Source organism: Cupressus sempervirens, chromosome 7 (genome assembly GCF_028749045.1).
Source record: "Cupressus sempervirens isolate cs-2001-9-10 chromosome 7, ASM2874904v1, whole genome shotgun sequence".
NCBI lineage: Eukaryota > Viridiplantae > Streptophyta > Pinopsida > Cupressales > Cupressaceae > Cupressus > Cupressus sempervirens.
The window spans coordinates 901,928,650-902,000,738 of record NC_143124.1 but is presented as its reverse complement, the minus strand read 5'-3'; the positions used below and the strand labels follow the sequence as shown (position 1 = coordinate 902,000,738).

The 72,089-nt window shown below is 35.1% G+C and overlaps 2 protein-coding genes across 2 annotated transcripts; one reads left to right on the top strand and one right to left on the bottom strand.

Moving 5' to 3' along the window:
- Nucleotides 1-7,629: 7,629 nt before the first annotated feature.
- On the bottom strand, nt 7,630-12,763 carry LOC149550418 (putative 38.1 kDa protein). Its single transcript, XM_089793437.1, has 9 exons — nt 12,223-12,763; nt 11,433-11,488; nt 10,095-10,203; nt 9,862-9,972; nt 9,369-9,556; nt 8,856-8,918; nt 8,566-8,725; nt 8,129-8,197; nt 7,630-7,996 (listed from the first exon to the last, which is right to left on the bottom strand). Exons 1-9 carry the CDS (start codon nt 12,358-12,360, stop codon nt 7,880-7,882), a joined length of 1,011 nt encoding a protein of 336 aa, XP_089649563.1. The 5' UTR covers nt 12,361-12,763; the 3' UTR covers nt 7,630-7,879.
- Nucleotides 12,764-37,195: 24,432 nt separating this feature from the next.
- Nucleotides 37,196-66,233, top strand: LOC149550417 (uncharacterized). The gene is made up of 4 exons (XM_089793436.1): nt 37,196-37,267; nt 65,219-65,664; nt 65,770-65,839; nt 65,929-66,233. The coding sequence occupies exons 2-4, from the start codon at nt 65,242-65,244 to the stop codon at nt 65,979-65,981; spliced, it is 546 nt and encodes a 181-aa protein (XP_089649562.1). The 5' UTR covers nt 37,196-37,267; nt 65,219-65,241; the 3' UTR covers nt 65,982-66,233.
- The last annotated feature ends 5,856 nt before the right edge of the window (nt 66,234-72,089 follow it).

Genomic DNA, 72,089 nt, shown 5'->3' with positions numbered 1-72,089 from the left:
CCCACATGTCATGAGTAGTAGCACATCTCTTGACCACATCAAATTCAACATAGTTAAGAGTTGATGCAATGTCAATCATCATACTTTTATGATTTTTCTTTTCAACATTCTCCTCCACAATCAATGTTCCAGTAGGAGCCTTGTAAGTATTTTCCAAATTTTTGAAACCTAAATCATTGATGGTTGTCAGGTGAAATTTCATAAGTTCCTTTCAAGCCTCGAAGTTATCTTTTTTTAGCTTGGGAATCTCTCTTCTGTAAGACATCCCGATCTTTAGATTAGGTCCTTGAAACCTTTTCTGCAAGCAGCAAATACTTTGATACCAACTATTGGAAATATATGAGGATTAATCTAGAGGGGAGGGGTGAATTAGTTAGCACTAAAATAAATCAGGAAAATTTCTTAGATGTCAACACGAAACATAAACTCTACTTCTATAGCTCAAAAAACACAAAGGCACTCAGTTAACACTAATAATATGCTACAACTTGTAACCACTAAAATAGCAAATGTAACTCGGCAAATTTTTAACATGCAAATCTTAAGATATTATCTATGATTAACCTTAATTAACTTAGTTGCATACATGTGAAAGAAGTAACATGAACACAAGTGACACCAAGATTTAACATGGAAACCCAATTTGGGAAAAACCACCAATTGCAACTAGTTACTATTTTTTACTCTTTTAAAGTGAGCCCCATTAGGATCCAACCCTATTATATGTTACAAAACACACTATTAGGTGTGACTCTATTAGAGGATTTAATCACCTTATTAGGAGTGGCCTTGTTAGAGGTATTTAGAAACTTCAATCTAGCAATTCCATCTTGTTAGAGGATTTACAAATAGTTGTTAGGCCAACTCTATTAAGAGATTTAGATCACTAATACAATGGTTAGAGAGTAACAATGAGATGACCTAATTTTTGATGCAACTGTATTGTTGATTTCAGATCTCAATTCTAGCTCGAATACTTGATCCTTCCTGATCGATTGTATCTTTGCAGCTCCTTGAGGATATTCTGCTTATCCTTCTAATTCACTTCCTCGTAGAATATTCTATTCTTTCATACATTATCTCCACATTTAATCCTCAACTTGACTTTATACTTGTATCATGCACATTGTCAAGTCAGATTGAATACAACTTAGAATAATTAATATTCATCTCCTCAGTCAGCTAGAACCAACAAACAAATCCATTGAACTCAATATGCCAAAACTATAAAATCCTTTGTTACCTGACCCTACTCAATAGACACTAACTCAGAAATGATTTTCCTATGTTAACCAAGTGAACTCAGTTAACATTGCATCTTCACAAAGTTCCTTTGGTAACTGAGTGAGCTTAGTTAACACTAGTTCCATCCAACTTTCCTTTGTTACCTGAGTGAGCTCGATTAACACTCAACTTCTGTATTTCTCTTGATGCCCAAGTGAACTCGATAGATACTATATTATGAACTTGACAAATACTGGAATGCTCTATAGACATGGGAAACTATCTTCATTGTCCCAGTGAGCTCGGCATACACTTACTAATAAAGATATGACATTTTGTGTAGCATTAAAGACAATACAAAATTAACCAATTGTATTCAACACTATCATCTCCTTGAGGAAGATTGTGTGCTCTAAAGAACATATCACAATCTCAAGAGAAATTGCATCATGCCAACATTCTAATCTAGAATCATGAAAAAATACAAAAATACTCTAAACCAAAAATATCACCAAGGTATTGAAAATAATCATCCATCACCAAATGATAAATCCATGTCACTACTAAATTTATCTCCCATTCAAATGTGTATCCAATCTTTCTAGGTATATTGGTAACCATCTCCTAATTAAAGTTCTTAATGTACCCAACACAATCAAGTAAATCAATTCCAAGTTGTCCCAAAGGGAAGTGTTAAACCACAATCTCCAAACTGATAATATATAATACTACACATTTTTTGTCAGTAGAACCAAATATGTTGAACTCTTATAGCAATACAAAGACAAAATCCAAGAGCTTAACATGACATTAAGAACCATTGTGAAAGATGATCCATCTTCTAAAAAAAGACTGTCCATATATCAATGCATGCTACATTATCAAAAGCTTAGATCCCATATATTTAAATAGAGAAGATAGAACATATAATGTAATGATATAAAGATCCCATTGATAGTGAAACCAAGTTATAAATTGCATCATGATAAATATCATCGCCAAAAATCCATTGAAAGGGAATAAAGTTTCCCATGCACCATGATCTTTTGTTAAGATTCAAATGAACAACTATAACATGTACTCCAAAAAAATGCTTATCTTACTATAATCAACATACCAATGTAATAAGATGATCAACAACAAGGATTATCAAGCCATGTCCACATTATAACATTAAAAAAAAATTCACATATATGCTATTGAAGGAGAAATAAATAGTCAGAAGTCCATTCCTCAAATAATTGAAAGATTTAGCTACACATGAGGATGAAGCATATTACAAATAGTCAGGTATAACATGTGGATTTCCAAGACTAGAAAACTAAACCAATGCTAGATCTTATTCACCAATGTGGGTACCATAGACCAATAATAATTCTCAAATAAACTATGTAAACATGTAACTACCTTCATCCAAAAAATATGTTCATATAATCCTAGAACTGATTTACATACCACAAAATAGAGGTACCATGTAAAACCTACAAAACTATCTCTATAAATCTAAAATCCACTTCAACAACCAAACATTCACATCAAATATGTCATCTAAACAATGGAATAAAAATAATCTTCAAAACCATAGCTTTTAGAAATAGGAAAATTGCAAAACGTTATCAAGTTGTCCAAGAGAATTCAAGTCATAAAATAACCAATTCCACAATTCATAAGAAACCAATGGCTGGTTCCAATGCTTTCACGTGCTTTCACGTAAGCAAGGGGTGGACCATAAACCCAACATAAGCACTCCATAATGCATTCCAAATAGTAGGCTTGTTGACATGTGAATTCAAGGCTAAAAGCACATAACCAATATACGTACCTCTTCAGTACACATGACCACGTGGAAAAGTAATAGAACCACCATGCAAGATAAGAGTAACATGTTTTTAAAATGAAGCTCCAAATCACTATGATGCAAGAAGCAAACACAAGATCAACTCCATAAAACACAACATCCTCAATAATATATAAGAGCCCAACATAGATCTTATTGGATATATCTATTTCACGTGCCATGGATTCCAATATCACAAATATGAAAAACAATGTTAACATACACAAATTAAATTTTAATCCACATGCAACCAACAATTTACAATTCCTTTTAATAGATTTCCACTAGTTTTTTTGGTTAGTAAGTCAAAATTAAGGAATGCCCTAAACTAGAATGTCATGAATACTTCACATTCAAGAACATCCAAGTTCATGCAAGTAAATGCATTTCACATGCATGCAAACCCTTGAAGATCTGATACCAAATATTGGGAAATTATTGAATTATATAATATCTAATCCAACAAAGGTATTGGTGAGATACAATAATTATATTCTACTATAAAATTTTGTGATAGTATGAAACTTTGAAAATTATTATTTTTAAATATGTCGTATGAAAATTATTATGTTTCAGATGTGAAGATAAAGTTGTACATAAGAATGTAACACAACAAATCTATGTTAAAGAAAGACATCATATCATAAAAGATGCAGTGAATTCTCAAAAGGAGAGAGACAAGAGGGATACCATACTAAGATTCCAAATGGGTTCTCCTAGATACCAAATATGCATAGGATTATATACATTAGTAAAGAAACATGCAAATAAAGGGAGAAAATGAATCCCTCACAAGAATAGATGCAAAAGATTATCCCTTCCCTCTAGTTAAAAGAAACAAGGAGAAGAACCTAGTGAGCTTCTCTCAAACTCATTATATGGCATAATGGAGAGAAATGCAATAGGGGTTAGTAATGATAATCATATTTATGAAGGAGAAACAAAATGTCTCGTGTATAAGAAAATTCACCATTTTCAACATTGTCATAAATGTATAAGAGAAAATCATCACAGTCACAAAGTAAATGTGTATTATTATAATGAGGACATGAAAACCTATTAATAGAATCTTTCATAAAAAAATTGAAAGTACATTTTAAGTTTAGTCAGAAGATGGTTATATACTCTCTTAGCTAAAGCTTGATAGGTGTCATGAGGAGGTAGAGACCAGGTTGGTAAAGAAGATGAAGGAGAGGTCATGGTGGAGTGGATGTGAGAGGAAAATTATGAAGGGGAAAAAAATATACCACATTTGTGTCTTTGTTGAGGAGGATTAACAAGAACTTTGATTCCATGTTCATTAATACCAAGTCTCAAACCTTTGTAGCCTTTTTGAGAAGTTAAGTTATAACTCTTAGTACAAGTAGCTTCAAGAGTATATGGAGAAAGCGATTTATCTTGGGATGAATAAGAAAATGTAGTAATGGATGAATAGTAGGAAGAATATTATCTTTAGGGTGAGTAGGCTTATCCATTATATGTGTCAGAGAAGAAGGTTCATCTAAGAAAGATTTAATAGTTAGATCATGAACAATACTTTGAAGATGTAGAAAAGTTTGAGGATTGCGAGGGGATTGATCTTGAGCACTAGGTATAGGATCAAGAGGGTGAACATAAAGTTTGTTAACATAATCCCTTATGTGATCTAGAATAAGGAAACCGCATGAGATGCTAATAATATGTTTGAAATATGCCTTATTAGGAAACCTTGTAAATTAGTTAATCTCATTATACCATATGCAAGAAATCCATATTGTAAGGATATGAATATCATAAAATACAAGAAACTCTCATGTACACCACAAGTATGATAAAGAAAATCAAGAATAAAAGTGATCTTAAAAATGAGGACACACCAATCCATTTTAGAGAGTTCCATGTTGATAAACATAAAAGTAAATCTCCAAAATGTAATGCTCATAGAGGATCAAATCAACGAGCTAAAAATACACTATGATGCAAAGAAGTTCTAACACTAATATCAAAAAGGTATAGAGTGTGAAAATGTCAGGTTCAAAAAAATGTAATGAGGTGAACCAATGAGAAGAGAGATCTAGATAAATAGCAAATCTAGCACCATGTAACCAATTGAAGAAATATTATGAGTTGGGTTCACCAAAATGTAATGAAGTGAAATGTGATACACTTCACTACAAATAGAGGAGGAAGATGAAGATCCCTCTACAAGGAAAACCCAATTGGTACAAAGGGGAAGTATCAATGTGTGATCCCCTTGGTATAGAGGTTCCTTGGGTTTTGTTCCTCCTTTCCCTAAGAGGAGTCATAAAGTAATGAAAGATGTTAAAGTAAATGTTATGAAATGAGAAAAGAGAGATATATGCTTACCAAGATACAAACCTAAAATGGATTGTTAGACTGTAATAAAAACAAAAAATGAGCGAGATTTGGGGGCTCATGACGTTAAAATACAAATCTTGTGAATTTGAAGGTCCCAGGTCAAGACCGAACTAAAGGGTCTAGGACGAATTGGGAAGGGTCAAAGTCAAGGTTGACCTGGACCTTCTCTGCACCAATTTTCCAAATTTCAAAGCTCTAATGGAGAATAAAACTCTTACTTCACAATTTTGAATCTGCAAAGTTCGAAAACCTATGTCTATACACAAGAAAATAGGGATTTTGTAAGTGGGGAGGGGCTTTCCTTAGTCAAGCTCTGGTTGAGGAATCAACCTTAAATTGAAATATAGATAAATAAAAGAATGCTAACATGTAGTAGAAGTAAATGTGAGAATGTAGAACATTATAGCAATGTTGATGCAATTATGTTTGATATGTGATCAAAGATGTTAGTACAATAGTTTTGATTCAACACAAAAATAAACAAATAAAAGGAAATCATGCAAGATAAAACCTCATGTACGTGGATACTTGTAATTTTACCTCAAAAGAAAATATCCTCCTTAATGGCCAGCTCCATTATCTCCAATGAAGAAATAAGCTAGATTTAGGAGAAGAAATGCATGATGATAAAGATATTGAATGGTTGAACGATGAATACCTTGTTTGCTTGCTCGAGAATGATACTTGAATGCACTTTGAGAGCTTGAGGATAAAATGACCTATGAAAGAATAGCTTATATAAAAAATGAATCACTTTAGACTATATTGAATGATCAAATGAAATGAGAAGGCCTTCTTTTTATACCAATTTTGGTATCAAAATTGAAAGGGCTGACTACACAAGGTGATTGAAAATATAATACTTTGCATAGGTCCCAAGAACCAATCAAAATTGGCCTCCTGGGTAAAGGTCAACCTCAAACTTGTTGACTACACGAGGGGCAAGAAAAGATAATACTCTTCATAGGGCTCGAGAACCAATCAAAATTGGCCTCCCAGGTAAAGGTCAACCTCGACCCTTACCCAAGTTAGAGGATGACCTCAATCTTGGCCTCTACTCAAAGGTATAGACTCCAAGGTAAGGTAGTCTAAGGAATGACATTAGTTGGAGGTAAAACAATGGTAGGTGGGAAAAATGACCACTAAAACATTTAAAGCATGAATTCCTAATTGAAGAAATAAATAAAAAACTATGCATAGAAATTGATGTCAACTTAGAGATTTGAGAAATAATGAGAGGGAGAAAAAATATTGATTTAAGTGGTTAAATGCAATAGGAGGTCCTAATGTACCCAACCACTCTAAGGAGGACTAAAAGGTCTTACAAAGAAAGTGTTCACTTGTTAAGATAATACAGTTCTATTAATAAAATTATATATAAATTTCTTCTTTATTAATATTAAAAAATTGTCTACTTAACTGTAAAGATTCTACAAATTCTGTGTGATCAATTGAGATAATAACTTTCTATGATGCTTGTTGAAGGTGATCTTTGTGATTCAGACTTGTATGAAGTAATGTCAATAATATAAATATTATTCTGAAATGTTTTTTGTCTCTGCAAGTATTTGTATAAGGCAGAATTGCTTAAAGGAGTAGATTGTATATAATTTGTGTGTCCTTTAACTACAACCACACCTTATATAAATACCGTAACCAAAGGGCATGTCCCTTGAAGGGACATGACCCTATCTAGGTCGGTCCACAACTACATCCTCATAATCGACGCTCAAAGGAGGCATTGGTTAGTAAATAGATTTAACTAAGATTAACTTTAAGGTTAATACTAAAACACAATCATCTCAAGAAGTCATCGATCATGCCTAGACAAGGAGTTGTGTGTGTGTGTGTGTGTGTGTGTGTGTGTGTGTGTGTGTTTATAAGGTATTACAAGAAAGATAAGATATGTACGATCTGCACAATCAGATTAATATGATGATCAAAATTACATTTTTAACATTAACAACTTATTTTCACATATATCAAAAAAACATAAATATATAAAGAATAATTTTGTATCATTACATATTTATCTTAGACTTGCATTATTTTTAAATTTTTTGGATATGACAAAATACTTTTATCTATACTTTATTCTTATTATTTTATAAAGAAAATAAATATTTATATATTTACTAATAATTTGAAATGAAATCATGATGATATTAGAAATAGAAAATGTATATAACAAATCTGAGATTTTAACATACTTCTTTTAAAAGTTTATCTCTATTAAACAATTTTTTTAATTAATATTATATATTTCCAATTGAAAATATATTTTATTATTTTCATTAGAATACAAGATACAATGATTTTGAGAAGTTTTGATGTTGAGGAACCTCAATGGCTCCACTACTTAATAAGGGCAAAGGTGAATTTCCCTTTCAGTATCTTCCACTTCTCTTCCATTCCATCCATCCATGAAAGAATGGGAAATGGGGTCGGTTAAATCAGGTGTCAAGCGAAAGTTGCAACGGGTATACCTTCCCGTTTATCTTTCCTCCACTCCCATGGTTTTTGTGGATTGGATGAAGCCCATAATCCAACACGAGCAGCTTGGGCCTCTTTTTGCCACTGTAAAATCAAATAAGAAAAAATTAGAATAATGATCATAGTCGATAAACTCAACAAACAGAGTTGAAAATAAAAAAGTATAGTAATCAATTGATCAAGGCAAACAAATTATGTGAGAACAATTTTCCTTGCCTTGGCAAACTCTGGACGCTGATCATATTGTGAATAGTGCCATGCGAATCCCCTTTTCAAAAGTACTTCCTATAGATAGATTCAAAGGAGGGAAGAAATCCATTAAAATTAGTGTATCATAAAAAGAAAATGGATTTTTCAGATCATATTGCGTGATTCATAATGAAGCTATTATTAAAGACAATTGAAGATTACACTTTGTGATCATCATGAAGAAATTGAACTTCCATCTGATATCAAAGGCGATTGTAGATCATACTTTGTGATTCATAACCGAAAAAAATTGACATTTTAACAATAGATCACATCACAAAGTCTGACCCAAGATATTGATTTGCTTAGTTCCATCGAAACACAATCTGAAACAGAAAAGCAAATATTTGACACTAAACTATTATAAATAATCCAAAATACTTGAAAGTTTCTTCATTCTTCACCTGAACAAAAATATTTCCACAGTAAACATCTCCTACAGAGCGAGCATAGCGATCCTGTTCATAGACTAGTACGCGCAAACTTTTCCCTTCAATTAGATTGAGCAATGCTTCCTTTGCTTCCTTGCCATAAGGCATTTTGCTCTCTGGTGCATCCACTCCCCTGCAATTATGGAGGATTTACATTTAGAACTGCCATTATAACTCAAGAAGAAAAATGCCATCGTCTTACACTCCTTGGGTCAGGTACATAAAAAATAGATACAAAGCTCAAAAACTCTCTGAACATTAACCTTAATCGAATTCGATATTTGCGAGCTAGAATATCATCACTATTTCTGGCTCCATCAAATACCCTGTTAGAAAATAAAAAATTGTTAGTCAAACGTTTTTTTTTAACAATCTATGAATCAATTGAAGTTTTTTTCCGGATTCGGTTATATGTTAGCTGATACAAAATCTATCACTCGATCGAATCTAAGAACAACTAAAGTTATTAGTTGCTGTAATATCTTGAACTTTCAAACAAAACAAAGAAGGATTCATGAGATTCTGATCAATGGTATTTTAAGGGCTAGTAAGGTTTAAGTCTTAGTAAGGCTTAAGTCTCGGTTCTACAGTATATTAATTGGTAAATATAGACAATGAGAAAATTAAACTGATATATAGTAATTGGAAGGGAATAGATGAGATTCAATTTTTTATTTTTGCATGACTTAGGCTTGTATAATATAACACAAGGAGGGAACTTTCATGAAGAAATCATATAGGCAATTTCAAAGCTTTGTAAGAAATTGAAACCAAACCTATATCCTGCATCTGCAATTTGATTCTGTAATGCATCAGCTCTAACATAATCCCTCCTTGTTCGAGCTTCACGCCTTTCCAATGCTGCTTTCTGTACTAAGGCTGGAAGCTGTGAAGATTCTCTGGGGTTCCTTGTATCCACATATACTGTGATTGTGTCACCATCTGCAATAGCCCTGGCATCTACCTGTTGTGGCCAACATGTTAGTAAATGAAACACAAGGAAAGATAAATAAGAAGAAAAACTCAATTTATATTAGTGAGTAAGTTTTTACAATTCATAAGAATTTTTCAATTGTGCTGTTGGAATTGCTTGTGTATAGATGTTTTTATCAACGTTTTAGATCATATACTTTGTGATCCATCATTCCGATGAAAGAGAGAAAGCAAAAGAGAAAAATGAATCACAGAGTGTGATCCAAAATGTTGACGAAAATTTCTTTACACAATCGATTTCAGAAGCACGGCTGAAAAACTCAATTCATGTCTTACTTGAAGTGTGTGCAGTTCATATTTCACTCCCGCTGGCCAATTTTGTAGAGCCTGTTCTGGAGTTTGTGCAGATTCAGTAGGGTATGGAAGCCCATAAAATGCTAAGAGACCCTACAAAACAAGGGAATCGAGCTCTGGTTCATTTTTACTTCGTTAAGACAAATCAGAGGAAGCTGAATGTGGTAAAAATTTACATTGATGAAGGCAGATGAACCTTCGACACAATGATATACCTCAACATTGACCTTGTGATGTTTGTGTAATGCCTTGACAATAAGTATTGCTGCTTGTTCAGGATTCTTAGGAGGCTCCTCCTTCCATGCTGCTTGGATTTTATTATACCTTTTGAAAAAAACATAATTGTGTAAGTGCGAATCGTATTGAACAAGAGAAGTTGAATCGAAGATTTAAATGAGCAAAAAGTTCCAGAAAATGCAAGTGAAACAAGAAAGCCAGTTCTAATTGTAAGAGTCATCTCATCCATCTGAATGGTAAAAATTGAAGTATAAACAGTTGTTGACTTGGTGGTCAGTACTTCTTTGGAGGTGTGTGATATGACTTAACCATATTTGGTAGGTCCTCAAATCTGACATTTGTATCAGACATTGATAATTCATTCCAAAGAAACTTTATCTACCAAGTAAGTTTTCAATGCCCATATGAGAGTTAAACAAAACTTTATCTACCAAGTAAGTTTTCAATGCCCATATGAGAGTTAAACAAAAGAATGTAATTGCCATTAGCTTGAGGGTTGTTTTGGTGATTAAATCTGAGTGTAATGTCAATCGCGATAGAATTCAACCAGCGTAGAGGACATAAAATGTTTACTGTCACAAGCTGAAATATTTGATGGTACCTAAGAAACTTAGGTCTTCCAAGTCCGGTTTGAATTATTAAAATTCACCTCTAAACGGAAAGGTCAAAAGATCTAGAAGATTTTTGTAATACTGTTAAATGAAAGCTTTCATTTATAACAATGTGTAAATACGTTTAATGCAGATGTTTAAAAAATTGTTTTTTTTCACATGAAAACTCTATTAATACAATGTGTTGCCCAAGAGAATGTTGAGAGAGAAAGTGTTTTTGAGGAGCATTGTTATGCTGTTGGAATTTTTCTGGATTTAGATATCAGGGCTGATTACTGTTGGAGAGCTTTGGTTCTAAAGATTCTATTGTAATTGTTTTGTTGTTCATAATACGATTGGCTCTGGCTTTGGAGTGGTGAGTTTTTTCCAAAAAAAAAAAATTCCTATATATATATGTGATATTATGTATATATATATGTGATATTATGTATTTATCTGTTTAAATCTATTTTCTATATATATTTATCTAGTTAATGCGAAAGAGATTTGCTAATAAAAACTATCATAAAATTGTTTTATCCTCTAATTTGGGAGGAATTGAATGGCTCTGCCTGAGAACAGCAGATCTAAATCTGATCTGAGATACTTAAACGTCATAACTTTTTAATCCAAAACTCTGGAAATGATAAAAAGACTCTGAGCACATTGTACCTATTCATATCAATACATAATAACTATTAACTTCAGAGAAGCAGAAAGAAATACCATGTGGCCTGTGTTTTCTTTGAAGCCTCTACGTGCTGGCTTAATCCTTCTGGCACCTTAAACAGTACAGAAGCCTCAATATCAAAATTAACTCGTAAAATGTAATTCTGAACAAAAAAAAGTCAATAAGAAAATGAATACGCGTTTTTACTCTATCAGAAACTCAGACAAAACTTGTTTTAGATTGATATGCACAATTATATTGTTTATACAAAAACGAGCAGAGAAAAAACCGAGCCAAAAGGCATCAGATCCGGAGATAAAACTTGACAAACCAGTTTTCAAATTAATCACAGAATCATAATTTGTAGATTTTGCCATCACACCAAAAGTATGTACTAGTGGTAGAGAGGGATCTCATTAGGATATGGTCACTACGTCAACACCCCTATTTGATGGAGTCTGATACAACCATTTATCCAACACCCCTACTCATGAAGTCAGATATAACCATTTATCCCGGGGGATTTGTATCGGGCTCCATGATGTGGAGGATGTTGGCGTATTCACTATATCTCCAATGAAATCCCTCTCCACCACTAATACATACTTTTGATATAATGACGATATCTCCATAATTAAACTAATTGAATATCCAAAACTTAATAAACCAAGGGAAAGTACCCAAACAGCCAAAAACGTACCCAAATCCCAAAATTGATACAAAACCAAGGACTTGGCACAATTTCATCTTGTGGGCAAGCAATCAGATGGTCGTTAAGAGAAAATTACAACTGTAGTAACAAAAACCTAAAAAAACAAGATCTATGTTCTCAATTCTGAAGAATACCTGGCCAGTGCTTTCAAATTGAAAGAGATCACGAGCCAATGCATCGAAACCGGCTGTACCAGGACTCACACCATGACCTCCTTCAAAAACACTAGGACTGCAGCATTCCTCATACAAACGCCTCACTGCATTTCCCATGGTACTTCAGCTGTCTGGATATCACTTCTGAACTCGAGGCAATTCAATCTATATCTGTTCGTCAACGCCTATATTCAATGCACATCTATTGTGTCTATGTCTTGTGTAGAACAAAGCCAAATCCTATCCGAATTCTGAGAATTTGGGCATTCTAATATGGTTTTACATTTTACCAAAGATGATGATTCCATGCTAACCAGGTGGTCCATTTGCTACTTCATTCCTCCCTTCTCCCATACTCCACCTACTATAAAATTCTTACACGGTGTAACAAGCAAACACGGTTTCTAGCCCATCGTGGGGTATAGGATGCACCCATGGTTCTCGGATCAGTCGTGTGGCGTAGGATTCTATTACAGTTGACCGATAAAACGTCTGATTCGAAGAAGATTAACAAAGTGGTCATTGAATCTGCTGTTGGCCACTTCAAAAATATACTTTACCCCCGCCTAAAAGACAAGAGAAATTTGGATTCGAGGAGCCTCATGAGACATGTCTTCCAACATTAAAAATGTTGTTCGTTTAATTTCAAAATCTGATAATGCATATTGTTGATTTATAACTTCTATTTTGATTGAAGCTTTTTGTGGGTAGGTCTCCTTTATCGTACAAACTTCTATTTTGATTGGATATTTTTTGTGGGTAGGTCTCCTTTATCTCAAAGATGAAATCAGCAAGATCAAGACTTTGTAGGATCTATTTTGTTATTTTACATTATTTGTTCTTTCTTTTTTCATTTTGTTCAAGCTTATGATGTTGAGTTGTTACCCTTGGCTTATCCTTCCCTCATTTACTATTTTCAAATTTGGAACTCGAGATTTGTTGTTCTTAATTGCTTAGAGTCCGTTTAATTACAGGCATAGGAATAGAGATTAGGAATGCATATTGGGAATAGGAGTGGCTATTTCAATAACAACTATTTTTTGGAATGGATATAAGCTCATTTTAGAGGCAAAATGAGAATATGTATTCATATTCCCTATTCCAATTAACAAACCAAACAGAAAAAAGAAAACATATTCTAAATTTTCTATTCCTATTCCAACAACCAAACGGGCCCTAAGTCTTTATAAGTCTACGCTTAAGTTGAGTTTTCTAGTTTATCCTTGCCATTCTGGAACTTCTTGAGTCAAATAGCCTCATCTTTAGGCTTGATAGTACATAACAAAACCAAAATTATTATATTTAGCTCATCCCCAATGAAAGGTTTGTGTTGAGGCAGACTTATCCCAGTATCTAAAAAAGCTTCATCGATATCCAATTTGGTCAAATCGGAAACACCTAATGTATCATTTATATCAAACTCTCGAACATGTACCGATGTCAATGCTCAAACCGCAAGATTTAAGTTGCCCTTTAGTTTTTCGATGTCCAATGTCAATGTTCAAAACACAAGGTTCAAGATTGCCCTCTACTTTTTGGACACTCAAAGGCTTCTACACAACCCTCTTCTAGCTCACTACCTTCTATGAAAGAAGAGGAAGTTTAGTCTAGTTTGATTAGCTATAGTGCCAAAAACTATAGTATTAATAAATTTTCTCCTCCACCTTCTTGCAATGGGAATTGGCATTCAAAAAATGTTTCAAAACCTCCAAATTTAAGTAGTAATCTCTATAGATGAGTGTTTCTATGCACTCCAAACTAGAGGTTGAGACGTGTCGATGTGTATGCATCACAATTTGTGTGAAAGAGGAAAGACAATCAGGGTTCGTATCCTCCCAAATAGAGGGATTCAAATTACAATGATCTTGGATTAAATAAGTTGGGTGCATGACTATTTGTTCAAGGGGCTTGCTAGTTGTAATGAAGACTCTCTAACTAGGGTCTTTGATAAAGAGCACTAGTATAAATTAAAATAAACAATAAAAGATAGAATAGGGCTAGCAAGAAATCTACTTATACCCATCATTTCTTTTAATTCATCAAATTTCACTCTAGACATAATAGTAAATCTATAACATACATGATCATTAATTAGTATATGCTAGAGATGCCAAATCCATTTCATATCAAGAACATGGACAACACTTAATCATAGAACAAGAACATTCTAGAGAGAAGGACAACATGTTCAATGAAAATGATACAGATATTACCCAAAACCAAAGTGGTATTCAACAATAATATTAAAAGGTGATCGTGGCTTTGAATCAAGTTAACAAAAATCTAGCCATCACTGGTTCAGATACATCACTCGAAGGGAGCATAAAATCATATTAAACTAAAAGAAATTTTTAAAAGTTAAAAACTATTTTATTGCCTATGGTACCTCAAAATCATTAACTTTGTAGACCTTTGAAATGGAATCAAAATGTTACATTGTAGGGTACTACCCATTTACAACCATCTCTAGTTATTTATAATTATTTATAAACATATACAACCATCTCTGGTTATTTACAATTATTTAGCTCATCCCCAATGAAAGGTTTGTGTTGAGGCATACTTATCCCAGTACCTAAAAAAGCTTCATCGATATTCAAGTTGGTCAAAATGGAAACACCTAATGTATCATTTATATCAAGCTCTCGAACACGTATTGATGTCAATGCTCAAACCACAAGATTTAAGTTGCCCTTTAGTTTTTCAATGTCTAATGACAATGTTCAAAACACAAGGTTCAAGATTGCCCTCTACTTTTTGGACATTCGAAGGCTTCTACACAACCCTCTTCTAGCTCACTGCCTTCTATAAAAGAAGAGGAAGTTTAGTCTAGTTTGATTAGCTATAATGCCAAAAACTATAGTATTAATAAATTTTCTCCTCCACCTTCTTGCAATTGGAAATTGGAGTTCAAAAAATGTTTCAAAACCTCCAAATTTAAGTAGTAATCTCTATAGATGAGTGTTTCTATGCACTCCAAAATAGAGGTCGAGACGTGTCGATGTGTATGCGTCACAACTTTGTGTGAAAGAGGAAAGACAATCAGGGTTCTTATCCTCCCAAATAGAGGGATTCAAATTACAATGATCTTGGATTAAATAAGTTGGGTGCATGACTATTTGTTCAAGGGGCTTGCTAGTTGTTATGAAGACTCTCTAACTAGGATCTTTGATAAAGAGCACTAGTATAGATTAAAATAAACAATAAAAGATAGAAAAGGGATAGCAATAAATCTACTTATAACCATCATTTCTTTTAATTCATCTAATTTCACTCTAGAGATAATAGTAAATCTATAACATTCATGATCATCAATTAGTATATGCTAGAGATGCCAAAGCCATTTCATATCAAGAACATGAACAACACTTAATCATAGAACAAGAACATTCTAGAGAGAAGGACAACATGTTCAATGAAAATGATACAGATATTACCCAAAACCAAAGTGGTATTCAACAATAATATTAAAAGGTGATTGTGGCTTTGAATCAAGTTAACAAAAATCTAGCCATCACTGGTTCAGATACATCACTCGAAGGGAGCATAAAATCATATTAAACTAAGAGAAATTTTTTTAAGTTAAAAACTATTTTATTGCCTATGGTACCTCAAAATCATTAGCTTTGTAGACCTTTGAAATGGAATCAAAATGTTACATTGTAGGGTACTACCCATTTACAACCATCTCTAGTTATTTATAATTATTTATAAACATATGCAACCATCTCTGGTTATTTATAATTATTTAGCTCATCCCCAATGAAAGGTTTTTGTTGAGGCATACTTATCCCAATATCTAAAAAAGCTTCATCGATATCCAAGTTGGTCAAATCAAAAACACCTAATGTATCATTTATATCAATCTCTTGAACACGTATCAATGTCAATGCTCAAACCATAAGATTTAAGTTGCCCTTTAGTTTTTCGATGTCCAATGTCAATGTTCAAAACACAAGGTTCAAGATTACTCTCTACTTTTTGGGCACTCAAAGGCTTCTACACAACCCTCTTCTAGCTCACTACCTTCTATGAAAGAAGAGGAAGTTTGGTCTAGTTTGATTAGCTATAGTGCCAAAAACTATAGTATTAATAAATTTTCTCCTCCACCTTCTTGAAATGGGAATTGGCATTCAAAAAATGTTTCAAAACCTCCAAATTTAAGTAGTAATCTCTATAGACGAGTGTTTCTATGCACTCCAAAATAGAGGTCGAGATGTGTCGATGTGTATGTGTCACAACTCTATATGAAAGAGGAAAGACAATCAGGGTTCTTATCCTCCCAAATAGATGGATTCATATTACAATGATCTTGGATTAAATAAGTTGGGTGCATGACTATTTGATCAAGGAGCTTGCTAGTTGTTATGAAGACTCTCTAACTGGGGTCTTTGATAAAGAGCACTACTATAGATTAAAATAAATAATAAAAGATAGTATAGGGCTAGCAAGAAATCTACTTCTAACCATCATTTCTTTTAATTCATCAAATTTCACTCTAGAGATAATAGTAAATCTATAACATTCATGATCATCAATTAGTATATGCTAGAGATGCCAAATCCATTTCATATCAAGAACATGGACAACACTTAATCATAGAACAAGAACATTCTAGAGAGAAGGACAACATGTTCAATGAAAGTGATACAAATATTACCCAAAACCAAAGTGGTATTCAACAATAATCTTAAAAGGTGATTGTGGCTTTGAACCAAGTTAACAAAAATCTAGCCATAACTGGTTCGGATACATCACTCGAAGGGAGCATAAAATCATATTGAACTAAGAGAAAATTTTTAAAGTTAAAGACTATTTTATTGCTTATGGTACCTCAAAATCATTAGCTTTGTAGACCTTTGAAATGGAATCAAAATGTTACATTGTAGGTTACTGCCCATTTACAACCATCTATGGTTATTTATAATTATTTTTAAACATATACAACTATTTACGAGTTCATGAAGAGAGAAAAGCGAAGAAACAAGAAGGAGAAGATGAGAATTCGAGAATCTAGATCTCGAGAGAATGTGTTGCTAGTGTGGTAGTCTTCTATAATACACTACATCTTTTAATCTTTGAATTTGGCTCATACATGTCAGATTGACAACCTGTCTCTTTGCCTTTTGTTGGCACCTTATCATAAATGGAGGAACATTGTTCAATGATTGAGGCAAGTGATGCTTGTGAGCACCCGTTTTGTTTATCACTTTTTGTCTAACCCTTGTACCTCTACCTCTTCTAGTATAGACATTATCTGTGTCATATGGATATAAATGTTGGTGGTTGACTAGTAGTGGGGGAAGGTGAGTGTTGATGACAATGCTTGAATGAATAAAAGAACAAAGAATGTTGGTGTACTTTACACTGCAAGAATCTATAATTTTTGGAGTCCTAAAAAAATGAAAGCATACGAATAGAGGAATTGAGGATTGCAAGGGTCAATCACCCTAGAGTGGCCACTTTGTATACTTCAAACCTCGCGATGCACATTATTACTGACTCCTTGTTAGGGCCTTTGACCCATTTTACCCAAAGCTTGGCCTCTTTCAAAGGCATGTCTACTTGATCTTAGTGCATCTACATTTTTATGAAGGAATCTCATTTGGGATTATTAGACAAAAATGTAATAGTTACATGTAAATATATAACGGATAACACAAAGGAATAAAGCACAAAGATTAGAACAAAAGCCACAAAGATTTAATGTGGCTCACCCAGTCTTGGACTACGTCCACCAAATAAAGAGTTCAATATTATTATCCAATAATTCAACTTGATTGCAATCTATAATCCCTTGCAACTCAATACTACTGCAAGAGGATATTAAATCATCATGCAAAAATCCTTGACCCTAAGCCATTTTATTCAAGACTTATGTCGATTACAAAATTAGGATAAGAATATTTTATCCAATAGAAAAAAATAACTCCTAACACCTTTTACAATAATAAAGTCATATTTGACATGGGGCCTTGACCTAGGACCTTGAAAGGGGCACTGCCCCCAAACCCCTATAAAAATATCAGGGGAGAAACAACATTGGCTAGAAGTGGGGATAAATTGTGGTAAGGACCATAATTTTCCTCTACTTGCTCCACATTACAACATCTCAAGCTTTGTTTTTTTTCATTATCAACTCTATGCATTCATCTATGATGTGCTTCTCAAAATAATGGTAAGGACAATACTTTTCCTCTAGTCACTCCTCAAACAAGCGACCAAAGAATCCTAAGTGGCGAATCGTGTTATATTATCCAAGAGGGATCCCATGGTTTCTTGTACATACTATGTAAATTGGGAAACATAGTTATGTACTAATGATGTAAAATGGGTGACCAACCTCTTCAATACACACATAACTTTTGTCTGGAGACTTAACTTACATAGACTAACCTCTACAAAACTTACATCCTTGCCACCAAGAATATCCAATGCTACTAACCTGCTTCATCAAACATAGGGTATTCTTCAAGTTCCTCAATTATTTCTCATATTAGATGGTGTTGATATCCTCGGTACCTACTTCCTGTTAGACTTGTTGCCAAGTCTACGTCGTTTCAAAATAATGGTTGGTTGATTTATAGAGGTAAATGGGTGACCAACCTCTTGTACATACTACATAAATTGTGCAACATACTTATGTACTAATGATGAAAAATTGGTGGCGATTGTTTGAACACTACACACATAACTTTTGTTAGGAAACTTAACTTCTAGAGACTAACCTCTACTAAACTTACATCCTTGTCACCAAGAATTCATCCAATGCAACTAACTTGCTTCACCAAAGGCAAGGGTATTCTTCAAGTTCCTCAAATGTTGATCATGTTAGAGGGTGTCGATATCCCAGGCACATACTTCTTGTTAGGTTTGTTTCCAATTTTGCATTGTTACAAAATAATGATTGATAGACTCATATAGGAAACCCCAAACCTTCTCCACTTGACCAAAGTCTTTTCTCTTCATTGTCTACAATGAATCCATCTCTTTGCAAGGGACAAATTTTAGGGTATATGCTTTGGAGGTTGAGAAGGAAATGGAAGATGCTAACTCTCATAAAACTTCCTCCCACTGAGCCAATCAAGCCCTCGATTCTAACTTTGACTAGTATTCTTTCTCAATGCTAGCTTGCATTGTAACTGTCATGTTATCAAACTTATCCAACTCTCCCCATTTATTAATTTTCCCCAACTCAATCGAGGTAGTCTGGTAATTTGTGGGGGTAACTTATGTTTGGTCCATGTGTTGATATACTTAAGGTCCGAGATTACTAAGAGTTGGGGGGGGAGTGGGGGGTGCGGGTGTGAACCAATAGTCCACTCATTTCAAAATTTAACCACCATTTTAAAAAATAACCAATTAACCAATATCAGATCTAACATATACCCATCATGGAATTCACTTTGTGTCAACTTGTGAAACTATTAATAAGCCAACTAATTAAAGTATCCATGAAATACCACAAGTATTTTGCACTCTTTTGAAATGTGCCCTGTTAGGAGCTCAAACTAATGATTGGTTGAGAGAAGCTCCTATTAGGAGTCACCCGATTAAGGGATTTACCTCTATCCTTGTTATGGGATTTACCCTATTAGGAGTAACCTTGTTAAATAATTTTCTAACTCAAATTAATCAACACTCTTTCAAAGGAATCAACATTTTTTTTTTTGAGATCTTGATCACCCTATTAAAATTGACCTTGGTAAAGGCTTTAATCTTGAGATTCTATTAGGATCCAGAAAGACGAGTGATTTGAAAAATTATAATTAAATATTTCTTGTACATATCCCTTTCAGTTCAACATTTGCATCATTCAATTATCGACTTGATTATATATTTATTTACTATATTAATGTGTACCATGGGGATACGTCCCCTGGGTTTTTTGCCTCGTATGTATACTAGGTACTAAACACGGATGTGGGTACACCTTTTTGACTTGGAGGTGCAAGAGGAGGTTTTGCCTTCATTTCTTCTTCATTCTAGGTATGTTTTTTGTTTTCTTTTTATTTTATTCAAACTTTATTGTTATTTGTTGCCATTTTTCATTTTTTTCATCACAGAGAGAGGGTGTGTTGAATGAAACATTTAAAAGTTTTGTTTTCCATAACTTGTACCAATATAATATATTACAAAATCCTTGAAAAGATGAGTAACAATGAGGGTGAGGCCCGTGAGGGAAGTAGTGATAGCATGGATGTTTCCATGCAAGAAACTCAAGTGTCACATTTATAAAGACCAAGAAAAAGACCTAGGGCATCCATGGATGACTCTTCAGTTGATATAAATGTCCAAATAGAAGATGCAATGCCCAATCCATTTGAGTGCCCTTCCAAAGCCCTCAAAAAATATGCCAAAGGCCCATACAACCCTAAGAAATCTCTCCCATAATTTGCCACAAAAAGAGACAATAATAAGAAGAAAAATTTGGGGGGTAGTAGAGAATGGGAGTGTCATATATGTAAGAAACGTTATTTTGGGAGCTACACAAGAGTGTATTGTCATCTTTTATGGATAGGTGGGAAAGGAATGAAAGGTTGCTAAAAATAATTACAGCTGAAAAATAACTTGAGGCTAATAGGTTGCGTGCATGAGACATTGAATGTAGGGGGTCAAATAGGCACCACACCCACACCCACAATCACTCCCACTAGCACTACTAGGAAAGGGAAGGGAAAGGTTAAGAGAGATACAAATGTGGCTCAATTATTTAACATGCAAGCAAAAGATAAAGTTGAAGAGTCCATTGACATATTTCTTTTTTCTCGTGGTATACCATTCCATGTTTCTTGTTCCTCATTCTATAGATAGATGTGCAAAGAGATATGTGTTGTTGGTCCCTCATTTATACCACTAAGAGAGACTAAATTATGCACCACTATCCTTGATAAAGAATACTCAAAAGTAAACATCTTGATGGTAGATATGAGACAAACATAGATGAGTGATGGATGCTCCATCATCATGGATGGGTGGACTGATATCAAACATCAACCACTCATTAATCTTATTGACACTAGTACAATAGGGACCTTTTTCTTAGAGCCATTGATTGTTTAAGAAATACAAAGGATGCATCTTTCCAATTTCATATTTTGAAGGATGTTATAGAAGAGGTAGGGGCTTCAAATGTTGTACAAGTAGTCACTGATTCAACCCCAATGTGTAAACATCTAGATTGATAGTATAGAGAACCTATAGACACATTTTTTGGACCCCGTGTTGTGTACATGCATTGAATAACACCTTGAAGGACTTTGGAAAATTTGATCAAATAAAGGCTATGGTGTCTAAGGCTAGAGATGTGCAAATGTTTATTTTCAATTATCATGGATCTCTTGCATTATTTAGGAACTTTTCTAAGAAAGAATTCCTCAAGCAAGTGGACACTAGATATGCTAGCTACTTAATTTTGTTGGAGATGATGATTGAGGTCCAAGAGACCTTATAATTCATGGCAATCTTTCCAGAGTGGAATAAGTGTCATGAATCAAGCACCCTAGGTGGAAGAATTGTGAAACAAAGAATTCTAGATGATAATTGGTGGACCACAATGAGGCAAGAAACTTAAATAATTCGCATCATAATTAATTTTACTGATTTAATAAAAATATTCCCTATTTAAGCATTTGTTGATTTGTTAAAAATTATGATGTCCCTCACTTGTTATTTGCTTTCATTTGCAAATACATTTACTCCTTCATTGACCCTATTATATAGGTCATTAGATATGTTGATACTGAATCTCATAGCCTTGGAGATATTTATAAGACCTTTGACAACATGCTTGGGTAGGTCAAGCAAGCTATTAAAAACAAGGAACTTACATCAAAGTTCTATAAGGAGCATATTAAGCACATTATGATGAAAAGGTGGAACACTATGAACACCCCACTTCATATAGAAGCCTATGCAATTAATACTAAATGGTGTGCACCAAGGCTTGGGAGAGTGTTGTTAGGATTAAACATAAACATAAATAACAATTACATGCAAATATAAACAATATCAAAAAATATTGAATCACACAAAAAAGAACACAAGACACCAAGATTTAATGTGGTTCACCCAACCCCTGGGTTATGTCCACCAAACAACAAGTCCAATATTATTACAATCCAATGATTACAACCTAATTACAATTTGTAATCTCTTATAGCTCAATACTTCCATTTACACAACCATCAAAAGACAGATAACCCTAAGCCCTTTTATACAAGTATTTACATTGCTCTAAGGTTACAACATGTCAGCCGTATGTTGGCCACAACATTGGCCATGACCCAAAAATTATGAAGTATGTACAGTACTTCCCTGATTAGTCACCACAAATTAACAATCTCCCTCGTGGGGACTGATCAAGCTCCACACTAAATGACAATCTCCCACTTGGAGACTGATCTTGTAGCAATACTGCTACCACACAGGGCTCCCACTAGATCAAACCCCCTAGACTCTATTGTTCTTTTAGTCTGTTCAATCTAGAAGACCAATTGAAGCTGAAGAGGAGTTCAACTTCTCCCTTGTCACTACCTTTGTAAACATATTTGTTGGATTGTCATCTATATGTATCTTGTCTAACTTTAACTATCCATCATCCAAAATTGACCGAATGAAATGGTACTACAATTGAATGTGTTTTGTCTTTGAATGCAGAGCTAAGTTCTTTGCAAGATGAATGACACTCTAGCTATCTGTGAATAAATAATTTACCCTTTGTGGGTGTCCCAATTCTTCCAAGAAGAACTCAAGCCATACCATCTACTTGGTTGCCTTTGTAGAAGCAACATACTCTGCCTCTATAGTGGATAAAACATTAACCTTCTACAAATGAGAAACCTAGCTTATTGTTGCCCCACCAATAGTAAATAAATAACCTGTAGTACTATGTCTAGTATCAATATCCCCTGCCAAATCTAAGTCAACATATCCTTGTAAATCAATAGTTGAGCCCCCAAAATGTAGACACTTACTGGATGTTCCTCTCAAATATCTAAGAATCCATTTAACTGCATTCTAATGCTCAAGCCTTGGATGACTCGTATACCTGCTAACGACTCCCACTACACGTGCAATATCTTGCCTTGTACATACCATAACATGCATCAAGCTTCCTACAGCTGAAGGATACGGTACCTTGGAGATTTTATCCTTCTCTTCTTGTGTCTTTAGACACATCTCCTCAGTCAACTTCAAATGACCAAGTAAAGGTGTGCTAACAACTTTAGTATTCTCCATAGAGAAACATTGCAACACCTTTGCAATATAATCAACCTAAGACAATGTCAAATTCCTATTCTTCCTATCTCAACAAATCTTCATACCAAGGATTTGTTTTGCTGGCCCCAAACCCTTCATAGCAAATGAACGTGCTAACTGTTCTCTTAACCCCTTAATGTGATCCATGTTAGACCTAGCTACCAACATATCATCAACATATAAACATAAAATAATGTAGTTGTCATCATCCAACCTCTTAAAGTAAACATAATGATCTGAATGACACCTACTATATCCATGCTCATGCATAAAACTATCAAATTTCAAATACCATTGTTGATGTGCTTTCTTCAAGCCATATAAACTTTTCTTCAATCTGCACACTAAGTTCTCCTTACCTTTGACCTGAAATCCCTATGGTTGGGCCATATATATCTCTTCATCCAAATAACCATGAAGAAAGGATATTTTAACATCAAGTTACTCCAAATGCAAATCTTCAGTAGCCACAATACTTAAAATAATATAGATCTAGAAGTCATTTTTACAACAGGAGAGAATATCACATCAAAATCAATGCCCTTTTTCTATGCAAATCTTTTTACAACTAACCTAGCTTTAAATCTTTTCTTACTTCATCCTCTTCTTTCAACCTGTAAACTAATTTATTCTGTAAAGCCCTTTTACCTGCAAGCAACTTACATAAATCCCAAGTCTTATTTTTCAACAAAGAGTCAATTTCATCTTTCATTGCAGACTCCCACTAAATCTCAGTGTCCACCTGCACAGCTTCATCATAACATTCAGGTTCACCAACATCTGTTAGTAAAATAGAGTACAAAGAAGGAGAAAATATTTTTGGAGGTCTACATAGCCTTGTTGAATATCTAACATTTACTGGGGTGTGTGGCATTTGTTGTTGCATTTGTTGCACATCATGAGGAATTGTTGGAACATCATCTTTTGGAGTATCATCCAACACTACATAATCATCTTCTCTCTTCTCGTGTCACTGCAACAAATCTTTGTACAACACTTTTTCACTAATTATGACATCCCTTCTTCTTACAATTTTATGATTTTCAAAATTCCAAAGCCTATAACCAAATTCATCAATGTCATATCCAACAAATACACATTTCTTTGACTTAGCTTCCATCTTGGTTATATTTTTAGAATCTATGTGCGCAAATGCTTCACAACTTAAGGTTTTGAAAAAAGAATAACTCACCTTCTTATTAGTCCATGCTTCCTCTAGAATACCACAACACAAAGGAGTAGATGGATCTCTATTAATCAAATATACAAAAATATTAATAGTCTTTGCCCACATGTTTAAGGGCAATCCTGCATGCAACCTCATGCTCCTTGCATGCTCTATTATAGTCATGTTCATGCGTTCAGCCACTCCATTTTCCTGTGGAGTCCTTGGAACAGTTTTATGTCTACGAATACCATTAGTAGAGAAATAATCTTCAAATTCATGACTGCAATACTCACCACCATTATCAGATCTGAGATATTTTAATTTCATACCAGTCTCATTTTCAACCAAGCATTTTCATTTCTTAAAAGTTTGAAATACATCAAATTTTTATCCAGGGAAGCAACCTCATACTTTTATAGTTGCATCATCAATAAATGTAACATAACAATGACAACCATGAGGGGAAGATACCTAAGTTGGTCCCCATACATCTGTATGCACAAGCTCTAACATGTCACTTTTCTTTTCCTTCCCAGTCTTCACAAAACTCACTCTTTTTTGTTTTCCATACACACAACTTTCACAAAAATCCATATTAACACATTTCAAACCTGGTAAAAATTGCTTTGAATGAAGTACTTTCATACCTTTCTCACTCATGTGCCCAAGTCTATGGTGTCATAGCGTTGTATCAGAATCTACAACAATCATTTGTTCTCATTGCTCAATTGCAACAACTGTTCCTGAACATTCATTTTTCTCTGAAACAATCAAAGTAGAAGGAATAATATGACCTGTACAAATATATAAGATGTCTACTTTCACACCTTTTGCTACTACAAGGGAACCTTTTGAAACCTTCCAATTTTTATCATTAAAAATAACTGAAAAACTCTCATCACCAAGTTGCCCTATTGAAATTAAATTCCTACTCAACCCTGGAACATGTCTTACCTCATGTAGTAGCCAATGATTCCCATTCTACAACGTAATCTTAACTTTACCCTTTCCAACAATCTGAAAGGGCTCATTATCCCCCAAACAAACAAGCCCAAAATCCCTTTGTACATAATCAATAAAACAACCTCTATGAGGTGTAGCATGAAATTAAGAACCATAATCTAAAACCCATGAATCGTTGACACTTTCCAAAGATAGAAGAAAATCATCCTCTTCAGATTTATTACTTACCATATTTTCCTCCTTGCTCCCTTCTGGTTTATCTCCTTCATTGTTCTTTTGAGTCCAACAATCTTTCTTCTTATGCCCTGGTTTCCCATAATACCAACAATCTCTCGGTCCTATGGATTGAGACCTCTTTTCCTTTGACTTTCCTCTTGATTTCCAGAATTATTTCCTCTCTCAGTCATTTTGCCTCTACTTTGTGCATTCAAAACACTTTTTGATGTAGATCTACCTAAGGTTTTCCTACAAGTTTTCTCACTTAAAATAACACCAATCACATCACCATATTTTAGGATATTGGATCCAGAAACATAATTACTCACAACCATTACCAAGCCATTCCAACTTTTAGGCAAAGAATACAAAATCAAGAGAGCCCTAATTTCTTCATCAAAATTAATACCCACAAAAGATAAATGACTAGTAATATTATTAAACTCATTTAAAAGATATGCGACAGATCCTGAACTTCTACCATCCTCATATTAAATAAACGCTTCATGGGACATACCTCATTTGAAGCAGAGGGGTTTTCATACAATTTTGCTATGGTTTTTATCAACTCTTCCATCGTCTTCACTTTTGTAATGTTAAATGTCACTGATTGTGCCTGACATAATCGAATGCTTCCACGTGCCTTTATGTTTAAAATATTTCAGTCATCATTTGTCATAGTTCCCTGGTTCTTAGTTTTTCCTTCCAACAGCTTCCATAAATCCTTCTAATAAAGATAGTCCTCTATTTGCATCTTCCATAACTGAAAGTTCTGCCCATTAAACTTGTCAACCCTTAGGTTACCCTCATCTTCCATCGCTCCCACTCAACCGTGAGACTTTCTTGTAGAGAATAAACAACACGCAAGAGAATAGATCACATACCCACAAAAATGTGAGGAAACCCTCATTGAGGGGAAAACCCAACCTCCAAAAGCATCCATCACCATGTATTATTTAGCAAAAATACCATTGCAATACAACCATGGAAGCCTTCAAAGCCATAGCCACAACCAAGAAATCCATGTGAACAAGCATGAATCCACACATCCCTTGGCTAACTTGTCAAGCCTTATCTTTCTCGACTCTTGTCTTTTGCTCTTCTATCTTCACACACCAACAACTACCATTGTGGTTGCATTTATAGTAGCAAGTCTCACAAAACCACCAAGTGGTATTACATAAACCATGTGCTACCTTACCCATTGACTCCACATTTAATATTAAAAATTTAATTATTTTTCCCAAATATTAAATAATTACATAAAATATTATCACAATGTTACAATACAACTCATCAAGTATATCCCCATGGGAATCTTTAACATCTATCTAGGTGCAACATTAAATAATAAAATAAAATAAAATAATACAATATAATAATATTATGCAATGTGTGCAACACCCATTATCTCAACAATCTCCCACTTATTGTATACATTGCATAGGGTCAATCTATAGCCACATAAATAAACAAGGGAGCAACCCCTTCTAACACATCCACCATCATGGATCAAAGCACACTATGTGTTCCATCCTGGTACCCGCAACAAAATCAAAGTATTCAGCATCTCAAACATGAACTATCTCACCTCTTATTATGCCACTACCATTAGACATACATAGAAGCCATCCAAAGAGAAAGCCACCCAACCTGTCGAATTAGAAGATCATAAAATCCTGTACCAACTAAAATGTCAGGCAAAAAAACCTAATCCAAAGATAATCACATGTATCCGTAGTTGTCAAAATATTCATAGTTCAAATAACACCCACAACAAGTGTCAAACCCTATCCAACTATCCATACCTCCAAAGGTATACCAAGTGAATCTCACATCATCGACATATCCAATCTGTGACTTGCAATCACAAGCCTCAAGAGAAATACTTGCCACATACATACCAAGAAGCTCCCACTACAAAAGATAATGTCAAATCTATAACCAATCCACTCACAACATCTCAAAGAAGTAAATCCATGTAGTCTTAAGGACATCCACAACACATAAACCAATAACCTACAAGAACAACTCTCATAAAAAATCTCCAATAGTCTCCCAAGCTCTCCACAACCAACATAGCAAAGAGATAAATGAATAACCACTCTCACATGACATACATGAGCACAAACCAGTGATCACAATCTCGAACCAATCTCAGATCCAATGTAAGAAAAATCGAACATCTAGGAAGATAACCAAGACCAAAGAGAAGCCATGCAAATCATAACCTATATCATGTCCTTCTACATACAACTGTAGTTGTAAACTGTGCAAGTATGATCTCCTCCATAAAACCCCAACCAAGAAGCCTCAACAACACCCAAGCCATACCATGTAACTAATCATGGATGCAAGTCTCTCAAAAGAAGATCAAACTCATAAAACATTCCTAATCCAAGGAATATGCCCAATATAAAACCATCTTCCAAACTCAACCAACATAACAACATATGAAAATGGAGATCACCAATACTAAACCATCTCTCAAATGAACCCTCCAGAATTAACTCAAGTACCATAGCTTAAGATCCATATCCATGAAAGACAAGCATAAACATAATGCACCTGAGAGAAACAATGGTTTATACCTCTCAAATAGAAAAATCATCAAGTAGACCAAGAGTGGGGAATGAGAATGATCATCAAGATATCCAAGTCTCCAACCAAGACTCATCTAAGAACAATCTCCTCTCAAGTCCATATCAGGTGAATACCCCTTAGACTTCCTAGTGAAACCAAACAACTGTCCCAATAAAATACTTCTCTAATTCAAGAGAAATTAGCATCACCATTGTCTCTAAGTATCCATGAGCACCTGTAACCAATCAAACCATGCCAACTCCAAGTGCAATATAGAAATATTATGAAGTATCTAGCTTTATGATCAATGTACTCAATACCAAGAAACTAAACCAAGATCAATGTCAAAATTCCAACCATGGCCTCGGGAACATAAATATGACAATATGATCTAACCTTCTTGACTAAAGAGATAACATGCTCCATATGAACATACCATAACATGTCACAACTCTAAATGTGTATCAAGTGTATATCATGACATAATAATGAAACCATCCTCACACCAAGGATAATGTGTCAAATGAAAGCATAACCCTCACCTTTACCAAGAACCCCATGAGTTCTCAAGATCTAACCATCTTCACACACCATGAAGATAACCAAGTACACTATGCAAATGTCAAAGATGCTTCTGCAACAACATGATCTAAGACAAACCTCCAACATCTGCAAACACTCAATCATTATATCAATGCCAACAACTCCCACTCAACCATGGTACCAAGTCACCTATGGCATCATAAAATCCATCTCCTATATGAAGATCTTCCAGGTTTATACACACAACCAAAGTATCAATACCAAGTGAGAACAAGATCTCCAAACCAAAAAGATACAAACCAAACCAGGAACTAATCCTGCATTGTCCCCTTATCACTATCAGAAGCTCCCACTAAATTGTGTATCCAAGCTATCGATCTCATCATGATGAAAAACCATTGTCTAACCATGAGAATCAACCAATACATCAAACTATCAAAGAACTCAAAGTGCAATCATGAGCTCCTCAAAAGAAACCAAATAACCATGATCCTCAACCAAGAAGATATACCACCATAACCAAATTAGGAATCCAAACCAATGAACATCAAGGATGTACCTGTATATCCAATCATGTCATGTCAAAATCTATGACACCATAATCACATCCATGAATTGAGCATCTAACTCTCAATATGTCCAACCTATCAGCATAAAATAGTCAACCACAATCCTCCACCATGACTATACCTAGTAACAATATCTCATCCCTTCTACATGAAGAAAAATAAAAAAACCATGTTACTTAGGGCATAGACAACCCAAATGCAAGCCATCGATTTGAATATACACCAATAACGAAAGATCAATGGGCAAAGACAATGCATATCCAAGCCATAATTGCAACATGTAAGTATAGACTGCTTACAACACTGCACAACTTGTAGGCCCAACAAGTCATCATATGTATCCATGTCAAACACTAATAACCATATCATCATGAGACCAATCTGAAATATGAACTAAGTCTACAATGACATAAAATCTTAAATCTTAAGAAATATACAATGTCATAAACTCACAATGTTACCATAGTCAATGTATACCATAAATTGTTCAAATTAATATATCACCAAATAAACTATGTCAAACCTATACCAAATCTAAACCAATGTGTAGAGCTCTCCAAGAGCTTTCCGTTGACTACTTGAAGTCCAAAATCTAACTCTATATGCCCGAGTTATGCCCTAATTTGTGTTCAAAATAAACATCTAATTTTCAGGCTATTAAAATTTGACAAAATGTCAAAATCATAGAACCAAACATACACCAAGTTGTAGTGCTCTGAATTAGCTTTCTAATGCCTGTAAGAAGTCTAAAAGCTGATATCTTAAGAGAAAGTTATGGTTGTTTTACCAAGATAGTCTTTTTACCATTTTCACTATGATTTTTTTTCTAACAAAAATTCCAACGAGATTAACTTTGATGGTCATCACAGGCTGAAACTAAAAATCTATTTCATTTCCTCTAAACATTGCCAAACTAGGGCATATTATAGATCAAAATTTATGGAAACATCGACCCAAATCCAATGGTGAGGTCTATTTTTGCCTAGGAGGTCATTTGTGCAAGCTCCCCCTAAAACCCTCATTTAAATGAAACATCCAAAAAATCCTTTTGTCCAACAATTTCACATGCCCAAAGTCTACCAATATCTCATCATAACAACAAACGTAAAACCCTCAGATCTGCAAAAACAACTCATATATCTTGCCCTATCTTTTATCCTCTCATGCATTCTCATGGATTCAATCTAGGGTTACAATAACAAAACCATAGCTCTGATACCACATGTTAGAATTAAACAAGACATAAATAACAATTACATGCAAATATAAATAATATCAAAAAATATTGAATGACACAGAAAATAACACAAGACACCAAGATTTAACGTAGTTCACCCGATCCCTAGGCTACATCCACCAAACAACAAGTCCAATATTATTACGATCTAGTGATTACAACCTGATTACAATTTGTAATCCCTTACAACTCAAAACTGTTGTAAGAAACAATTTTTTGCATCACACAACCATCAAAAGATACCTAACCCTAAGCCCTTTTATACAAGTATTAATGTCACTTTAGGGTTACAACATGTTGATCACAACATTAGCCATGACCCAATTTTTTTTTAAGAATTATGAAGTATGTACAATACTTCCCTAATCAACCACCACAAAATAACAAGTGCCTCCATCTATTGATGAGGAGGTAAGTCTAATTTATGTTTAATTTTTAACTTCTAAGTTTTAACAGTTTAAGGTTTTTTATTTTTTAATGTGTTTTTAAAATTTTAATTCTATTTGTAAAGTTTCTAAATTCTAACTTCTAAACATTTGTTTGTTCAATATAGGTGAAGGAGCGCTTCTTCAAGGCCCTTTCAAAAATGTATAATTTAGAGGATACTGCAAAAATTTGGAGGCAATGGTTTGACTTTGCCAATCTTTATGGTCCAACTTTTGGTAGACCAGAGGTGAGGACTAATAGAGCTACATTAGCTCAAATGGACCTAATTGGATGGTGGGCATGGCATGGTAGAGATGCACTTGAGCTAAAAGCTCTTGCCATTTATCTTCTTTCAAAGGTTGCGAGTTCCTATGTTGCAAAGAGAAATCAGTCTACATATAGCTTTACCCAATCAATCAAAAGGAACAACCTTACCTCTAGATGACCATACAAGCTTGTGGTTGTTCATAGTATATTGCTACTACAGGAGTGATAGAGTCTTGAGTATCGATAGACTCCAACACTATGTTGGGATGTTAATCTCGAGGATGCATTATAGATCGATGAGGATGACACACCTCCATGGTTACTTACTGTTCCATTGGATGAGGACCCTCTACTTACCCCTACTAGTGATTTAGAGAAAGAGGTTGGCACTGATCTTGATTTAAATCCCTAGAGGACAACCATACACTTAGATTTTTTCTTTGCAGATACTCAAATACATTATTATTTTTTCATTATTATGGAGTTGGACATCTCATTTAGACTTCTAGTATTTACTTCATCATTATGTAATTTTCATTTTATGTGTGATACATTGATACTTGAAGCCTTTGCACATTTTTTCTATATGTATGCGATATTTAGATATATCATATATCATACTATTAGTGAATCTTGATAGTTTCCAATTTCCATGTATTGATCATCTAAAATGCCTATGACTCTATAGTGAATGGTTTATCAATGTTATGATATGCATATTTGAATTATGTCTCTAATACTCTATATATAAAAAAATTCCCTATGTTTTTAATCATCGTCCCTTGAAGCCTGGTCCCCTAAATTTTGGCTTCAACTTGTACCCGTATAGGAAACACGTCCCTATCTTAGAAACTTTGTGGAGCAAAGCTATATTACTATCCACTCTCACACTCGTAAAAATAAAATTATGCTATATAAATATACTTTTCAATTTTTAGGTCAATCCGCCACTATAACCTAAATATATTACTCTGAAAGTTAACCATAGCTTGACTAGAACATATTGCCAAACCTTAATCCATCATAAATTAGTACCACTTGATCAACCATTTGAATTACACATTGATCCAACAAAGCACATCTAGCAATATCACTTTTTCCAATGAACATACATACTTCCAAGGAATTCCAACACAACTACCAATGTATAATCGATCCATCAAAACTTATCGGTTCCACGTCATTTCCACATCATCAACCAACTTTACATCATGAAATATCTACTAAAATGACATAAATGTTATCAATTCAATGTCAAACAGAAGCATTCAACTTGTTCTTCATTTTCCTTCTTGAACTATCTCCAATCTATCCAAACATGGTTTCCTATAAACCAAATTATACATAACTTTGACTATGATCAAACAATTTAGTAAACATCATAAATCCTAAATTTCATCTCTTGAAAGATCATAAAGTTGATATACCAATCAAGTCATTCACTATTTGTCATAAATTAATTGACCCAGTTGTACTACCTTACATCAATCAATTATAACTCACTCAATACTCATGCATAGTACATGAAATTACATATACAACAACTAGACACCTCTTTGAGTCTCATATTATTGGGAGGTTGGTGATTCTGACCCCTCTAGGTGAAGGTAATATTCAACACAAACTGGTGGATTTTTGACATGTGCTTTACAACCTCCCATAGATCCTTATCTTTGGTTGTTCTGACATTCATTGACATCTTGAGCTTTTGGTGTAATGATAATGAAGATTCCAACAAGTGGCATCAAAGTGTGTTGGGTTATGGGTTCAAATCCCTCAGATTATGCTGAGGGGGGATTGTTGGGAGGTCGGTGCCTCCAACCCCTCTAGGTGAAGGTATTATTCAACATAGACCGATGGATTTTTGACATGTGCTTAACAACCTCCCATAGATCCTTATCTTTGGCTATTGTGACATTCATTAACATCTTGAGCTTTGGGTGTAACGACAATGGTAATTCCAACAAGTGGCATCAAAGTGTTGGGTTATGGGTTCAAATCCCTCAAATCATGCTGAGGTTGGTGTCTCTGTCTCCTCTAGGTGAAGGTATTGTTAAGCTTAGACTGATGGATTTGTGAAATGTTATTAATTGCCTCTCGTAGATCCTTGTCTCTGGCTGTTCTGAAATTCATTGACAACTCGAGCTTTTGGTGTAATGACAATAGTGATTCAAACATATATAACCATCCCACATGCTAACTCATCACACAAAGCAATCACACACTTGATTTGCCACCTGCACAATACAAAACTTAGCTTCCTAGTAAAAAACTCATATCCAACCATCAAGTTAGCCTCAATGATAACTCAAGAACTAATCTGACAACCATCAAACATATGTTGTGAGACAATCAACAAACTTCCTTAATAATTGTTGAAGACATTTGCATTAGTTACGCTAATAATCTCCACCTTTAGCATTGATAGAAACACCAAGATCACCATTCATCACCAATACCAAAATCATTTGCAAAACCACTAACTGATGTAAATACATCTGGCAACAATTAAATTGGCACGCATAAATTGATTGCTCCCCTTGAGCTAATCCAACCTCTAATTTGTATTACTCATACAATATGCTTATGATCTTCTTGATCTTCTCCAATTGTGATCTTTCATAGTCTTCTCCCATTCTAGTACTTCTCCTCTTGGTCATATAATTTACTTGTAACCTTATAGATTTCTTGCAATATAGTACTTATCCCCCTTTGACAACAATGTCAAAGGTGCTTCACTCATGACCGAGTTCACCTTTTGACTTTAAAACTCCAACAACTTTTTGATCAACTAACTACTGACAACCAACTACTTACTTCCTCTAAGAAGCAATCTTTATTACATCAATCCATACAAGATATATACAAGTAGGTTCAATTGATTGATGCAATAAAAAAATCTTAGTTCTTATCTAGTAGGGGAATGACCCCTAGCTTACCTCTAAAATGCTAAAAAATATTCTTAGGTAATGGCTTAGTGAATATATTTGCAACTTGCTCCTTTGATGTTACATAGTCCATCCTTACTTCATTCTCTTCTACCTTTTCCCCTAAAAATGATACTTAATTTGCAATATTCTTTGTCTTGGGATGTTGGACTGGATTATCTTATATGTTATTAACACTTGTATTATCACAATAGATAGTAACTAGTTTTGTAACCATCTCATTTATCTCTTCCAAGACTTTCTTGATCCATAGTACTTGAGGCAACTACATAGTCAACTTCAACTCATGATTGAGACATACACTTTTTTTTCTTACTAATCCAAGAAACAAGTCTTCCTCTTAGAAAGAATGTTCCACCACTTGTGCTCCTCCTATCATCAATATTTCCTCCCCAATCAACATGAGTAAACACTCTCAAAATAAAATCATCACTGTGAGGATACCAACGACCATAATCAATTGTCTCTTTCAGATATCTAAAAATCCTCTCCACTGCCACCATTTGTGCTTCCTTTACATTTGAATAGAAACTAACAACTATCCCAACAACACGAGCTATATTAGGTTTGTTGTGTACCATGTAATGCAACTTTCCAATCATGGATAAGTGAAGTGTCTTGTTAATTGAACTTGAAGTGTCATCCTTAGACAACTTACATCCTATGAACATAGGTGTACCTACTAGTTTTGAATATTCCATACCAAAAGTCTTCAACAGTTCCTTGACATATTTGGTCTGACAGTTCCTTGAATTTTATCTCACCAATCCTTAGACATTTCAAATTCTTTCTCCATCTCTTTAGCAAAATCCATACTCATATTATCATCTCCTTCAAAGATAATATGATCCACAAATACTTCAACAATCAATAATTTGTCACCTTCCATCTTCAAATATACATTGCTATCTTTACTTGTTCTTTTCAAACCAATTTTAACCAGCTCTGAATGTAACATTTCATACGACGCCCTAGGTGCTTGCTTTAAACCATACAAATATTTCTTCAATTTGCAAACCATGTCCCATCCTTGCCAACTTCATCTTTCCTCCTTTTCTCTGCAACATCAACCATTCTCTTGCTAGCATCCTCATGTCATTTCTTTTCCTCATCCTATTTTTAGAGGGTTTTTGTTTGGTCGACCCTTTTCCTTTCCTCTTATTTGAGTTGTAGCTTTTAGCCTTTGTTTTCTTTCATTTTTCAACCTTTTAGGCCACTTCTTTTTCTATTAGTGCCTGTGCGTCTTTCTCCTAACCTTTGTGTTCTTTCTTAGCACACCCTTATTCCTATTTTTATTTTTCTACTTCATATGCTTCCTTGAAGGGTAACCTGTTCTTCTAGGATGAGCATTATGCTCACATATTCAAAATTAGGATGATGAAACTTTGCGTACCCTCAGACATACTAGAAATTTGAGTCCTCGATAGGTGTAACTTGTTGTGTCAAAGGAGCTACAGTTTCTAAAGAAGGAATTGTTGGTATGTTTGTCGTTGCGCCAAAAGCTCGAGCTATCAACAAACATCACAAACACCAGACTTACCCAGATCTACGAGAGGCAGTTAAGCCATGTCTCGAACCCCGAAGGAGGTGCTAACCACCAAGTCAACAATCTCCCCCTCAGCACCAACTAAGGGTTCCACACTGACGGAATGAAGGAGACCTCCTGAGATTCAAACTCGTGACCCAAGGCTTTGATACCAATTGTTGGTATGTTTGCCGTTGCGCCAAAAGCTTGAGCTATCAACAAACGTCACAAACACCAGACTTGCCTAGATCTACGAGAGGCGGTTAAGTCATGTCGTGAACCCCGAAGGAGGTGCTAACCACCAAGTCAACAAGAATACTTATGTTTCTCCCTTTTAGAGGTGGTTGGGCACTTGAGATGTTTATTCATAATTGATGAAGGGAGGGTCATCATTAGGTAATGTATTCTCTATATCTTATTATTGTATGATATTTTTTGTACATAAGTAAGATAATTTTGATGAGAGCTTTGAACCAATGGGATCATATTAGTGGGACACCATCCCTATGGTGACAAGTATAATTGTTGTGGCATTAACACCTCCTAGATCTATCCTTAAGTACTCACCTCTAAACTATCTTCATCTTTCCAAACATACCTCATGACTTCCTTCCTCATTACCCTAAATATCCTTAGTTATCCCTATCTCCTCCTTCTGCATGATAGTCCTTGCTTATCCCTCCAAATCTCTTATTTATGTAACTGCCATGGACCTCCTTATCTCTTTGTCATGACTCCCTCTACACGTATTCTCCTTATGTATTCCTCGACAATGATACCTCCTTATACTACGTGTAGACTTCACGTGGACAAGATGTCCAAAGGAATTGATAGCCAATAGACAACTTGCTAGACAAACTATCAACATCGGCGTAAGGGCCATTATCTACATCGATTAGTCAACCAAAACTAGGAATCACTTAACAAAAATGACTACCATTGTATATGTGCATATACAAACCTTTTGACATATAAGGAAACAAAAACTTGACATCCTTATTAATAAAAATCACATCTCTTACGCTACAAAATTTTCCCAAATTAATTTATAATTATATAATATTATATATACTATAATATTATTTATTATAATCAATAACATCATATATATATATATATATTTCAATAGATTTACATATGAAAAACTCTCTCTTATGGAGACAAATCTCTTCAAATATTCGACGATATGGATGCAAATATTCGACGAATATAATCATAAATTGGGTCACCGCCATTGCGAGCAGTGAAGCGTAAGAAGCAGCAGGCGCTGCGGCCGATTAGTGATGTGATACGCGCGAAAGGCTGTTGTATGTTCAGGTCAGTCTTAAGATAGGATTTCTTGTTTCTACTTCTGGTTTTCTTTTGTTTTTTTAGTCGTATTGCACATCTGTTCAAATTGACGATTTTAGCTTAAAATTACAAAAGAGGGCTAATTGCAAAAAGAGGGTAACATTCAACATTCACGAAGAAGATTGAGGGATTCGCGTATAATTTATGAGGTAATTCATTGAATTTTATGGATTTAAGAGCAATACCCTCTATAATTTAATGCGTATTCAACTCAAGAGTTTGTAGATCTGGCGTTAAGTTTAGATTTGTGCGTCGATGCTTCGTCTATGAATTTGTTTATTGGTCCCGTGGAGGGGGTCTAGCTTATTTTGTTTTCAGGAGGGCCCGCTGAAAAGTCTTCTGAAAAGTCTTGGAGCTATTGCAGGTGAAATAATTCCATAGAATATGCAGTCTCCGTTGGAAGAGAAATCCATTCTCCGAAGCTTTAAGGAACGAGTAGCTCAGTGTTAGAATGATCTGCACGCCCAAGTAGTAGTTTTGAGGGAATCATAATTCAGGTCCGAGGTGTAGAAACCGAGGACAACTCTGATACGCCTTGGTGGATGGACAAAATAAACAAAAATGGAAAAATACTCAATGTGCCGCGGCACTAATATATTTCATTAATATAGTTATCGAGAATAGATAGGCGCCTCGAGATTGATATCTCTCCGTGTGTTTTAGATAGATGCATAAAGATATCTAAGCTAGTAGCATCCGCAGCGCAACATGTAAAACTGAAATCTATTAAATTTTTAATCTGAAATATTCTTTTTAAAGCATGACACTTATCATATCCATTATGTTTTATAGATATTGAAATATAGTATATACAATGAATACAATTAATCTCTTTCTAGAGATTTGAGTTGTTCCTCCTCTGTTTTCCTTTTCAAAACTTGCTTCCCTGTCTTCATCTTTTCATAACGATCATAAGAAAATGGTGGTGAAATTAGAAGTACATCTAAAGACTTAACTCATGATATAGCAACAAATGTTAGTCCTATCCTTTCTCTTGGTCCAATGTCAACTGTTGCCTTGGAAAGTGTTAATCCCTGTGATTTATGGATAGTTAATGCCCAAGCCAAACGTAAGGGCAATTGACGTGTGTGACCTTTTTGTATTGGAGAAATGGGAATTAATTTTGGAGCTTCATCTTCAAATGGCATTCCAGAGTAATTGTCAAATTCAACCATAACATATGTTGGTGGATCTGGTGGGACATTTCTAGGTTTGTATATGATATTTCGAATGTATCCTAGAGCTCCATTGACAAGTCTTGCTTCAATCCATAAATTAGATGTGAACATGACCCTTGCATCCTTAGCAAGTAATAATTCAATATCTAGTTCATCATTTTGATCTCCCCCTGGATTAGTACTTCTTTTGATGCAATGCTGCAGGCAACTGGTTTTTTTAGTGAATGTAATTTCTTTCTATTATGGTTATGAACACTATCATTTGTTGCAAATAGATGAATATTATTATCAAATTCCTCTTTAACATTTTGAAGCAATGAAACATCTATCCTTGTCATTAATAATTTCCAATCATCTATAGTTGGAGTTGCATCTCTTATATTAGTGATTAATTGGCAAAACCTTTGTTGGTCTTCACTTTCACCTTCTTGTCTGAACACTTTATCCAAAGTAACAATAGTCTTAAACTCTTCCCATAATAACTTTGCACTAACATTACTATCATAAGGTGGTTTGTCACTAACAGGAGGTAGTTGTCCCAAATCTCCTATTAAAATAATTGATCTTCTTCCAAAATTCATGTTTGAATTTTCTGGAAAAGCTTGACGTAAACTTGAATCTATATTTTGTAACAAATTTTGACCAATAAAACTCATTTCATCAATTAATATATACCTAATATGTTGAATTTCTTCTTGTAATGTTGTGAGCTTTGTGCCTTGTAAGTTAGAAAAATCTGTAAGAGGAAATGTTAGAGTTGAATGAATTGTTGATGCGCCATTGTTAAAAGCTGCAATTCTAGTTGGTGCTAATAATAATAGGGGAGAACGTTATGGTGTTGATGCATCATAAAGAGCTTGACGAATGGCTTGAATTAGATATGATTTCCCTATTCCAGCTGTTCCTTGAATTATCATACATAATGGCATGACATGTTCACCTTGATCATAATGTGTCATAATAATATCAAGTGCCTTCTTTTACTTAGCACCTAAAGTTTCATATGATATACTCATCATCATATCTTCAGGTATAAGTAAATTATTTTGTTTCATAGCATTGATAAAATGTATTGCATTATTTGTGTATTCTTCTCCTCGATATTCTGCACTCCGTGGATTTTGTCTGTCAATATCTCTTCTTCCCAGCATATCTATTTCTGTTAGATCCATCATTTGTCCACGATGTAGTTTTGATATTATCTCCCACTCATGCTCAATTATATTTTTATTATTTGGTAATTCATTTTCATCTTCAGAATCATAATGAGTTTCAACATTATTTTCAGATTCATTTTCAATAGTCTGCCTATCCACATGCCATGGATTATAATTAAGGGACTCCCAATTGGATACAATTGTAGTATCATCTACTCCAATATTTCTTTGTATATTACGAAATGGTTTGTATAATAATAACTTTGACCAACAAAAATCAACCCATTTCTGTGAGTTTCGTGAAGGAATATTTGTAAATCTTGGAAACACTCTCACAATGGCTGCCACTGCCCTTGCTTGCCATTTATTATCTCGTTTTCTTCTAGGGTTATAGGTCCAAGATCTAGCTGCATCTATTAGTGTGACACTTTCCATTGCATATGGTCTATCCATATATCCTTCAATGAAAAGTTTTAGGTGAGCTTCATTATCATTTTCTTCATTCTTTATCACTGGCTTGAACACCTCTCTTGAAACATTTAATATAACAAATACTCTGCTACTTTCTACTAATGGCAACTCTAATAACATATGACATGTTTCTTGTGCACCAATGTCTCTTTCAATTAGGGTTTCAGTTACTAGTCTCTTATATGCCTTTGATGCTGCTTCATTTGGATTTTCAATATTTGCAAGTCTTACCAACATTTGATGATATGTCTTAGAACTCTTTTCTGCTTTTGCTGCATACTTCGCAATATAATTCATTACGACATGTCTTGAAAGAACAGGTTGCCAATCTACATTTGCTCTCCACAACTGAAGTATGGTACAATTATGTGTGTTTACTCGATGATCATTTCTTGCTGGTTCATATATTTTATCTCCTGTTGTTGGATCTTCGAATAATCTTGATCCATCCAGATGTAATGGCCATGGTGCATTATACCTAAAAAATAAAGAAAACTATTAGCGTGTACACTAATTTTTCATTTCTTCGTAAAAAAAAAAGAATCTATATAAATATCTTACCTACAAACCATTTTGCCTCTTTTTTTATGAAGGCAAGCACCCTCTCTGCATATTGTATGGTGTTCAACACAATTGAGCAACTCTTCATAATCACGTTCAAAGTCTACTTGGTTTAGTTGTGTATTTCGAAGGCATGGATGTTGTGTAAAATTTTGTAGGACCTATTATTGAAGATATAACATATTTTATTAAGTAAAATAGAAAAATAAGCATAATATATGTTGAATACCTATAGAAGAATTGGTATCATACCTATATGTTTCGATTGATGTGGATCTCCCCTTGGATTCCATGCATGTATAATAGAATCAAAATATTTTTGAACTATCTTGATTTCTCCAATCAAGGCTCTCTATGTTAGGTGCTCCCTCTAACCATATGAATCCATGCACATGTGGTGATCCTCTGTGTTGCCATTCATATCTTGACCAAAAATCTTTTACTTTCATTCCCTTTAGTAGTACTTTCTTTCGAGACATTGTATATCTTAGATGCATATAATATGCAACAATATGTGGATAGTCGATAATATTTTGTCGTTGCCATTTTTGTGCTTCTTGTGGATTAGATGGTTCTGTTCCTAACATTAATGCATGTAAGTCGGGCCAATACATATTTGCTGCAGTCAAAGTAAAGAAAATTGTTGGTGTTCCAATTTGATGCAAGAGATCACTTAATTAAGCTTGACACTTTGCCCAATAAGACCTTGTACCCCTTAGAGTTGTACCAAAACGCATCAAGCAATCTGCTAGATGTGAGTGAGTGACATTTTCCATATGTTCTCGTAACTCATTGATTGTGATTGGCATATCTTGCAAGCTCTTTTTGGCAAATACTGCTGATGAATTTTGTGCACGATGTCGCATGATCATATTCATCATATAATACCTAAAAGGTGGGTGTCGTCCAAAGCGATGATCTCTATATCAAAGTAAATGCTTAACAAATTCATGAAGATAGACTCTTATCAATCTTGGTTCGATCCAATTGCATCGTCTGTCCGGAAATAGTGTTGGAAAAGCCATATCAAGTAATCCTTCTGTGACATGCTCAGTCACTGGAGATGTTCCAATTCCTGGCCAATCAATTAGTGATCCAGGATCTACATTTGGGTTATTTATCCATGCATGAATTAGTTCCATCTCTTTTCGTGCATTTGGTGGTTTAGAGGCCATTGATGTAGTATGATTGATAATATTTCCTTGATCCATCTCCAATATTGGACCTGCAAATACATATTCATTTGCATCCGAATCAAATTCCATATGAATTGAGTTTAGTTGATCAAAGATGTTATCATCTGAATTGGATGTAAGCTCACTAAGTGCATCTTCATCAATTTGAACATTTCTATAGAACTTATCATGATTTTTTAAAAATTGAAGTGCTCTGTAAACCCTCTCTTTATTGACTGTAAAATTATAAATTGTTCCACGTTGATCCTTCTTGCGAACAATGATAATAGGTAAATCTTTTATGCGATGTGGTAAGATTTTGGCTATTTCTCTTACTTCTTGGGGAAAACTTATGGTATGCCCTTTATATTTTAATTGACCTCCAGTTGCGTGTGTAACTTGAAGAATGGGGTTGATACGTGCTATCAACATTTCTTCTATTTGTGTTAGATTAGAAAGTTGTGATGGTTGTGGACCGGGATCCATGTTGTTTGATGTTGAAAATCGATGTTCATTCTTTTCTTGTTGACATCGATGACAAATAGGGCCGTCAGGGATCCGTGCAACCTTCATTGAAAGATAACTTTCTTGACAAATGTAGCACATGCTCGGCATAGCAAGTTTATCTAGTGCATTTCAAAACATTATTTGTAACGTCCTCAAGTCAATCCCATTATTTTGAATAGTATTGATTGTCCCCTTATCCATTCTATTTTGCGTTCTTTTCAATTGTCTCTGTCTTCTTATTTGTGATGTGAACTCTTGTTGTAAATTATAATTGCCTAAATCAACATCCATAAGATCCTCTACTCGATTAGTTGGTGTTTGTAGAACATGATCTATTGTCATAGAATTCATCCCATCGGAACTAAACCCACCATTTTCATGAGATTGAATTTTTCCTTGATTTGAGTCACGTTTACATAGTTGTATTTGCTGTATTTCTCTTTCATTCAACTCGTCTAGGCTCATAGATCTTTTTGTTTGTCTTCTCACTATATTTTGGTTATCTTGAGATGTTTGTGTACAATGTGCTCTCATCTTATTTGCATGCTATCTCATTTCTTCTTCAATCTCTTCCATTGTCATAGTTGCCCTACGCTTGACATGTCTTTCTCTATCAAGTTGGTTTTGATGATTCCTTTCTTCTTCTCTTTCTGCATTAGTCATTTGTTCACGTCGTTGTCTCATATAATTTTGTGCATATTCTTTGTGTTGTATTTGTTGCTAATCATTTCTAGGACTTATAGCTTCCTCTCTTTGAGCATTATTCCTTTGTTCACGTCGTCGTCTCATATAATTCCGAGCATATTCTCTTTGATACTATTTTTGTTGCTCTTCATTCTCAAAATTTTGTCTTGGACGAGGCATAATCTGAATGTGATAACATTAAAAGTAATAGGATTTAAATTAGTAGTCTTTCACAAACAAATGAAACATAAAATATATTGAGCTATATATTATTAAAAATTATGAAAGTAAAGATTAATATATTTCATAAATAAATATGATATTCTCATAGTAAATTATGGACAAAACCTATCTTTGTATTACAATTATAGACAATTAAAATAGAGATTAATATAAAGCTTAATCTAAGTCTATCATTGTTTGAAAGATATAAACAAATTTAATATATACAAAACCCTAAACTATACTCTAATTTTATTCTAAAATAGTAACGTTAACACTAATTTAACTAAATCCTAAAGAAAATAGTAACGTTAACACTAATTCAACTAAAACCTAAAGCCCAACTTAAATAAGCTATAGTTATATTTGGGGTGCTAATTTAACCTTACTCACCCATAACCCTAAACTAATTAAACCCTAATCGTTCCTAAAAGAGTACTTGAAACGTTTTTCCTACTTCATCTAAGTAATTCTTCCAGTGAAATGGAATCATGTATTTCCTCTTTCTGATTCACCTAAGTTAATCTTCTACTGAGATAGAATTCGTGTTGTAATATTTCCTTTTTCATAAGGCTCAATGGTATGCTCTGATTTATGGAGCAAAATCGGTATTATATGTTTGCAATCCACTTACAAAGAGTTATGCTAGTGAAGTTAGTTTGTTTTTGTGCACTCAAAATGATTGAAAACAAGTATGATTCAGCGTTGTCAAGCGAATCAATAGAAAGCGCCTCATTGTTGCCAAAGATAACACATTTGACATCCAACCCAGTCCCGATACAATCCATGTCTGCCGAGGAATCCATTTTTGGGTCACCATTTTGTGTTACCATTGAGCTTCCGGGCATCTCTGAATTGCTTCTCGTGCACTGCATTGTGATTTTTTTCCCAACAACTGAATCCAGCCGAGAGTTGTTTTTTTTGGAAAACTTGGCGACAGAGAGTTGAGTTGTCCTCTAATGGTTTTTCCCATTTTAGTATAATGAGGCCTTTGGATAATTGGCATGAGAGGAGCACGGCCAGCGTTGAGTTAAACAATTATTTACTAATATGCATTTTTCCATGACTGAAATGCTGCTCAGTGCTGAACTGAGTAGTTGAGATGCAGTTGTTTTAAATGAGTAGATTTTTGAAACTACAAAGGTCCAATTGTGATTCCAAAATTTAAAAAAGGCAAAGAGAAAACTTGACTATTTCAGTATAATTAAAAGTATGTGTGTAGCAATATAGTGATTACCTGTGAAATCTAAATGGTCTAAGCTAAATCGAGAATTTTTCTTACAGGCAGCTTTCTGATCCAAGCCTTTGAGGGAAGAAGAATACAACTCATGAATAAACTAAAATTGAATGAAAGTCGGTAATTGTATGAGATATAGAAGGTATATTTATATATTAATGTTACTTAGTCGGCTTTCAATTTTTAATAGTAAAAACTTAACATTAACATAGTCACAACACTTCATTCCCCCATTTTGCCACTGTAGGTTATGCCTCTCGGCGTAAATATATTTCATTAACCATTTTGTCCATATCAGTAACATTACAAGATGCTTCTATTTATAGAGGTCTTTGATTGTTTCTGAAAACATCTAAATTAATTGACATAAGACCAAATAGACTTTTCTAGAACTATCTAAACATAAATAACTTCTAGAACTTTACAAACCTAAGTATTAATTTGACCTAACCCTATTCAGTAATCTTGCTGGAGGTTCTAGATTCCTCTATTATGCTTTTACATTTCATTTGAGGGGAAATTACACATTCCAACATGAGGTTTATGTCTTAGTTTTAGGATTTCATTGATATGTTGTGGAAGTGTCCTTAAATTAAATTTAAAATATAGAGAGAAAACCAAATGTGAAGTTGTGGGAATAATCATCATCAAATAAAAGAGATCAGTAGAGAATTCTATGGATTTCAAAATATCACAGATTTGTAGATCATTGATTTGTAATTTAGGACAACTTAATTTTTTATTATTATTTTAGTTTCTCGTTTATTATTTCTAGCACACTATGTTTGTGTTCCTTCCAGATATTGTGATCCTTTTCTGAGATGATCCAAAAGTGAGGTTTCTAATATAGCTGTTTTGCTCTTAGATATAATATTTTTTAGATCATATAAATATACATTTTAAATTAAGAATGTTGAGGATCTATTAAGGCCCGTGCCTTATACATTTAACCATAGAGCTAACCCAGAGTGTAGTTCATATGACTTTTTTCCAACAAAAAATAGTTCTTGAAATCCCTAGGCATAAATTGAAGTGTAGCCCTAGAAGGTCCAATGCTCCACCCCCATGAGCATTGCCTAGTGGAATGAGTGCTAAATGTTCCTTCTATTCTTATGAGAGTTGGGTTCTTTGTAAAATATTACTATTGCAGTTAAATAATCTTTACAAGATAGGAGATTAATAATCAGTTACTGCAATGGTATTTTTCATTTGGTATCAAAGCAATGTTGAGGGTAGAAAAAAATTACCGTAGGAAAGAAATTGAGGGTTCATAAAATCTAGTTTGATCTCTTTAGAATTATTATTGCTTTTATCCCCTGAGATGGCTTTAGCTGGTTTGAGAGATCATAACAGATTGGGTGGTGCCTCGAATTTTAGTGTCTAGAAGGCCAAACTTTCTTTATTGTTGGAAAAGAATGGTATTAAGGATTATATTACCAATGTTGTAGCTGTACTCACAGTGCAACACAGCTTGCAACATACAAGAAGGATGGTGCCAAGGCGAGGAGGATAATCCTTGATGGTGTCAAGGACCATATTGTTCCACATATCTCAAAGCTAGGTACAACGAAGAAAATGTGGGACGCCATTTTGAATTTGTACGAGAATGCTACCACTAATAGGAAGCTAATTCTGAGAGAAAAGTTGAAGAATACTTGGATGAATAAGGGAGGAGATGTCACAAATTACCTCACCAGGCTTGGACTTGTCGAGGATGAGTTAGCAGTTGTTTGAGATAGTCCTAGTGATGATGAGCTAGTACGAATAGCCCTAAATGGGTTTACTAAGCAATGTGATGTCTTTGTTCAAGTTGTCGGTGGACGAATCACCTTGCCAGAAAAGTGAGGTGGAACAAGAAAATGTTGCCCTAGTGAGGAAAGGGAAAGCAAAGAAGGGGTCTAGCAAAGGATCAAATTCACAAAGTGAGAAGAAGAAGGACCTATCTAAAATCAAGTGCTTCGGTTGTCATGAGATTGATCACTATGTCAGTGATTGCCCTTAAAGGAAGAAGGGAAAGAAGCAGGTGACAACTTCAACAAGTGTAGAACTCTCTAGTAGAATGAAATATGAGTTTGCACTCATTGCTTGTATGATTAGCTCAACCTCACAGTGTGTTTGGTATATAGATAGAGGGGCACCATTTCATATGATAGGAGTTAGAGAGTACTTCTCTAGTTATAAGGAGAACACCAATATCCAAATTTTTATGTGGAACATGTCCAATCTCAACCTAGTTGGGAAAGGGATTGTTCATTTTTAGAAGGAGAATGGAAAGATAATTCCACTTCATGATGTGTTGCATGTGCCAGGCTTATGTATGAATTTGATTTTTGTAACTGTCCTTCAGGATAAAGGGTATTATGCATTCTTTAGAGGGGCACATGTGTTGATCAAGCTTGAGAAGCATTTGCAATGTCAGCAAATGAATTTGCAGTAATAGCAAATAGTCTTGCAACATTAGTAAGGGTGCAATGATAATGATGTAGGAGCATCCTGAGTTGCTTTGCTATCCTGCTCGGTAGATGTGAGCTCGATTATACTTGTGGACCTACTTGGTGACTTCGTTGGTGATTGGCTCGGTGGAGGTGATTTTTCCTTTGTTCATTGGGTGGCTCAGGTTCTTCTTTCGTCAAGTGCTTCTGTTTTGTATTCACCAAGTGCCTCGATGACCTTTGCTACTGTTGTTTTGTGATGTTTTTCATTGAGTTGTCTATTTTGTTCTCATTTGTAAGCCGACTTGCGTATTTAATTTAAGGCTGTAATTTAATGTATTGGATCAATCATTGGGATGCGTATACATCGTTATTTGGTCGACCTTCTCCATATGATGATCTAGAATATTCTATAAGTTGTTTTGGCAAGTATAAATAGAGGGTCTTGGTCTAGACTTAGGGTTCAATTTTTAGGAGTTAGAATCTGTAAAGGAGATCATATATCTCGCATGTTGGAGGTTATTTTGATGTGTATTTGATTCTTTGTATTGGCCGTAACTAGGAAGGCCTCATAGCTGGGCTTGTATGATGAAAATTTGATGGATCAATGAAAGATTTCTTGTTCTTTCTCCTTTTTGGCATTGTCTCTTCTTGATTGCTTCCGTTGTGTTAACTCTACAAGGTTGGTTGATTGCTAGGTGTGCCTTTGCCCCTAGTCATCGTACTGCCTTGCGTCAGATAGCATTGGGGATAATAGTTGGGGAATATCAACAGGAGGAATTGGGAGATTGTTGAAGTTCTGCCAGTAAGAGGCAAGGAATTTTGTAACTCTTAATTTGCTGAAATTTAATATATTTCTCATTTGCAAAATTGGTTTTCCCTTAGGGGTTTTTCCAGGGACAATTTGTCCAAAGATATTGCATCATTGTGTTGCAAATTTCTTTTTGTATTTTTATTGGTGAAATTGCAGTTGTGTTATTTTTCAATATTAGTTGGGAATTAATTTTCGGCAGTTAAATAGTCCTTATAAGATAAGAGATTAATAATTAGCGATTGCAATAATATTTTTCATAGTCCATGAAACTCAAAAACTACACAGTTGAATCGTGACAACAATATCACAATTTAACTACTTGTGGAAAATATCTCATACATATCAATAGATGAGCTAAAGGGGCTCTATAATGAATGATTCATTGGTGTCCTCCTTAGTTAAGCTAAAGGGGCAAATGGTGCAACAAGCTAAGTGAGGTTAATCTTGGAGGAAACTCCATGGTTAAGCATGCCTAAGTTGCAGAAATGCTAGGATAGGTGAACTTTGGGAAGGTCTAATGCTTCACTCTTCAAGCATCACCTAGATACAATGAGTGCTAAGTGTGCCATTCATGGAACATGTTCTTGCGAACCATGAATCATGAAACATGTGTCAATGAGTTTGACTTAAAAACTACACAGTTGGGTCATGATAGCAATATCACAATTTAATTTCTTGTGGAAAATATCTTGTAGTTCTCAGTTGATGAGCTAAAAGCATTCTATTATTTAAGGTTGACAAGACAACACTTGTTGAAGATTTTGTTAAGGGGGTAGCAAGCTAAGTGGTTTTAAACTTGGAAGGAACTCCATGGTCAAGTGCACTTGAGTTGGAACAATAGTGGGATGAGCGACCTTCCAAGAAGGTGCAATGTTTCACTTGTGTGAGCATCACCTAGATGCAATGAGTGCTAAGTGTGCCATTCATTTTAATGAGATACATGTTCTTATGAACCACGACTAATGAAACATGATTTCAATGAGTTTGTCTTGACTCTTACACAGTTGAATCTTTATAGCAATATCACAATTTGATTTGTTTTGGAAAATATCTCCTACTTATAAGTTGATGAGCTAAAATTGTTCTATTATGAATGGTCCGCAAGACAGAACACTTGCTGAAGGTTTTCTAAATGTGGTATCAAACCAAGCAGGCTTAACCTTAGAAGAAATTCCATGGTTAAGCGCTCTTTAATTGGAGCAATAGTGGGATGAGTGACCTTCCAAGAAGGTACAATGCTTCACCCTTTTGAGCATCACCTAGATGCAACGAGTGCTAAGTGTTCCATTCATTCTCATGAGAGATGGTTTCTTGTGAACCCCTATTCATGAAAAATAGGTGAATGAGTTTTACTTGAAAACTAATTAGTTGAATCCTGATAGCAGTATCACAATTTGACTTGCTGTGGAAAATATCTCTTACTTATCAACTATTATATGTATAATACTTAATTACTCAGTTCTCCCCTTGGCCCTTTGGATTAGGCAAATTTCAAACTGGTTCTTGGTCTTGGTCTTGGTTCCCTTTTGGTTTCCACTTGGGTTCAAACCCAAGTAGGTTGGTTACTCCAGGTCAAATCTAGGTCAAACCTAGGTCTAACCAAGGCAGACCCAGGTATACTAAGTCTGAACTAGGTATAGTTCCACTGGGGACATTCTATAATTTGGTGATAAAAAAACAATTATTACAAAATTTGAATAAAGATTTATAACATTACAAAACAAAATTTGCTGAAGTTCAAATATTTATTATATCAAATTAAACTAGCCCTTAAGACTTCTTCCATTGAAATTTTTATATCCAATTGCTGATAATGACCCCTCTCCGAATAATTGGAAGCTCTATATAGCAATAAATCATATTTGAAACATTAAATAACATCTTCAATAGGTGAAGGGAGTTGCAAGCTACTTATATAATATTTTTCATGTAGGATGTTAATTACAAACAAACAAGCTCTTTGTACAATGAAAAAGTAATAAGTGTTAGACAATGTGGAAAGCAATAATGTTATTAGTATAGTTGATCCCAATAACATTGACAATGTTTGTGAACCAACTAATGCCTTTGATGAAGAAGAAGAAGATGAGGATTTAGATAATCCATTTTATGATTGAAACTTAGCATAAAGTTCTAATCATTGAAAGTCTAAACAATGATACTTGAACTCGATATTATTTTAATAGTTTGGTGTTGATAATAGATATGATGCTAAGGTTACAAGTTTAAGTGTTTTTGTTGTTTTTATGATACTATACAACATTCCAATCTTTATTGATTTTTCTAGGCTGCATACATACGTGTGTGTGTGTATGTGTATTTATCTATAAATATTAGTATGTATGTATATTTTTTACCTGTTTTTGTACTAACTAGCCCAAACGTACTCACACCCCATTTCAAATTTTGTCATACTAGCGAACTGGTTCTTTGAAACCGAACTTGAACCGTTAACTTAGGTATAATATATTACAAACTAGAGGCTTATTGTCCCGTTCACTCTACCATAACCTCAACAAAATTAAAGATGGCCACAAAACAAAGAGAGCATACCACCACTTCACAAACACCATCGGAACATTCAACCCCAAATAAACAATAACCTTTTGTATGTAGAGAAGAATACGAGGAATCCTTGTTAACCTCAACTAAATTAAACATGACCACAAAAACAAAGAGAGCATACCACCACTTCACAAACACCATCGGAACATCCAACCTCAAATAAAGAATACCCTTTTGGTTTGTAGAGAACATATTGAAGAACCCTTGTTGCATGTTAGTGAATTCTCAACAAACTGTATATAGCTCACAAATTTTTATGAAATACTTGCATCTTGCTTTGGGTTTTTATTTGAATCTAGAAATTAGTAAATATAAATAGCAAGGATATTGTAGAAGGCTTTTGAAGAAGGTTCTTGACAATTTTATGTTGTAACCCCAATGCAAGCCGAAAAATTAAAAAGTGTAATTGTATTAACAATATACAACGATATGTGGAGTTTACAAAAGCTTTAGCAAAAAAGACGAGTCGCTTAAATAACGATGACTAAAATAAAACTGATTAATACAATTGAAAAGTAAATCTCACATGGCTATTAACTAGAGAATTTGAATGCTGGCTAAAATTAGCAAGACATTCTAAGAGACTCAAATGGTATAGGAATCTGAGGTACTAAAATATTCTAATACCCTCCCTTAATGGTTGTTTTATCAACTAAACCAAGCTGCCCCCAAACTTGACAAACTTGTCTAGAATGAGAGACTTGGTCAGTATATCAGTAGTTTGGTCCTCAGTGGGGACATATTGCAACATCAATGATCCGTCTTTGATAAGCTTGCAAGTGAAATGACAGTGAAGCTTAACATGCTATGTCTGGTCATGGAAGACTGGATATTTGACAAACTTTAATCCCTAATTGTCACATAACAAGGGAATAGGTCTTGCTTGAGGCATGTGCATGTCTACAAGTATCCTTCGAAATCAAACTGCCCCACAAGTTGCCTTAACAATATACCAATATTCAGCTTCATTGGAGGAGAGAGTTATCGCCTACTACTTCTTGCTAGTCCATGTGACTGCAGTAATGCCCAAACTGAAAACATTCCTAGAAGTAGACTTTTTGTGATCAACACAACTTGCCCAATTTGAGTTTGTAAAACCAACAAGCCTAAGATTTGTGGTTCTATTGTACACAATGCCAAGATCAAGAGTGCCCTTTACATACCTCAGTACATGCTTAGCTGCAACCTAATGTTCAACAGTTGGAGCTTCCATGAAGCGAGAGATGTAGCTCACAACATAGCTAATGTCAAGTCTAGTGGTAGTGAGATAGATGAGGCTGCCCCCTAGTTGCTGAAATGCTGATCTATCCACCACCACTGAATCTGATTTGGCTGAATTTGAGTCCTTTCTCCACAGGTGTAGACGTCGGTTTGCAATTATGAATTTGAAACTTATCCAACATACATTTGACATACTTTGACTGTGAAATGAAGATGGGGCTATTTGTCTACCAAATGTTTACACTGAGACAATAATGGAGAAGTCCCAAATCTGTCGTATGAAATGTCTAGCACATGTTTGACTTGCTCAACTAAATGTGCTGCACGACCGATAATGAATAGATCATCAACATAGATGACAAGAATAAAAGTCTCACCACTAGCATGCTTGACACAGATTAGAATCAGAAGGACTTAATTAAAGCTCTTGATCAATCAAATACTTATCAATCTTGACGTACTGTGCACAAAGAGCTTGTTTGAGGCCATAGAGGGCCTTTACTAATTTATAAACCTATTGTTATCTAGTGTGAAAATTGGAGGTTGTGTCATGCAGACCTCTTCTTGCAAATCATCATTGAGGAAAGCACTTTTGACATCCATCTGATGAACTATCTATCCAAAGTGAGCTGAAAGAGTGAGGAGAAACTGATTGGTGCTCATGAGTCATTATGGCTATGGTAGCAAATGTCTCATAATCATTGCCCTTCTTTTGAGAGAATTACTAATTGTGCCTTGTACCTTTCAAGTGTGCCATCAACCTTATACACCCATTAAAAACCAATGGGCTTCTTTTGTGGTGGACTCTAATGTTGATTTCAAGAGACTCTAATATTTAGCAACTATAGCTTGTTCCCATTTTGGTATACCTTTAGCCTCTAAATATATTTGAGGCTCAAAAGTACTCTGAATATTTGCCATAAGAGCAAAGTTGACTGTATTATGTTGTTTGCTCTATTCTGAGCTATTCTACCTGTTGATGTTAGTTTTGTACCACTGCATAACATATAGCGATTGAATACTTGATATGGAATATCAAACACTCAATCCCTCTCTTGAAAAGTAAATACTCATGAAGACATGATGAAAACTCCAATGTTCCTTACACCTGTGGCTACTAACTCAGTTATATTGATGTGATTTGTTGGTTAATCATGTAGGTGGGCTTACATTGTTCATTCAAGGATTGTCAAACTCTCGTTGTGATGATGATGATGTTTGGCTTGGTAAAGTATATGAATGTCAAATGATGTTGATGGTGATGATGATGGAGGGTGTGTCTGCCAATGATGCTTCTCCTTTCTAACTTTCTTCTTCAGAACTCCAACTACTAAACTATTTGCTGCTCTACTACTACTCCTATGAATGGAAAAATTAACAAATGGACGGGGATCGAATCTGATGAAAGTTTACCAGTGGCTCTACCTCCATAGATGCAATGATTCAAGGGAAAAAGACTAAATTGCCACGCAAGGCTTCCTAACTAGCGACTAGGATGCTAGTGGCCTAGTTTATAGATCCCTATCAAACATCCACTAATATCACCATGCAACTATCCATCTACTCCTACTCTTAACAACTTTCTTGAAATAAAATCTACATTAACAACTTCAAGGAAATTTAACCCTAACTATTGGAAGTAGAAACCATGCAATAACACCAATGTTCTTAACCACCATGCAAGTCACAACAATGATAAAGAGAGACAATTTTGGTATTATCTTAAGCAACAATTTTCTTCAACTCTTTACAAATGAGAGCAAATGGCTTTATATAGGGGCCAAAATTACAACCAACGGTAGAGATTAAGAGACAAAATCAATGATCCACATTAGATCCCAGAAACCTTAATTAGGGTTGCCACCCCATTGGCCTATGAGAAGATGCCACCTCATCAATGGACCAATGAAAAAAAAAAAAGTGGCAACAAATGAGGAAGGCACCAAAATGGTAGCCAATCAGAATCAGACACCTATCTTACCCAAAAGAAAGGAGAAATTGCCACTTGGGCTTACATCAAATGATCTTCTAATATAATTCTACCCTTTTCTTTCATCTTTTTAGCCAAGGCAATGAACTTGGCTAGCGTGTCGTTGACTTCCTTCATGGGAGGGCAAAGCGTGTGCTTCATCTTGAGCTTAGCTGAATTCATCATGTTGCTCGCACTTGCAGTGTCTTCTCATGATCCTTCTCATATTCTTCCGCATATTTGATAAAGGCATTGAGAGAGCAAGGGTGCCCAAATGCTTTTTCTTGATGGCAACCTTCCCCAACTCATCCAATCTTGATCCAAATTTTGTCTCATTGATGTTCTCCTCTTTAATATCTTCAAAATCAAGTGTAGCCTCAACATCGCTCATCATGGTTGAAATGGAAGTGTCAAAACCTGGGCTGTGCTGTGCAATCTCGTTTCGTATCTCTTCAAGTATCCACAGTTTGATGGTCAAGGCAACAAACCAAGACTCCACCATACTCATTCCTCCATCTACCAACTTGGTTCTCTCCAAATATCTTCTTGGTAGCTCGATAAATGCATGTAGCCTGGTAATGGCCAAGTCCTTGACTGGAAGGAAATCCTTCCACTCCCCTTCAAATGCTCTGAATTTGTCTCTTATAGCCACCAATGATCTGAATGTCGAAATAAAGGAAGGTAAGAAACTTCGCCCATCTTGAATTATATCATGGATCCAATCCTTGACTTTGTGCAGTTGAGTCGATATCTCTTCTATATTGCTCCCGCTGTCTTGTGGAAGAGTTGCTTGGTGCAACTGTTGGATAGGCTGGCAATCTCTCCAATACTTGTTTTTAGCTTCCAACTTCACAATCCTCTCATTTGCCTTCCTCAACCTTTCTCTAATTGAAACCATGCCTTCCTAGATCTCCTCACATTCCATGTCATAATTGATTCTTCCCAAGTTATGCTCTACTATCTCATATTCCTGAGCTACAATCTCATCCACTGCCTTGCTAACCTTCAGTATAGCAATCTAAACTTTTCAGTAACCATCATCATCGATCCTAATTACCTTTGCCATCTTTTTTGCAATTTGTCTTTGTTTCTCACTATCATCCTTTTCCACTAACCCTTGAATATCTTCAATTGTACGGACAATCACCACCTTGTCTCTTGGCATAAGCATTTGCCTTAACCTTAGTGTTGCAGTGCATCTCCCCAAATTTGGATTCGGTTCAACTAGAAAAGCATCACCTACGGCCTTGGGCACCTGGCTTATTTCCTCAATATCAATTGGCCTATCCTCTTCTTCACTAGTGACTATCACATCATTTTCGTGTTGGTTCTCCAAGAGAGGAGAGTACTTGGTACTGTTACTGTAACCACTTGATTTCAAATTAGAGCTCACCTCTATCGCGACCCTTTGTCCACTTGTATTATCCTCTTGGCCTCTAGCCTCAATTATGCTCTCCTTTGACGGTGTTGCATTCTGTTTCTTTGCTGGAGGCTCCTAATGTTCTTTACTTTTCTTAGCCTCCAAATTTCTCTTCTTGCTCTTAACTATTCTTTGTTGTTGGCTACTGCCTTCACCTTTTTGTTCGACTGACTTCGCTGGACTTCTTCCTCTGGTTTCATCTTCTCATAAGGCGTACCTTCCGACTTTGTAATTGCCTTAACTTCTCATTGTACCATGACTTGGTGTGTAGATCAACTGTCCTTGTAACTGCCTCTAAGGAAGGATCCTGATGATCATCCCAATCCACTGGACCCAATTCCATTCCATCCACTATATCATAATCATTTCTTTGTACATTTTCATCATCTTCCAGCTGATCAGGAATATCAAGGCCTCTCCATCTTATTGCCCTCATCATGTCCATTGACAATCTTCAGAAAGCTAGCTTCCTCACATGAAAGTCATCCTGTGCATTGGCTCAAAAATCTTCTATAGTAGGAATATGGTTGAATGTTTTTTCATGAGATGCCTTGATAAGACCATCAGGATCGAATCCTTGTCTTGCTCTATACCATCCTCGATGATACCATTCTAATTCTTTCTCCACAATTGTAAAGGTGACAGGATTGGGGCAAGTATCATTGCCTATTCCAAATGAGAAGGTATTCCCTGTCTCACCTCTAAGTTTCATCATTTTGTCATAATGCTCAAGTTGCCTAGCCAACTCCATCAAAACTACCTTGTTGGTGGGTACCTTGGAAGTCTCTTCGGACAAACTGTACTTCTTGCTACTTTAATATATGTAAATTGTGAAAATTGGATGAACCAACTCCCATATTTCTTAACTTTTACTTCTGCTTCCGTTGAGAGCCTTCTCACAAGTGTCCCTTGTAATATCCTTACTGTCTTCATGGCAAAGGCGTCATAAAACATCTTATAATCTTTGGTGTTGTGCAAATGAAGCTGTGGATAGCACTCATGCACCAAACATTGCTCCAGCCAATTGCCAATCACTTCTAAGGCCTTCAGTTAAGGATTTTTATACAGTCTTGTAATCAGATAGAAAAGATAGGATCCCATATAGAATTACTTTTGATTTTGCAGTGTCCTAAGTTGTAACTCTAAATTTTCACTTATGATTCTAGCCCAATCAAATTTTCTCTTTCCATTTTCAATTTCATCAATAAAGTAGTACATCTAGTTCTTGAATTGCATACGTTGAGCCACGCCCATGATTCAGCTGAGAAGCACAATAAGATCGCCATATTCTGATTTGAAATCTGACCTGGTGAGTTTTGACGACTTGGTAACTCCCTTCTTGCCTTCGTGCAACTAATTCTGCTTTAGATGAATGGAGTGGGCCTCCTAGTTATTTTGAAATAACTTAGCCGCCTGATCCTTCATTACCACTGTCATGCTTTTATATTGGGGAATATTAAATACTTTTTCGACCACTTGTCCACCGATGTTGGCTAACACTCTCTTCCCTTCAACAAAAATAATGGACTTTGTAACAATATCAAATTGGGATGCATATTCCATTACCAATTTTGGACAAGGCAAGGTGGGAGGGAAATCTGCCGCATGTATGATTTCGCTCTTGTAGATCTTCTTTGCCATGGGGGATTGTCCTTCCTTCAATCTGTCCTTCAACAGTACCATGTTCACTGTACTGATATTGGTATCACTTATTCGCCTCACTTTCAAAAAGAAGGTGGTCTTAGGCATCATGTCTTCCTTGTCTTTTTTGGTATTCATCCCCTTTGGGTTCTTGCTTGCACTAACATCTACCATCCTAAACACTTATTTCTACCCCTTCGTTCTGAATGATATGGACTAATCAATCTCCAACCTTTCTATTGATGGAATCGAGCGTATTTCTGCCTCTTCAAGTCCTATCTCTACACTTATCAATCTCCAACCTTCTTTCCTAAGGATGGGACTACCACTTATTTTTGCCTCTTCGTTACCTTAGGATGGACTACACTTATATCTCCCAATTTCAATCCTGGGGTGGTCTAGCTTATTTCTATCTCTCCAAATGTCCTATCATGAAATCTACACTAATATCTCCCAACTTCAGCGTATCAATGGAATGATGAAGTGGTGGATGTTGAGTGCAAGAAGAAAACAAGAGAAGCGAACCAAGCAAGAACAAGGAATAGAATCCACCATTAAAACCAATCTTCACCTCTAACAATTAATAGAATTTTACCTTAAATCTGCCTTTACCAATAACAAGACCCTCTTCAAGTTCGGATCAGATCTTAGAAATTTCAATCCTCCTTGCAAATAATGATGCCCTAGCAAAAATCAGAATTTTGACTTCCTTGAAATTGCTCACATTTGCCAAAAACTAGACCTTAAATCATATAGCCTCTTCACCAAATAAAATTGCCTAAATTTGGAAGGAGAAATCACAGCCAAAGATGGAGAAATCAGACTTCAAAAAAATCGCCCAACTTGGAAAAAATATCAGATTTGCTCCAAAATTGTTCTAGGGCAAAAATTCGCCCAAGCAAGAAGGATAAAAATGTCTCCAAAAAATGGAAAAATCTGTCCCAAAAATTGCCCAAGCAAGAAATTTGCCTCCCTTAGAAGAAAATCTCACATCCAAGGAGGAGGAGGAAGAAAGAATGAGAAAATAAGAGGAGGGAAAGCCCCTCTTATACTACACTTTTTGCCTCTCCAAGTGGGCCGACCTGCCTGGAGGGAAAACAAAATTAAATTAGCCCCTTAATTAATGGTCCAGATTTAGATGCAACATTAAATTTACTTAGCCCATAGTGAAATTGGCCCATTTAATTGCTAGTTTTGATTAAAAATTACAAAATAGAAACAAGGCAAGCCTAAGAGATGTCAAAATTTTCATTTAATAATGTTTTGGCAATTAAAATATTATTAAAATCGAATTTAGCAAGCTAAAATCAATTTTTAATTCCAATTTACCAATTTCCTTTAACATTTTAAAAATCCTTTAGGCTAAATTTCAACCAATTTAATGAGATTTTGCAATTTATCCAATTTCAGTTTTGCAAATTTAATCCAATTTCAATTTTGCAATATGCTTGCAATTTTATAACAAAATAAATCAATTTCTTGACAGTCAAAATTCAAACTGCAAACTCAATTTCACTATCAAAATTTTCTTTTTCACCAAAAATATTTCAAGATTTTCCGAAATGACTAAATCTAACAAATTCATTTTTGAAAATGCTCAAGTTTATACAATTATTTCAAATTTTCAAAAAAAATCATCAAAGTCAAAAAATTTGTAATTTTATCTTGCCAAGTATTCGTTTTAACTATTGAAAAAATGTTGTTTTTGAAATTTGTTTGGCCTAAGGATAAAATTACACACTTTGGAAAATCAAGTTAGCACCGGGTGAAAAAAACAACAAACCAAATCCCCTCCTGGCTCGAAGGCGTCCAAGGTATAAAATTACCAATTCGAAACCTCTGGACAACTCCGAAAAATTTGCTAAGGCAACCAAAATATTCCAAAAATCCGTGAAAATTGCCAAGGCTTGCCCAAAAAAAGGGGGTCCCCAAAGTTTTGGGGCGATGGTGTGAAAACCTCACAACAATACCCTCAATAAGTTCATCACGAAGACCACTAGTGGTCTTGGTCCACCACGTAGGCCAAAGAGTTTAAGAACCAACATTTACTGCAGTAAAATAACATTACTCGAGATTGCTTAACGTGGATTGTGAATGTCTCGAGGAATGGTGGGTGAGACCCATCTTATATGAATCCCTCCCATTTGCTGAACCAAATGGAAGATGACCATCCAAATCTCTAGCTTGTGGAGGCTTATCCTTGGGGCTTAAAATTGGAGAACGCTTATAGGACCCTCGCTCTTCATCAAACACCATATCTCAATTGAATATGAGACAATTTTTATCAACAACAATAAACTAATAAGCCTTGTGTCCTTGTGACCATCAATTCTTGAGTCTTGGTATCTAGTTTGGTGCGCTTGGCGTCTAGAATCCAAGAGTAAGTTGTAGAGCCAAAAACCTTTAGATGACTGATTTTGGGCTTTCGTCTAGACCAAGCCTCCTTTGAGGTCATCTTAATGACCGGTGTGGGAGATTGATTCATAAGACAAACTCTAGTATTGACTGCCTTTTTCCAAAACAACTTTGGAACATTTCTATGCTCCAAAATAGATCTAGTCATTGCTGGACTACTTTTCGAAAATTTGATGAGTGATGCAAAAACTCGTGAGTTTTTTATTTCCTCGGTGAATAGTTACGACTATGATTCACAAGAAAAGCTTGTTGAGTCTTTGGTAAAAACTCGACCACTCGTGCATTAAGGCATAAAATTGGCACAAATGAGTTTTATTTCATCGTTTCTTGACTTGTATCTTGCTGAGAGAGAGAATATTCTAACAAACACTTGCAAACTGATTTTCATTGATTTGAAGTAAAAATTGTTGGCATAGCTAATGCAAATTGTGTTGCAGAGATTGCATAGTGCACATTTGATGGTCAATTGATTGGTTATTGTGTTATCATTGATAACTGTTTACCAGAGAGTATTGCTCTACACACTCCAAAGTACAAATCAAGTGTGTGATTGATTTTGTGTTGGTTTACGATGTGCAATTGATATTGTAGACTCAGATGTTTGTAGATGTTGTATGTGCAGTTTCATGTACTGCACACAAGTACAGGGAAAGCTATGATAGATTGAAGTATGGCAGTTTTATTGGGGTGAAGAGTTTGTGATAGACAATAAATGATTTGATTGGTCTATCTAATTTATGATGTTCTAGATGTTATTCAAGATTAATGATATAGACTCAATTATGTGATCATTGTCACAATTGTGCATCATTTGATTTACAAGAAGACATATTTTGGATCAATTGAAGTATGTTCATGAGAAAAAGCAAGAACACTTGAAACAATTTATGTTTGATTCTCAATCAGTAATATTTGGGCCGACTCTGATAGATCTTTTGCAATGTTAAGTTGAGTGATGATGTGGCTATGATGTTGCACTAATGGGTTATATGTTGAATTGGTCATACAGTGGTCATTGTGATTGAATTTTTTGAAGTTATGCATGTTCATTGGAAAAAAGTGCACAAGACCAAATGTTCTTTGTTGAATTGATGTGCAGTTTAAATTGGTGATTGAGATGATTTGGTTAAAGACAAATTAGGATTTAGTGGGCCTAAGGTGGAATGCAAGTGTAATATGTTTTGGTCAAGGCGGTGGCCGCCTTGGAGATTGAAATGTGTATTTATATGACAAGATGTAGTTGTAAGTGTGATTATCGTCAATGGTGTGTACTATCAAGCTGATAGACGAATTTGTGCGATTAGAGGCAAATATAGAGCTGAATTGGATTTGTACAAGCAATTGAGAAGTGCTATTCCTAGATCACTTACCTTGTTGAATCCAAATAGGTTCTTAAGTATAAATCCCTTAATCGTGTGAGAAGGATCCTAACTGGTCTGGAGATTAGTTCCCTTAATTTGGTGGCTCATTAGCTTGAGTTCAAAATCCTCCAGCGCGGTTACTTTTAATAGGGTAAAGAATCTAACAGGGCTAGAGGCAAATCTCTTATTTGGGTGACTCCTAACAGGTTTTGTTCCTAACAGGGTATTACTATTATTGTAAGCTCCTAACAGGGCTAAGCCTTTAACATGGTGCATTTTACAAGAGTACAAAATATTTGTGTGTACTAATTCCCATCGTGGTTTTCCCTATGACCAATATTTGTGTACTAATTCCCAGCATGGTTTTTCCCTTTGACCAAGGGTTTCCATGTGAAAAATATTGGTGTCTTTGTGTTACTTGTGTGGATATTTTATTAGTTGTTTTATTGATAGTTTCGCAAGTTTACATTGCATGCATGTAGTGGATCATTGAATGGTTAAGATTTGCTTTGGTTGATGTTTATTTGATAAGTTGGAAAGAGTTTTGAATCTGATAGATTACTGATTTAGCCCCCTCTCTCAGTAATCTTGGACCTTTAAGTATATTAATGATTTGTATCAAAGCTTTGTCCTCTTGGTGGAAAGCTAAACAACTTGAGGTAAAGATCAAGATGATGAAGAAAGAAGGTACAAAGTTTTATAAGGAAAATTTCTCTATATGGTATGATAGGATGGAGATCTATATGATAGGAATGGGGCCACAATATTGGACACATGTTAACCAATATACTAAACCTAATGGGACATCAATGCAAATCAATTGAAGGTGGAGACAATTTACATAATAGCATTAGATGCCATTGTAAGTACCCTATCTGATGTTGAATTTGTTGAAATTCGTGGACTTAGTACTACACATGAAGATTGGGAAAAAATATGACTACAGTAGAGATGTACATGTTAAAATTAAAAAGAGCTAGGGTTGGAAGCTTGAAAGGGAAATAGGAGGACAAGAAAATGGTAGAAGGTGAACATGTTGCTCAGTATAGTTATAGGTTGAAAGAAGCGGTTGCTGCAATCAGAACTGCCGATGAAACCATTATCGATGGAGAAGTGGTAAGTTAAATGACGAGAACCTTGCTGCCTGCTTATGCCATTAGAGATTCTGCAATTCATGGGTTGAGAGCATTTGATAAAGTTTCCATTGATGGACTAATTAGAATCCCCACTGCATTTGAGATGAACAATTAATATATTAGTATTCCTAAGGTTGAAGCAGCTTTCAAGGTTTCCTTATTATTGACACTGGGAAGTAGATGCAAAGAAGTTAGAGAGATTAATACATTTTTGATGAAGAAAAAAGACAAGATGAGTTGGAAGCTCTACTTGCAATGAAGTTGTCTAGAGGTACTGATAAGTACAAAAGCAAATTACCTCTGAAATGTTTTTCATGCAAAACGATTGGTCACATTGCTGCTAGATGTCCTACTATCAATGAAAAGGATAAAGCAAGAAAATTTAAGGGAAAATGAATGAAGCAATGTTATGTTGTAGTTGATGAAGGGGTGACAGATGATGAATTAGAGAGTAATGATGAAGAAGAAGTGGTTTTTGTTGTCAAGGAAGAGACCAGAGAAGGTGAAGGTGAGAAAGCCTTAGTCCAACATCTAGATCACATCAGTGATTGGGTCATTGACAGTCGATGTTCTCATCACATGACCAGTGATAGAAGCAAGTTCATCAAGCTTGAAGAGTTGGATGGTGGTGTTGTCAAGACTTGGTAACAACACTCCATGTTTGGTAGAAGGTAAAGGATCTATTTTCTTGAATAGTAATTGTAAAGCTGATGGTGTACATCTTGTTGAAGGTTTGGAACTTTGAAGCACAACTTGCTTAGTGTTGGTCAGCTTAATGATAAAGGTTATCATCTAGATTTCAAGGGAGGTATGTGCAGGATTCTAGGAAGCCTAGGAGATTTGATTTCTACTGGGAGACAAACAAAAGGTAATTTATTACGTTTGAGTACTATTCTTAACAATTGTTTGGTTGCAAAAGTTGAAGAGTTGGCTATGGTATAAGAGATCTTGCCATGTGAACTTTGATATCTTTGTTAAGATAAACAAGACTAAAGTAGTTATAGGATTTCCTCCATTAGTGAATCCAAACAATGCTATGTGCAAAGAATGCCAATCGGGTAACTTGAGTAGAGTAGTATTACTTTCAGTAGCGCATCTTATTCATTTGAGAATGTTTTGGACTTGGTCCATACTGACTTGTGTGTTCCTACAAGGATTAGGAGTTCTGAAGTATTCATAAGTTCAAAGTGTTTAAGGCTCTAGTTGAATGGGAAACCAGTAAGAATCTGAAATGTTTAAGATTTGACAGAGGTGGAGAATATACTTCTTGGGAGTTTATTGACTATTGTGACATGAATGGAATCAAGAGGTAGATATCTGCTGCAAGGACTCCACAACATAATGGAATAGTTGAAACAAGAAATAGAACAATCTTGGATACTGCTAGAACCATGTTGATTCAAGGTGATGTTGTAAAGATGTTTTGGAGAGAAGCTATTAACACTGTAGTGTACACTATGAATCGGGTACAAGAGAAGAAAGGAACTGGTAAGATTCCTTATGAATTGTGGCATGGTCATACTCTTAATGTGAAGTAGTTTAAAGATTTTGGAAGTAGATGTTATATCAAAAGAGATGACCTCATTGGAAAATTTGATTCTAAGAGTGATGAAGGATTTTTCCTAGGATTTTCTACCAAAAGCAAAGCATATAAATGTTTTAAAAAAGGAGTAACAAAATGATTGGGTGCTAATGTGAAGGTAGATGAATTTCCAGTTATATCTTGTTCACGATGATTCTGATAAGGAAATTGTTTATGTACAACCGAAGGAGCAAACAAACGTTAAACAAAACAATGTAGAAGAGGAAATAGTTCAACTGGTGGAAGAAGAAGAAGCTCAAAGGCCTGAATCAGTACTGCCAAGGTATGTGAAGTTGAATCATTATATTGAACAGATAATTGGAGACAAGGATGCAGGTGTACAAACTAGAAGAAAGGTTAGAGAGAGCACTTGTTTGATTTCAGAATTTGAACCAAATATGATAATGGAAGCATTGAAAAGTGATGATTAGGTGAAGGCTATGGAAGAGAAACTTAATCAAATAGAGAAGAATGATACTTGGACTTTAGTTCCAAGACCTGCAGACAAAAATGTGTTAGGCACAAAATGGTATTCAAGAGATGGTGCAGTGATTAGAAACAAGGCAAGACTAGTTTGTAGAGGACTGAACTATGGAGAAACCACTGCACCAGTGGCAAGACTTTAAGGGGTTAGAATGTTATTACTAATTCAACCTACAAGAAGTTCAAAGTCTTCTAGATGGATGTGAAATCTGCTCTCTTGATGGTGTAATAAAGGAAGAAGTTTATGTTGCAGTTGAACAACCTGAAGGGTTTGCATTATCAGAAGATCAAGATATGGTCTACAAGTTGCATAAAGCACTGTATGGGTTGAAACAAACACTTAGAGCATAGTATGAAAGGTTACAATTATTCTTAGTAAAAATTAGCTTCAAGAGAACTAGAGAAGACAATAATGTGTACTTGAGGATGGAAGGTGATAAATTTGTTGATTGCTGAAGACTTTGATGATGACATTGTCTTTGGTGGGGATGTTGATGACATTCACTTTTGATTCCTGTTTCAACAATATTTCCCACTCCAGTACATTGCCAATTTTCTATCTGTCATTTATTGCATTTTCTTTCAATTTATTGTGATATTACTTCATAAATATTGGTGAAAACTTAATGGAGCACTGCAGTGAATGATATTTTGAAAAACTCTCAACATTTTTAGGAAACTGTTAAGAACCCTATCATTAAAACGATATATCGGGATATATTGTGACATTTAAAAAAGCTCTGTATCCAATGAGATTCTTGTACACTAGTCAATGCATAAAGGACAACCCAGGTGCCATGGGTTCAAAACGTGAGGGAAAAGTACATGGGTATATAACAGTGTGCCCTGGAGATGTGTCCTCCACCCCCCTCAAAATCCTCAGCATTCCTGGAATGGGGACATTGTTCTGGCATCCCTAGTGGCACACTTGCGACCATCCACCAGAAATGCAGGGATGTCCTGGTGTCCTCGGGGTGGTCAAGGAGATGCAGCAGTGTCCCTTCACTCCTCTGGGTCACTCAAGCGCCCCCCATCACAGCACAAATAAAAAGTGTAAATTAAAAAAAAGACACAATTTTAATTTGTTTTTGGGTTCTGTTTGCCCCAAGGGTATGGATGCTTCAGATGCAGGGCTGGCTGGTGTTCCTTTTGTGGTTCTTGACCTTGGAGTCTGATAGTTCCAGTGTGCTGACCTCTCGAGGGATGATTAGAGGCCTCCTTCACTACATTTTGATTTTTGTAGTTTGTACTTGATTTGATATCATGGTACTCAATGTGATCATCGTTATGACTAGATATTTTTACTTTTGATATCTCTTATATAATAGAACTCCTTCCATTTGCTGATTGACTATTAAATTTTTTTTTGTTCAATGTTTAATGTTCCATTTCCAATGTTCAAGTATATGGTAATTCTAATTTACTATTTTACAGCTTTATGCCTTGTATTGTTATACTATCTTTTCATAACCAGCTATCTGAATTAATTTCAGAACTGGGATTTTGTGCTTTCTGAATGGTCCTAGGTTCATTTAGTAAGCATATTTTTACTTAAGTGGAATTTGTGATCCGCTGAGTTGATGAATAATGCAGCATGCTACATTAGCATAATGAGAAATTGGGTAGCAAATGGTATGGAGATGGACATAATAGATATTCTTTTCTGACATCAATTTCTGGCTGACAGGTCAGTTCATCTGAGAAGTATTCATGGCTAAGATAAGCACAGCAGCTGCTAAACTTAAAGGTATTGCCAAAACTAGCAATATGGCAGAAAGTTTTGTGAAAGGAAAGCAAACTATTAAAGCTTTTGAGGAGAGGGTTAAGGCTGCCGCTTCAGAGAGGGTTAAGGCTGCTGCATCAGAGAGTGTTAACATAAGGATGCATAAGGTTGCTGCCTCGGAGATTGTCAACATAAGGATGCACAAGGCTGCTGCATCGGAGAGTGTTAACATAAGGATGCACAAGGAAGAAGAGCGAAGAAAGATACCTTTAAAGGATGTAGTTTCACTATGTACAAAGCGTTGGTTTCAAGATACCTTGAAAGAAGCAAGATCTGGTGATGTAGGAATGCAAATTCTTGTTGGGCAGATGTATTGTAATGGCTATGGTGTTCCCCAGAGTATACAGAAGGTACAAGGCTATTGATTGACAGATATCTATGGTCGAGTGTGGTTCCATATATATGATTTCTTTGTTTAAGTATTAAATTTTTCTCCTCATTTTTTGTTCGGGCAGGGAAAAGCATGGTTCCAGAAAGCTACGAAATCTAGATTAAAATATGTAAATTTAAGTTCCAAGCCACCAGGTGGGATTGCAGCTCCTTTAAATGCTTTTAAAAACTTGCAGTCTTTCATTGATACAGGGCTTCCAGGTTAATCAAAAGTTGTTTTGCAGGTTACAATGCAAGTGAATCAGATTCAGACAAGAAGGATAATAAGCATAAGTAGTTTAAAGTGTGCATGTCCACATGAACAAACGTATGTAAATTGTTAAGCATGAATATGCAAATAAGCCCTTTCTAGGTGCTCATCTTTGTAATATAAACTGGTTGCCTTTGTTTATACATTTTTGAGATGCCACTTAATATGGCACTGTTTCTTAATTTACCAAATTTCACGTTTTTGGGCTGATGTGGTCATATTATTGTAAATTGGTACGTAAGTAAATGCAAGGGTATCTGATGGACATGTTAGTTAAAATGATTATTTTTCTGAGCAAGGCTGGTGAGGGCTGCGGTGGCAATTGGGTTGGGGCTATTGATGTCGAGTATGCCAATTATGTTTGGAGGTCCTAGATAGCTTTTGGGTAGGAAGCAGATGCTAGTTTGTCTGTATAGATGATGTTTAAGGTAAGAAACAACATTCAAGGGTGAATATGCGCTGAGATATTTTTATGGCCAACAATTGATGGTGCAACTGCAAAACCTTTGGCCGGTGATGTAGAAATTAAAAACAATTGATGGAAGCTACAAAAGTTCGAGCTTGTTATGCGATTTTCTTGACACAAGCTTTTACAGATGAGACGATATTAGATTGGGATCTATTGAATTCTGGAGAGATGATCTTAGGCAAAGAAAGGCACTCAGAATTCAACATCTACATTATAATTAAGGAAATTTACCTATGCATTTTTTGAATTAACATCTCTTTGTTGATATATATTACATACTGCTACTAGCATTGGCACATGATGTGGATTGAAGATGCTTAGATTGCAAAAAAACACGAGGATATCTTGTCACTGCTAATTGCAAAAAAATGAAATAAACTCGAAAGAGAATGTTTATGATTCCATCTGGCATGAACAAGTCATCCGTCACTCCCCTTTTTAAAATGCTTCACCACAAGGCTCTGCTAGCTCTTGTAATGGTGGCTGGCTTCAGTCATAGACAATTCTGAAGCAAAGTGGTTGGTGCGAGGCCTTGCTCTATTTGCTCGCTGACTGGTTTGCCTTGTTGAAACCTTTAAATAACCAAAAAAAGCCAATAAAATAAAATATTTAAATAAAAATTATATCTCTTGGGCACAGTGAAGTAAAGAGTCATAATGTTTCAGTCTAAACTAATAAAATAAATAGCAAGTGGAAAACAAGTAAATGTATAACTCTCAAAAGTAATTGTGGAGAGAATAAAGGTTATGATATTGCTATCACGATTTATCAGGATTTCACTGTGTAGTTTTTGAGTCAAACTCATTGACTCATGTTTCATGAGTAGTGATTCATAGGAATCCATCTCTCATGAGAATTATTCAAACACTTGGCACTCTCATTAGATCTAGGTGATGCTTACAGAGGTGAAGCATTGAGATTTCTCAGGAGGTCAACCATCAAATACTACTCTAGCTTGAGCGAGCATAACTAGGAAGTTTCCTCCCTAGTTAAAACCACTCTTCTTGCAAAGAGGAGAAAATAAATTATAAATGAAATTAAGAAATGTAAAATAATTAGCATAGATGTCTTAAATACATCTATTTAAAAGATGTAGAGATATTAGACTCCACCCCTAGATAGATGTATTTAAGATATCTATGCTAATTCCACCCCACCCCAAAGTAGAGGCTTACACCAACTTCTATGTGTGAATATGGTCCTACAAACTCAATTTCTATTTTGTAAGGTAAGCATTCTTGTGCACATTTTTGTTTTGATGGATTTGAGCTTTTAATAAGTTTCTTTAAAACTCAGGGAAATATGTCTCATATGTTAGATCAATTAGTATAGTAGGACAAGATTCTCTAGTGCCCTTTCTACTAGGCATCCTACATTTGAGATTCTCTAGTGCCCTTTCTACTAGGCATCCTACATTTGATTTCTATTTCTTTCTCGTGTGTATAAATGTTTACCCCTCTTTTAGTTAATTTGTTAAATTTCTAGATAAGACAAGAAGTCATAATTTTGGTTAGAGTTATTGTAAGATAACTTGTGCACCTTTTGTAAGTAAAGTTTGGATTTCAACTTAATGTCTAGAATAGTTGGCTAAATCCTAATTAAAAGCGGAGTTATTGGAAGTAGTTGCCAATGTAATTACCAAGGTAGTTAGGATAGCTACAAATAGTTTTTAAATGCAAATCTATATATGTCTTCAACCATTATAAGAAGAGATCTAGCTTTTCACAAAGATTGTGTACAAGGAATTATATATGGTATTATGCAATAAAATAATAGAAATAAAACTTTAGATGTAAATTCAATTTTTTCTCTATGCATCATTCTTGATTAGTCATGTCTTATTGATGGTTTCTTGATTAGGAGTATTATTTGTCGAAAAGAATAATAATAATATTGAGTTTGCTTGCTAAAAACTTATCAATAAGTATCTTGATTCATATATGATGATCCAAACCTTCCTTCAAATTTCTTAACTAAGTTGGAATCTCTGTGATTTAAAATTCAAAAGCATCAATTATATTACAACGCTGCCCCTTCCATACATAAGAGGATAATTGCAACATAGAAAATCTCTAATTGTTGGCACATTTTATCCCCTTCATTTGGGAGAGTTGGAGAAAACCTCTAAGCTTCAAATACATTTGCCAACAAGAGGACAAGGTTGTATTGGAAATAATATTGTCGTGAGGTTGCAAGCATGATACTAAGCAAGAGTCTCTTCTTACTCCGAAATGAGTGCACCTAACAAAAATGACTTGGTCTACATGAGTGTGCCAAGCCAGTCATCTTAGGAGGCAAACAAAGCTTTAGAAAATCTACTTGAGAAATTTATAATATAGCAATAAATGCATATCTAAAGCTTTGTGTATGCATCGCCACCTTACCATATTCCATGAAGTCTTATAGAAAAGCACTTGAATCTAAATGATTGCTAGTCTAGTTTTGTAATAAGACTTTTCTGCGATCATCCAATAGTGTAGACTAAAGTTGGGCCTTCAACCTTACTAATTTATCTATATCTTACATGAGAATCATTTTACCATTACATCATAACTTGAAACCCACATCTAGATTTCAAAAAGAATAAGACGGTTCATTGTTCCATAATTACGACGTTAAGGGATTGTTGAATCAATTTGTGTTTCATGCTAAAAGTAGACAAACACATTCTTATGTCAAAAGGAAGCAAATAAAGTTTTTTCTTGATGAAGATGGGAAAGAATGCACTCAAAATCACATAGTTAAATCTTGATAACATTATCACAATTTGACTTGCTGTGGAAATTATCTCCTACTTATCAAGTGATGAGCTTAAGGGGCTTTCTAATGAATGGTTCATAAGGCACAACACTCGGTGAAGGTTTTGCAAATGGGGTTGTAAGCTTTGGGTTTAACCATGGAGGAAACTCTGTAGTTAAGCGCACTTAGGCTGGAGTAGTACTGAGATGGGTGACCTCCCGGGAAGTCCTGGTGCTTCACCCTTGTGAGCATCACCTAGATCCAATGAGTGCTAAGTGTTCCATTTATTCTCATGAGAGATGGATTCATGTTGAATCACTACTCATGAAACATGGGTCAATGAGTTTAACTCAAAATCACACTGTTAAATCCTGATACCATTATCACAATTTGACTTGCTGTGGAAATTATCTCCTACTTATCAATTGATGAGCTTAAGGGGCTTTCTAATGAATGGTTCATAAGGCACATCACTTGGTGAAGGTTTTGCAAATGGGGTTGTAAGCTTTGGGTTTAACCATGGAGGAAACTCCGTAGTTAAGCACACTCAGGTTGGAGTAGTACTGGGATGGGTGACCTCTCGGGAAGTCCCGATGCTTCACCCCTGTGAGCATCACCTAGATCCAATGAGTGCTAAGTGTTCCATTTATTCTCATGAGAGATGGATTCATGTTGAATCACTACTCATGAAACATGGGTCAATGAGTTTGACTCAAAATCACATAGTTAAATCCTGATAGCATTATCACAATTTGACTTGCTGTGGAAATTATCTCCTACTTATCAAAGAATGCACTTGTTTTATCATGGTAATGAGAGGTTAAGCATCCATAATCTTGATATACTTTCAACATAGAGTACACATCAAATACCAACAAGTTGTGTCCTAATATGTTGTACTTCAGTATATTCTTTAAATTGCAACAACATTAGAAAACCTTATTAAAATATACAGGAGGTGCCTAAACATAACTTCTATAAATAGGAAGTGCTCGAGTCATCAATTGACGAAGTGCTAATTGAGTGGTAGTGGAAAACTACTAATGAATTCAGTTAACTTTTTGATGCAACTTATCAAGCAAGTCCATCTAAATTAACCTGTCTTACTAACCAACAACAAGAGAAATGCCCAAACAAAGCAACTAGAGAGACCCAATTTGAAACCTCAAGATTTTAGTAATCCTCCTCTGGATAGGGTTTGGGGTGTTGAAAAAATAGATTGAGGATTTATGCTTACTGAGTTTTTGACCTGAAGCAGCGAAATACATATCCAATGTTTGGCAAAATAATTCAACTTAATGAAGATGAGTAGTCCCTATTAGAGTAATAACTTCCACAAACTAAAATGTCAGATCTTTGGCAACTCATTACCCCAACTCCAACCATGAATTAGGTATTGAGAAACTTGAAACTTAATAAATCTACCAAGGCCTCCAACCAAAATAATAAACAAATAGGGAGAGAGAATCCTCTTGGCGAAGGCCCCTAGAGGCTCCAAGTAACATAGAAGTCTCCCCATTTAGATTAAATAGAAGGATGATGAAGTAACATGATTCATAGTCCAACTAATCCATTCCAAACTAAAGCTTAAGGCAATCAGAGTTCTCCACATAAAGCCGGACTCAACTTTGTCATAAGCTTTAGCCATATCCAATTCAATGAACATTAATTTCTCCTTAGAAGCTTCCACATAGTTAATAGATTTAGAGACAATGATCACTCCATGAAGAATTTGTCTTCCTACCACAAAAAGCCCTTGTTTTAATGATTAAAGTGGGAAGACAAAGTTTGAGATGCTACATAATAGTAATTATTTTATATACCACATAACATAGAGAAATGGGTGTGGAAAAATCTAGTCGAGTAACACCTCCCTTTTTAGGAATAAGAAGAGGGAAAGTAGAATCCAAGATCCCTAACATTTGTTTGCTTCCATAGATTCCTGAACCACTTCTAGCAAATCCAAAATAATAATATCCTAAAATTCTTGATTTTTTTAAAAACTAGAAACCCATTCAAGCCTGGAGTTTTACCATTATGCATTCCAAAAATCTATCTTCTCTAATTCAAACATAGATATCAAATGCACGAGGGATTCATTCATCATAGAGGTAACTAGAGAGGGATTACAAGCAAGGATCATATTTGCCTCATTCTTAGTAGGAAGCGAGCCATTAGAAAGGGAGTACCATAATATTGAGCAACCTCATGATGCATAGCTTGCAAAAATGACAACTCATTTCCTTCAAATAAATTGAAGAGGATAAATAACTTTGGCCTTTTGTTTCCTAGAAAATCTCCCTCCCCAAGTTCTCATTCATCCAATTCCCCTACAACCTAAAACTTTGTTATGCTCAAATCCCTCTAAAAAGCTAAGATCTCAAATTTAATGAACGATAACATTGAGGTGGGCATGAATCTCCCACTTTGTAGCAAAAAAACTACCAAAGTAGAACCTATTCCATTTCTTAAGCTACTATTTAACAAATTGCAATTTCTTAACAAAAGAATACATGACACTTTTTCGCTAGCTTTGTGTTCCCACTCAACTTTCTGGCCATTGCTCCTCCTCGTTCCTCGGTGGACCTTGTGGCTGTTGGGGCTGCGTCTGCTTGACCTATTCATTCCGATGGTAGTTTGGGGTTTTGGCTTTCTACTTCTGCTGTTGATAGCAACATTGCCTTTTTTGCGGATGTGGTAGCTTTCGAAGCTGATGTCCATGGAATGGGGGCTTTATCTGTGGATCATTCATTTTTTTCCTCGGTTGTGAGTCCTGTCTCGGTTAGCAGTCCTGTCTGGTTGGTCTTGGAGGACGTTATAGCTGAAGAAATTGCTCATATGATTGAGGACTTCTCTGAGAGGGTAGCTATTTTCAGATTTTGAGGCTTCTAGCCTTCTTTACAGGCTCTTCATGCTTGGATATCTAA

Excerpts from the sequence above, each read along its gene's own strand:
- LOC149550418 (XM_089793437.1), bottom strand. The coding sequence starts at position 12,360 with ATGGGAAATGCAGTGAGGCGTTTGTATGAGGAATGCTGCAGTCCTAGT. Across the intron at positions 9,557-9,861 it reads ATGAACTGCACACACTTCAA|GTAGATGCCAGGGCTATTGC; the intron begins GTAAGACATGAA and ends TGGCCACAACAG. Across the intron at positions 7,997-8,128 it reads AGCGTCCAGAGTTTGCCAAG|TGGCAAAAAGAGGCCCAAGC; the intron begins GCAAGGAAAATT and ends TTGATTTTACAG.
- LOC149550417 (XM_089793436.1), top strand. The coding sequence starts at position 65,242 with ATGGCTAAGATAAGCACAGCAGCTGCTAAACTTAAAGGTATTGCCAAA. Across the intron at positions 65,665-65,769 it reads TTCCCCAGAGTATACAGAAG|GGAAAAGCATGGTTCCAGAA; the intron begins GTACAAGGCTAT and ends TTGTTCGGGCAG. Across the intron at positions 65,840-65,928 it reads TTTAAGTTCCAAGCCACCAG|GTTACAATGCAAGTGAATCA; the intron begins GTGGGATTGCAG and ends GTTGTTTTGCAG.